At 40.7% G+C, this 71384-nt stretch overlaps 4 protein-coding genes across 9 annotated transcripts in view; 1 reads left to right on the plus strand and 3 right to left on the minus strand.

Annotated features, from left to right (window-relative positions):
- kif28 (kinesin family member 28) overlaps positions 1 to 1284 on the minus strand; it is a 9546-nt gene extending 8262 nt beyond the window's left edge. The window contains exons 1-3 of the mRNA XM_061041056.1: positions 1192 to 1284; positions 296 to 487; positions 56 to 106 (exon numbers count right to left, since the gene is read on the minus strand). Of these exons, the coding sequence (XP_060897039.1) occupies positions 56 to 106; positions 296 to 487; positions 1192 to 1266 (318 nt within the window). The 5' untranslated portion in view covers positions 1267 to 1284. The remainder of the gene's footprint in view (positions 1 to 55; positions 107 to 295; positions 488 to 1191) is intronic.
- Positions 1285 to 2322: 1038 nt separating this feature from the next.
- On the minus strand, positions 2323 to 24384 carry ahctf1 (AT hook containing transcription factor 1). Of its 3 annotated transcripts, XM_061041059.1 has the most exons (41): positions 24210 to 24384; positions 21349 to 21475; positions 20366 to 20516; positions 20068 to 20170; positions 19478 to 19658; positions 19150 to 19357; positions 18313 to 18429; positions 18115 to 18199; positions 17832 to 17982; positions 17521 to 17653; positions 16773 to 16954; positions 16534 to 16595; positions 16165 to 16293; positions 15910 to 16000; positions 15631 to 15720; positions 15170 to 15310; positions 14932 to 15036; positions 14692 to 14788; positions 14352 to 14475; positions 14184 to 14240; positions 13690 to 13836; positions 13367 to 13557; positions 13100 to 13244; positions 12861 to 12992; positions 12590 to 12737; positions 12346 to 12496; positions 12160 to 12255; positions 11539 to 11683; positions 11203 to 11418; positions 10214 to 10886; positions 9903 to 10091; positions 9643 to 9751; positions 8755 to 8876; positions 7965 to 8257; positions 6618 to 7835; positions 5526 to 6509; positions 5031 to 5274; positions 4751 to 4927; positions 4568 to 4656; positions 4361 to 4434; positions 2323 to 3494 (listed from the first exon to the last, which is right to left on the minus strand). In XM_061041059.1, exons 2-41 carry the CDS (start codon positions 21467 to 21469, stop codon positions 3296 to 3298), a joined length of 8070 nt encoding a protein of 2689 aa, XP_060897042.1. In that variant the 5' UTR covers positions 21470 to 21475; positions 24210 to 24384; the 3' UTR covers positions 2323 to 3295. The 3 variants fall into 3 exon arrangements, with proteins under 3 accessions (XP_060897042.1, XP_060897041.1, XP_060897040.1); XM_061041058.1 differs by having other exon boundaries at positions 5526 to 7835; positions 9643 to 9748; XM_061041057.1 differs by having other exon boundaries at positions 5526 to 7835.
- A 1158-nt stretch (positions 24385 to 25542) lies between these two features.
- On the minus strand, positions 25543 to 31120 carry si:dkey-127k13.1 (PWWP domain-containing DNA repair factor 3B). 4 transcript variants are annotated; one of them, XM_061041062.1, is made up of 14 exons: positions 30979 to 31120; positions 30322 to 30444; positions 29910 to 30199; positions 29555 to 29819; positions 29163 to 29300; positions 28985 to 29055; positions 28262 to 28338; positions 27907 to 27967; positions 27738 to 27813; positions 27581 to 27631; positions 27207 to 27448; positions 26679 to 26900; positions 26468 to 26556; positions 25543 to 26372 (listed from the first exon to the last, which is right to left on the minus strand). In XM_061041062.1, exons 2-14 carry the CDS (start codon positions 30326 to 30328, stop codon positions 26273 to 26275), a joined length of 1689 nt encoding a protein of 562 aa, XP_060897045.1. In that variant the 5' UTR covers positions 30329 to 30444; positions 30979 to 31120; the 3' UTR covers positions 25543 to 26272. The 4 variants fall into 4 exon arrangements, with proteins under 4 accessions (XP_060897045.1, XP_060897046.1, XP_060897043.1 ...); XM_061041063.1 differs by having other exon boundaries at positions 29555 to 29816; positions 30870 to 31100; XM_061041060.1 differs by having other exon boundaries at positions 30870 to 31100.
- A 3083-nt stretch (positions 31121 to 34203) lies between these two features.
- Positions 34204 to 71384, plus strand: part of kif26ba (kinesin family member 26Ba) — an 85321-nt gene continuing 48140 nt past the window's right edge. Inside the window, exons 1-4 of the mRNA XM_061041064.1 lie at positions 34204 to 34997; positions 36383 to 36775; positions 59788 to 60486; positions 68992 to 69245. Of these exons, the coding sequence (XP_060897047.1) occupies positions 34938 to 34997; positions 36383 to 36775; positions 59788 to 60486; positions 68992 to 69245 (1406 nt within the window). The 5' untranslated portion in view covers positions 34204 to 34937. The remainder of the gene's footprint in view (positions 34998 to 36382; positions 36776 to 59787; positions 60487 to 68991; positions 69246 to 71384) is intronic.

Genomic DNA, 71384 nt, shown 5'->3' on the forward strand with positions numbered 1-71384 from the left:
GACTAGGCTTTGTGATATCAATGAGAACTCTAGTTCATGTTGTGACGATTGTTACCTGCAGTGCATTCTCCAGGATTCCCTCTCCTAAGTCCTGAAACACACTGTCCTGTGGGTAGAAGATATTCTGTGAGCTGCAAATCCATAACAGAGTTCTGTCTTGATCTTGATCAAACTCTACATCTCTGCTTTCTGGTCAGTAGAACTACTTATAGGGCCTAGATTGTTTCCTCTAGCACCGTGCATTCTGCTGATTGTAAACCATTAGCCTGTTCTACCAGCAGGCATCAGACCTGACCTGGTCCGCATATCGTCCTCCGGGCTCTTCGGGCACACAGAGGCCGCTGTGGTCACGAGTGAAGCCACTGTGGGACCAGTAAGCGTAGTCGAAACAAAAGGAGCGGCGGCTCTGAGGGTCTCGCGGGTCCTGGATGGTGATGGAGCTGGTCACCATGGAAATAATACAGTGGCTGCCTGCATCTCTCTCTCTCTTCAGGGAGGAAGGAATTGATGGAGGATGAGAAGAGGGGAATAACGCTGTTGGAAAAGATTTGACATGGATCCCAAGGAAAATGGGAGAACTGCAATAAAAGCATCTTCAGCTTTGCTCTCCGACAGGTAACTAAGTGAGACTCTCTATTTGTGGTTATTACTGCTAGATGAACGAAAGTTCAATCCTTCTGTGATTGTTTGCTCACATATCTGTAAATACTCTGGTCAATATCCACTGGTTAAGACTGGTCTGATAGTCATCAGGTTAGGCTTTATTTGAATGGCTATGTACTACAACCACTTGGTCATTAATGTTGATGTAACTAAGATGAGGAAAATGGAAACTCTTAGCCAATGACCTTACAGTCATTAAGTCATGCAGAATAAGGATTTGATTGGTGCTTTATGATTGATCATTTAGAGCTTATTTGATACTGAGATGCATAATTAGAAACTATGAAATGTTGAGTATGTGTACCTTAATGTAAATGTTTGAACAATGTATTCTTCATTCTTCTACAAACACTGATACTACGTCTAACAATAACTCTCTCCTGGTCTTACTACTGAACAGGTTGGGTCCATCAGTCTTTATATGGTTATATGTCAGTGAATACATTACACTGATATAATAATACAGTACAATAACAGTGTAAATATAAAATCTCAAAGAGTTTTAACAAAATAAGAAATATATGATACCTTGTTGAAGGGTCGGACCCTGACGGCCACTTTGACGCAGTCCTTGCTGTGCATGTCTGAGGCTTTAGCCCTCATGGTGCAGCAGGCAGCAGGTTTGTGCTCAGGACATAAGCTCACTGAGTGATCAACTCCCTCAACCACACACAACCCACACAGACACAGACACACACACACACACACACACACACACACACACACACACACACACACACACACAGGACTGTGTCTAGTTACACTGTGACATAGACGTGATCAGGTTAATTTGACAGGCACTCCACAGTCCACATGAGCCTGTGAGGGATGCTTTAAAGAAAAAGGAGATGGAAGACAAATTGGTTTAACGACTGAAAACATAAAACTCAACTTTAACAATGTTATGCACTAAAAATGCCATAGATTGAAATTAATTTAAAACTTGTAGAATAACTATTGACCAGGTGTTTGATAAAAATTCCTTCATATCATACTTTTTAAATGAGAAGTGAAGATTGTAATGCTTATTACTTGTTTTTTTTCCATCCACCCTGGTATTGGACGGGGAGCACTAAAGATAAGGCCGGTTTCACTTTCACCTTGTCAGCCGCCATAAATTATAAAAGAGTCACGAGAAGAGAAAGGGAGTCAAATTTATATGGAAGTTACACATTTAGAATCACCTTTCTGTCAACATTTTCATCTGGTCTTGGAATCAAACTCCACCCTGATCGCTTTATGTCCCATGAACCATATACTGACATTTAAAAAAAAAAAGTTTACTTTTCAACATGAAGCTCGTCTGATATTTGAGACACAAAGGATGAGGTCAGAAGTAAAGATTGACAAAGAAAGGAGTCGAGTTTCCCAAGAAAGAAAACGTTTTTTTGTTGAAAGAAATGTTTGGAAAATGTAAGAACAAAAGCCTCTGAATTGTTCAGAAAGTTGCCGACTGATGGTTTCTGAGTATTTCAGTAAGCTTCCCGAAGTTTCCATTAGAAAGTTAGCGAAATTCAGCAAGTCTGTGAAATGTTTCCAAATGAAAGAAAGTTTCAGAAAGAAATAATGGCTCAGTCGTTCAGTAACTCCACCCGCCCAGCGAGCTACCAAAGGAGCATTTATGACAGTTAATAAAATTGAGACGCTCACTCAGAAGTATTCAAGCTTTACCATATTTATCAAAGAGCAGTCATCAAAAATAAGACATTCTACATACATTCATCAGAAAATAGCCTTTTGTCAGATGGGATTTGCCATATTTTAATTAAACAAGCCTATTAACATATCCCAAAGGAATTTTACCAACTCAAACCACTGTGCAAGTTTTGTTTTCATTCACACTATACAACATCCCTCTGATAGACAAAAATCTGAAGCGTACACATCTGTCTCAGTCACAGAATCTCCCCCCACTCACTGAAAGTTTAAGACTATGGCATAGGCAGTCTGATAAGATGATCAAATGCAATCCACACACTTCACACTTCAAAATGAACATTATTCGTTGATGATTTATTTATTAACTTTATTTGGAACATAGCAAAAGACTATTTACAAATCTATCAGTAGAAACCTCAGGTCTCCACTGGGTTGGTTGCCTTTCTTCTTAAATAGAAAAAAACAGCAGGCCTTGAAATCTTAAAAGTAAACATCAGCAGAAAAAAATTAAAATATTAGAGAATGTAAATAAAACCTCTTCAGCTGAGGCAAGTTCACTTCAGTCTCTCTGGTTTACTAACTCCACACTGATGCTTTCCCTCATTTCACTCTACAGCCAGAGACTTCATCGTAGCAGGAGCATTACAAATGTCCAACACAAAACGGCCACAGATGTGAGAATATGCGAGTTTGTAACAGTGCTGTGTAAACTCCAAAAATATAGTCCACTCACATCACTGTACACCCATGTGTTTTGTCTCAAAATATATTTTCATGCCTACATTGCTTTATTTCTTTGCCCTACAGAGAAATCAACAAAGAAAGAAAACTGCAGCACTGCGAGGCATCTGAGGAGATATAACCGTTAGGAGGAGTTTATGCATACACTTTTATTTGACAGCTTCTCAAACAGTTTGTTTAAAATCTTCTGGCTGCTGACTGAGGTTCAAAGGTTTACTCCTCATCGACCTCCTCAGAGTTTCTTCCTCCGTGTGACGGGTTTGGTGAAAACGGTGTCCATTATGCGTTTGCGTCGGAGGTTCATGTTGGAGGCGGGGGCCTCTGCCTCCTTTGTCCTCCTCTGTACTCGCTGAGGTGGATCAACTGGGCTAGGCAGAGGTGAGATCAGGTCCACCTGTGCTATGGGAGGCGGCTCAGGAACGGCTTTGGATCTGAAGGTGGGAAAAAGAAAAAAAGCAGGGGCTGATTTTCTTCAACACAAAATATGAACAAACTACAGTGCTAGTTGTCATTAAGCTAAATAGAAAGTTTACTACTAGCATTAAAGCCCTGATGAGGAGTTTTAGGCTGGTTATAAGAATGACTGAAATCAATACAGATTGACCGACCTACAAATACAGTACATAAGAGAACATTGGTATAAACATTGACTTTCTCTATATGTTTGTTTTGAATGCCTGAAACATCTGCTGAGGTGTAGGTATCAGATACTGATGACTAAGATTCTTGATGAGTGATTCATTTGACTGTTAAAAGAAGGCAGCAGCATTTTCTGTTATAAACACTTCTACAGGACAAAACCAACAAAAAGACATGAGAGGTAACGCTTAGTCCACAGGGGGCGCCAGAATCGACACAAGACTACAGTTCCTCACAAGAGATTCAACCCTTGACAAATGATGACATTGAAAACATCTCGCCTAAACATTTGACTTAAATCTTAAAACTTAAAACTCTTAAAACTTAGATCTGCGTTGAATCCTTTGTATCTACAAGTTGTAGATACCCCCCTGGGGGACAATAAAGTATTGTTTTGTATCAGGGTTGCATTAGAAATCATTCCTCAGGCAACAGGATCGTCAGTTTTGTCCTGATTGTATATTATGAGAGTATTCCTCACACAGAGAACCATACCAACGGCCCTGACTCTCACTCTACAGGGATGAGTCTGGGAGAGGGCAAGGTCCACTCAGTCACCCAGACCCATCTTGTGTTAGAGGGAACACTTTGCACGGCAGGAGGAAATGTTCTGTATCACACTGTATTGTTTCTATATGAAAAGGACACAGGATCTTACTTGGCTGTTCGTCTGGCTGTTTTTCTCGTGCTAGCAGGGGCTTCCTTTTCATCTTCCACATTTTCTTCTGTGTCCTGAAAAAAATAAAAACACATTTTTAAATTGAGAAAGAATGGACATCAATCATCTGCTCTGTGTTTGGCCGGAAAAAGGAGCTTGTGGATTACATGACTTATGAAACTTCTCATCAGGAGCTGAAGCACTTACATGAGGAGCGTCCTTGACGACTCTTCTCCTGCTGCGAGTGACCGGTACCGGCAACTCTTCACTTGGCCCCGGAGACTCTGCTCTGCTGGCTGACACACGGACACAGCACACACGACAACCATGAAATAAATAGGTCTCTGATAAAAAGTGATGGACGTGCGTGTAAAGAGGTACACAGCTCACCTCTTGTTCTTCTACGCGAGGGCGAATAGATGAACGAATGCTCGTCTGGACAAGACTCTGCTTCTTCTTGTTCGGGGATCAGACTGTCTTTCTCAGGAGGAACGGATTGAATCTGCTCCACGGACGACTTGGTGCTCCTCTTGCTGGTTCTCACCATCTTTGAGATGACTACTCCTCCTGTAAGTGTTACACAAACTTACACTTCATTCCTGAACATGTCCAAATATCAATTCTTTCTTTTCATTCTATTTTTTCAGTATGTGAAGACCCTCATACGTACCTTCCTGTTTCTCCTCTTCATCCTGAAGTCTCTTGATGAGGGCGTCTGCGACAGGGGTTTCAGAGTCCACCTCAAGCGGGGAGTCCAATAGGGGAAGGTCTTCCTCAGGATGATCCCAGAGTTGGCTTCTGGTGGGTCGATGTGAGTTGGTGCGAGCAGCACGGCTGTTCAGCTCAGGCTCGTGTAGAACTTCACTTTCTTTAGTGTTTTCAGAGACTGTCTCTCTTCCCGTCTTTCTTACACTCTGAGGAAGTGACACAGAGACCAGTTTGACCAGTGTGATCATTAAACATCGTCAATGGTTGGCAATGGATGATTTATAAACATATAACACGGGAGATGGATGAAACAGGAAAAATTCAAAATGATTTTATGGTAGTCAAATTAAATATTTATGGATGACTGTTGATATTACTCTTTTCTATGAATAACAGATGAAATACTAACATCAAAAACTTGCAAAATAAATAAATAAATGCATAGTTGAATCCTTACTTGTGGATGAAGACTAAGAGACGTCTGGTTTGACTGTCGAGTCCTGGAGCTGCGTTTAACAGGTGACGCAAAGACCTCGTCCTGCTCCTCTTCTTTCAAAGCCTCTAAAGGTGTTTGCACGACCTCACTGCCGCTCAGTATCCTCCTGCTGGATCTCCTCGGAGTGTTCGCCTCAGGGAGCCTTCGTTTGGCAGGTGTGGGAGTCTTGGAGCTTGCTCGTCGAGAAACCTTTGCATCTGGGACGTCATCCTCTTGTTCCTCCTCGTCTTTGATTTCAGGCCCTGGGGCTGCAGACACCTCGTCACTACCACTCTGGCTCCTTGTTGAAGCGGCTCTCTGGGAAACACGCTGTCTGCCTGGAGACGAGGTCTTAGACGTTGATGCCACAGCAGCAGTGTAAACTATGGCCTCCACTTCACCATTAGAAGGCCCCTGCTGAGCTTTGCGGGCACTTCTTCGAGGTGTGCTAGCTTGTCCGTTGATGTCTTTGCTCTGTTTACCTTTTCTCGGTGTACGACTGGGTGAGGAAGGTACCGGTTGGCTCATTTCTACATCCTCCACTCTCCCGTCCTCCTGTGGCTCCTCTGCTTCCTCTGTGAGAGGGGAGATGAACGTGACCGTCCTGCCTCTTGTGGTTCTCCTTGTTGGGGTCGAAGGAGCTTTCTTTTTCCTCAGAGAAGTAGAGGTTTCCAGCACAGACGGCTCTTCTGGCTGACTCTCAGAGCTCAAAGCTTCAATCTTCGTTGGCTTTTCTGCCTCAGCTTCTTTTGGTTTTCTCTGTTTGCCCCTGGTTCTTGTTGTTGTTTCTTTCTCCGTCTTAGAAACCTCAATGATTTGCTCTTCTGTCTCTTTAGAGAATTTGTCAGCCTGCTGCATCTCCTCCACAGCAGTCGTCGTCTCCACACAGGGGGAGATCTCAATGTCCATGACAACTGGGCCATTTTCTTGAGGCTCTACCTGCTCCTCAGCACGTGTTGGTTTATCCTCCTCCTCGGCTGAATCGTTCTTTGTGACAGAGTTTTCATCCATTAAAGTTGGAAGTGCTTCCTCAACAGGTGTTGGTTTATCCTCCTCCTCCTCCTCCTCCTCTACCTCCTCTTCAGCCGAAGCGTTCTTTGTAATAGATTCATTTTCATCCATTACAGTTGGAAGTTCTTCCTCAGCAGGTGTTGGTTCATCCTCCTCTTCGGCTGAATCGTTCTTTGTAACAGAGTCGTTTTCATCCATAACAGCTGGGAGTTCTTCCTCAGAAGTTGTTGGTTTATCATCCTCTTCCTCTATCTCCTGTTCAGCTGAATCGTTCTTTGCAATAGGGTCACTTTCACCCATTACAGCTGAGGGTTCTTCCTCTGCAGGTGATAGTTTGTTCTCCTCCTCACTCATCTTGTCCTCAACAGATTCATTGTCTGCAATGGAGTCACTTTGATCCATTACAGCTGAGGGTTCTTCCTCTGCAGGTGATAGTTTGTCCTCCTCCTCCTCATCATGCTTCTCCTCACTCATCTTGTCCTCAACAGATTCATTGTCTGCAATGGAGTCACTTTGATCCATTACAGCCGAGGGTTCTTCCTCTGCAGGTGATAGTTTGTCCTCCTCCTCCTCCTCATCATCATGCTTCTCCTCACTCATCTTGTCCTCAACAGATTCATTGTCTGCAACTGAGTCGTTTTCATCCATTACAGCTTGGAGATCTTCCTCTGCAGGTGACAGAGACTCTGAAAGACCTTCTGGTTGGTGTTTTTCAGACAATGTTAGCAGCTCTTCTTCAACATCTTCTGCCTCATGGTTTACTGTGATTAATTCACTTGGTAGCTCAGCTTGATCAGACAGTTTTTCAAGCTCTGATTCTGTCGGTCCCTTTTCCTCAATTCCACCCAAGCTGTCCATCTCTGTTCTCTGGTCCTCTTCTGAGACCTGATCATCAATGCCCAAAAGAATAACCTCGGGTTTGGCCACAAGTTCATCATAAGACAGGGCAGGAGGCTCAGAGGATTGAAGATCGTTCTCCATGGGTAGGGTGTCTGCGTCTTTGTCCCCATCCTCTTCCACGTCCAGCATCAGAGAGAAACCGCCTTGTGTTTCACACGTCAGGTCGTCTTGCACGGTCTGCTGGAGCTCAGGAAGATCCAGCTGAGCACCATCCACGAGACCGTCCTGGCCCTCCATCAGCTCCAGGGGGACCAGGAGAGTGGTGGAGGGTTTGAGCTCCATGTATGATGACCCTTGCTCTTCCTCATCTGCCAGCAGGCCTCCATCATCCGCCCCGAGTCTCACCATCACCACCTCCCCTTCCAAGTCCTCCTCAACCATCTGGAATGGTCCAAAATCACAGATAATCCGTTTTTATTAAAATACATAAACAATAAAATAAAGTTTATTATCCTTAAAATAAATGATTTTTGATTATATAAAGATTAAAAATCGCTGTGTGTGTGTTACCTTCATCTCAGCAGCAGGTGTGATCAGAGAGAACGCTGCAGCCTCCGGCTCCGACAGATCTGACAGAAAGTGTGTGTGTTCCTGTTGTACGAAGACTGTGCTGGGTTGTAGGGGGGGCAGCCTCCCGTTACCCTGGACCTCCTCGATGATCTCCACCTCACTACCAGAGTCCTCCTCCTCTTCCTCCTCTTCCTCAGATTGATCAGAATCCTCTTCATCATCCTCCTCGTCTTCTTCTTCTTCCTCAGACACAGGGCTGGAAAGCTCTTCACTATCGTTTACACTCACAACAGCTGGGAGATACAAAGAAAGAAAAGAAGGAAAAAGGGTGTGTGAGATAAATAGTGGAGCAGTTTGAGCTCCAGCGTTAACTATGCCGTGTCCGTTATAGTGTGTTTGTCAGAGTGTGTGTGGGTAAAAACATCAATACAGCAATATATCATTTTCCTTGCTCTAATAGATTCCTCTGCCAATTTGATTGGCCGCGTCATTTCTTCATGAGTCCTCGTGTTTGCACATTTAACATGAATGAGGCTAATCTGAAAGGAAGATAATTGACCAAAGAGGAAGTTGACAGTGGCATAAAAAAGAAGAAGACAACAGGTGATAAAGTCAGACAGCAGTTAAAAGAAGTTAAAGTAGAAAGTGTGATAGGAGGTGAAACCTGACACCAAATTGCAGTGAATATATAATAAATAAACACATTCATCCTGCACTTTGCCCTTTTTAAAGACATCTTATATTTTACAGTTTATCAAGTGTGTGTGTGTGTGTTAGCAGTCTTCCTCACAGTGGGAGTCTGTGCCTGTAGGCTCAGAGGATGTCACAGAGGTAGTAGATTTCTGGCTGGTTAATATCGGGGGAGCTTCAGCAGTGGATGGCTCCTCCTCTTCCTCCTCACATAATGACTCACTGAGGGAAGAGACAAAGGTATTTTTAAACTGTGAAAACATGTAAACAGAGAAGACACCAAACTGCCAGAAAAAGGAAACATGAGGCTACAACACATTTGTATAACTTTTAATCCATGTTCCATATCTATAGTTTTATTCATTAATTAACACAAAAAGACTACCATCTAACTGGTAAACGGACTGTTCTTATATAGCACCTTTTTTTAAGTCTTCTGTCCACTAAAAGCACTTTCACACTACCTGTCACATTCCCCCATTCACATGCTTAAAGGCGAGGATGCTATGTAAAGTAACTAATCCCATTTACACACTCACACGCTGCTGGCATGGCCACTGGGAGAGATTTGGGGATCAGTGAGGTGCCTAAGGACATTACAAATGTAGTGTGCAGGAGTTGGAGATCAAACTGCCAAGCAGATAACCAACTCTACCACTGAGCCACAGTAGCTCCTATTAGATATTTTCATTTAAGTTGGCTCCAAGTCTTGAAATAAATATTATCAAAACGTGTTGTTCTGCCTGCTAAATGAATGATAACAAAGCATTACTTCCTAAAAAAAGATCTCGTCTGGCTGGAATATTCCTTTGGTCGCTAAACAGTCTGAATGATTCAATTAGAAGACAAACTTCTAATCTTTGACACGTGGCATTATGTTTTACTAAAAGTTCGGATAAATTATTCTATCCAGAAAACCTTTCAGAGAATATGACATTTTTTTAAAAAGTAATGCGATTTCTCTTAATAAAAAGAAAGTAGCACATACTTGTTGAAGGTTGTCAGGGTCGGTGATGTTTCGTGGATTCCTGAGCGGGCGAGCAGTGAGGTCGAATCAATGTCAAACAAATGTCTCTGCACGAACTCTGTCAGATCTGCTGGCAAAAGACAAATACAAATCATCTCTATCTTTTACTTGGTAATAACAAATCATCATCCAACAATAGCTCAATTATTCATGGTTGCAGCAAAGGCAGAAAAATGAACTGAAACCCAACATCTTTCAGAATAGAAGTGTGTCACTCATACCTGTCGATGGCTCTGGATCCTCTTCAGGTTCACATGAGGGTTCAGCTGCTGCAGGTGGTGCTTCCTGCTCAATTATCTCTGTTTGTTCTGTGGCCTCTGATTGGACGTCCTGCCCTGTAGCAATTAGCAGCTGATCTTGACATTCCACTTCAGGGACAGGCTCTTCACTCTCAGTTACCTGGATAGAAACTAATCAAGGAAAACATGTGTCATGCAATGAGCATAGCATCAACTTTATTGTGGTGCTAATGCTGGTGTCTTATAATAAGTTGTGAAGAAACAAATAAGAGTCAAATCTGAGCGTTAATTACCTTGATTGAGACTGGACAACTGCTCATGGTCAAGAAGTGCAGCACCTTCTTGTTCGCTGTTTGACTCGGCATGCTGTTTGTCTTCATTTTCAGACAGAACTTCTTCGTTTTGAACTTCTTGATCAAGACCAATCTCCATCACCTCCTCAACTATTTCCTCTTCCGTCACTGGGGGAGTGTCCTCTATGTCGTCATCCTCAGTGTGATCTTCTGAGGTCAGGGGAGGGGTTTGCTCTGTGATAGGCGAGGGTATTTCCTGTGCTTCTTCCTCTTCCCTCAGTCCTTTTCTGTTCATCGTCACTACCATTTCATCTTCCTCTGAAATAGCATGTCCCTCCTCTCCTTCCTGGACCGCAGAGAGCGGAGCATCAAAGAACTCCAGGGTGGTGTCGGTTGATCGGAGAGATGCCTGGCTGGTGTCGAAGCTCAGGTTGAGGTGTAATGGTTTGGTTTCAGCAGCGACTTCACTGAGCGAGGAAGGCTCGATCTCGAAGCATCTCAGCTCTGGAGAGGGAATACCCCCTTCTGGAGGCAAGAACTTTACATGAGGTTGTTCCTCTTCCTCGTCTCCATCCTCTTCCTCCTCCGCAGGCTGTGCGGACCAGATCTTACGGGAGGACTTGGACAGCAAAGAGCCTCTGGTCAACAAGCTAATCTCGCTGTCTGCTGCCATCTAGAGAGAAAAACAGTTCAAGAGAGGTTGGAGACACATTTTACAATGAAGACAAACTGAGACTCATGAGAAAGAGGAACGTTTGCTCAAACACACATGAAAGCTTATATCGGTGAGAGCAATGTTTTCCATTAATATTAGCCGATGCTTTGCCTATGGAACACAATTTGCAGTATTTGCATTATTCAATATTAATATTATAATGCATTTGTAAACCCATCCTGTAATCAAAAACCCCCAAATCAAGCACTTACTAAACTTCTTTTAAGGGGAACCAGCAGTCAACAGATCATCCCGATCTATTCATCGGTCTTACCCCATTAGTCCATCGAATGCCCTTCTCTGGTTCAGGAGATTCAGCCTCTTCGATGAAGGTGATCCGGTTCTCTTTGCTGCGAGGTGGAGGCGTAAGGGAGCGTCCTGGAGAAGCAGAGGGGGTGGCAACAGGTGTGGGCCTCAGGCTGCTGCGCAGGATGGACTGTGGAGTGAAGGCTGAGAACACAGGACCGGAGGCCGCCAAGGCGCGAGCTCGCTAAGAGAACAACATGAAAACTGTGAGTAACAAATTAAAATGCTCCAGGACAGATGATTAACAATGAGTGAAATACTACGTTTTTTTTAAATCTAGTGAGAATAGCACATGTCTGCTCACCTTGACGACCTGCGGTGTTTGCAGAAGACTAAGCTCAGGCCCTTTGTTGGTGCTCTTTGGAGAGATCCAGGAGCTGGGAGGTCTGGGTGGGCTGAGCAGAGGGCGGGGGGTCTGACAGGAGGGGTGAACCACCAAGTCCATGAGCCTGGGACACAGTGAAGATGAGGACCACCCATGACTTTTAAGATTCTGTCTTAACAGAACTCTGCTGTTTATTCATGTAGCTTTTTGGAATGTAAATTTTAGAATTACTGCAGTCCACAGTTTGCTATCACATTAACCACATCATCTACTTCTAAATAGAGACTACAGAAACGGTTACTGCTGATGTCTCTCAAAACAAAGTATTAATACCTTTATGTGGTTGCCTTGTTATGAGGCTCATGAACATTTAATTATAGTTAATAAAACATGTAGCATGTTTACAACACAAAGGATCAGACTGCTAGAATACGTGGGTATGGTAAGAGTAAAAAGAAATCCATGTGAAATCCATCCAGTTTAACCACCAAAACCAGTAATTCAACTTTCAGGAGTCAAAATGATATAGTTAATAAACTCCTTTTGGTTTGCTTTCGCATTCACACAAATGTCTATGACACGTCTCACTCAGGACAGTACCTTGACTTCCGTTTGGAGGTCATAGTGATCGGAGTCCCCAGGAAGGGGTCAGGAAGAGTCGAGGAAGAAGACTTGGGGCTCTTAACATCAGCAGCCCTGAGGTTAGAGGTAAAATAGCATTATAAGCAAATACTTCAGTATTTAAAATAAACCCTGAGGTTCTATTTGGGTGACTTCTGTGCTCACCTCTTTGCTGGTGAGGATTGCGGTGTTTCTCCTTTGCCTAACCACACTTCCTCGATCTTTGTCAGGAGATTGTTGATGAAGCCGGCCCTCGACATCACCTTCTCACTGGCGGTGCGCTTGGTGATGGTTGATAGTGGCTGTGGCCGAGAGACTGGAGCACAGTGTGAAGGTGTTATTATCAAAGAAGAATGTGACTATATGAGTAATATGTTACAGACACAGGTGATGGAGCACCTCTCCTTACCTTCTCTGTGGATGGCGTAGGAATGCTGGTAGGGCTTGGCTCTCTCCATCGCCAGTTTCCTCTGAACTCTGGGTAAAACTTTGCCGTACTGATCCAGTATCGAGTTCCTGGTGTTTGTTCGTTCTTTAAGCTTTGGGTCTCGCTCATTCTAAGAACAAAAGCAAAAGAAAGAGGACATTTAATCGTAAAAAGTGTCTTCTCTCTATAAAATCAATAGTTTTAATGGATATGTGGCGTTTAAACATGTAATATTTAAATGTGCCAAACATACCACAAGGTTCAGTTTGAGGCTGTGGTTGAGCTGGAGGGCAGGAATGTAGTTGGCCTGCTGGAGGTAATGAACCATCAGCAGTTCTCGGTTCTGGAGACCTCCGGTCCCCTGGAGAAACTTCTCCAAACATTCCTGAAAACACAGAATAGACAAACACGGGTTTGTGAATTGACTTTATATATAAATGTACAAACTGCATTGTCTTTAACTAACTGTGTGTTTACTTATATCTGTCCTACCTGCTCAGCGAGGCCCAGGGGCAGTTTGAGCAGCTCCTTGATGAGGCCCAGCTCCTGGCAGCTCTCATACAGGAAACCCATCAGCTCGGCCATGTTGAGACGACTAGAGTGCTGCCGAAGTAAAGACCACGCCTCGATGAGACACCTGGAAGAAGGGAGCAACAGTTTGCTGTCAAAAAAAGATTTTTTTCTTGACATTGTTTCACAATTACAAAACTCCAACACTGTTTCTAATGAGAGGAGTCCACAGAGTTGATTTTCTCTTACCTGTTGTGTAGCAGGACAGACAGGCAGAGTTTGGCCTGGGCAGTGGAGGAAATTGGGGGTTTTGTGACTTGAAAATATCGTAGTGCCACTGGGTGTTGACCCTGGCACATGAGAGCTTGCAGGACCCGCTCGTGCTGCCACTTAAACTGACACTGAGAGGATGCTGGATGAAGGAGCAGCTCGAATGAACTCTGACCAAGACACAGAAGAACACAAGGTTTTTTTAAGTTAAGCAAATATCATAGTAAATCAAAATAAGTTGTAATAGCCAAATGTAAGTCCTAAGTTAACAATAAGTCAGGAACAGATCAATCCATGTGTACCTGGTGGTCATGATGGTCCAGAAGCCAGAGGCCCTGTACGAGCTTCACCAGTCCGATGGGAATGGCAAAAGCTGTGGGGAAAAACTCCACTGATGCTCCCTCCTTATTAGGGAGGGAGTGCATGACATCGAGCAAAAGGTAAATCACCTGGGACAAGAAGTCAAGGCACATAATGTATGCACAGAATATTGAATTTAGTCTATCAAAGAGAGTTTGGAGGATTTGAGATCAGAAAGACAAATTTACAAACGACAACTGACACCTTTCTAAACAGAAACAAAGAATACATGATCAATTATAAGACTCTGATCACAACACCAGGTATCATGGAATCATAGCTAGAGGATTACAAAATAAAGTTTGTAACATTAGTGTAGAACTGTACATTCTAAAATAATGTATTCAAGAGAATATGTTATCCTTGAGGTTAGGGAAAAAAATACGAGCCGAGACAAAGAAGACTTCACATTGGAGTGTTATTGAGCAAAGGATACAATGGCATGTTTGGCGGCTTCGTCAATGTTTTCCAGTAAATAAATGTCCAACAAGGCCTGTGAATCAAAAGGTACGAGACAATTATTTTCCTTGTGCCAAAAAGCCACAGGTGCAAACTCAACGTGACACCGATGAGAAGGTCTAAAATAAGTATTTGGAACGCTTACATGCAATGATGGTGGGGGGTACTGCCCTGTACCGCCTTCATCCCTTTTCCACAGGTTGGTCAAGCGATCACCACACTGGCCGACCAACCCGTCAATCATCAGGCAGTCTGCACACCACTTGCCCCTGAAGAGGAACACAGGAGGGTCAGCACCAACATCAATCACACGAGGACAGAGAGAGAACAGAGAGAGCATTATCTCATTGTAACATCTTAGGAACTTGTTGATCACTTGTTGAGTATATGAGACACAAGAAGTGTGAGGATACACGGTTTAGCTGAAGTTATTCACTTGGACTAGATTTAAGATTTAGCAGCTTTCAAACAAGAAGACTACTCACTTAGCCAGCCTGGTGAGCTCCTCTCTGCGTATCGTATAATAGTTGCCGATGACTGAGGGAGTGTAGAAAGGCCTGGAGATCTGGAGAGCGTCATCGTCTGATTGGAAGGGGCGGATACAATTCACAGAGAAAAAGTAAATCATTACATACAGTTGACTTTATTAACTGACTGAAGAAACTGCTAATAATAAAAATAATAACAAGGTTCCCTAGATCCTGTTGATCCCTGCAGCACTTTACCTGATCCTTCGGGCAGTAGACCAGTACGACAGAACCAGAGCACCACTTGAGCGTACTTGGAAATGAGACTGGACACCATGTTCTTGTTCATCAGACCCACCAGACCTACACAGAAATTGAAAATATCACTACAAGGCTTAAAGCCAATGGCTACAAATGACAGAAAACAGTAGTACGACAGCTTCCTGATAGGAAGATGACATGTGTACATGTGAATACAGGTGTGTTGATGCTGCACCTTTCTGTGTGAGCTCCTGAGCTTCACTGAGCAGACAGTGGAAGATGGTGCTGAGGTTACTGAGCAGCCTCTGGCTGTGCTGAAGAAGCTGCAGCGTCTGAGGGTCTGTGAAGTTGGATGAGCTGTCAAACAGCGGTGCACCTAGAGAACAAACGGGTTCAGGGGACACAGAAAAAAAAAAAAAATCAAGTATAGAAATAGTCTATAAAAAACTTCAGGAAGTATAGACATGGAAAAATGTCAACAATTTAAATCCTCAGGGGTTAAAGGGTTAAATAGCATTATGTATTTAAAGTTGTAGTTTTCATCAACTTCAAGAGTTAATATAGCCTACACAAAGCTTATACAAACATATCTGATCTCATAAATTCAAATCTATCACTGAGTAGCCAAAGGAAGGGTTGTCATTATGTACACTTAAAATCACAGAACAAATGATGATTAATTAAATCAAAACATACAGATTCCATCCAGTTCTTCCTTTGCCTGTACTACTTTGTTCCAGGCCCAGTCCAGGATGTAGCGCAGATTCAGAGCAGAGCCTGGTTGTTCTGTTTAATGGGGACAGAATTTTAAGTATTATTGTCGACTGCAGGTTGTATCTAGAGGAGGAAAGTACTTTATATGTTTAGGTGGGGACTCTGAGCAAACATATTTTCCTCCTACGCATGACCACAATGAGAACAGACAAACAATTTAAGGGGAAAAAATGGACGGCAATTCCAAGTGAGACTACACACCTTCTGCAGTCCACTGCTTGATACAGCCAGTGATCAGTCCCAAAGAGCTGGTCTCTACCGCTGTGGACAAGATGGCATCCAGCTGCTCCTCCTGCAGGACAACATCAAGTTACAACAACAACTAAACTTCACAAGAAATCTAATATGGTTCATATGGAATAAATGATTTTATTTGAGGGGAACTATAATAGAGAAAACAGAAGCAGGATGAACAGTGGCCTGAAATACAGTATGTCATCAAGAATGTGTTTGTACCTGAGAGAGGCTGGAGGCCTGAGTGTCAGCCAGGCGCGATGAGAGGAGGCCAGACATGAGGCAGCGAGAGTAGCTGGAGGAGATGATGTCACTGGAACAAGGGGCAGCTTTCTTCAAAAAGCTCAGTGTCTGTGTATGAATGATAATATCGAGGTGCTGGTTAGGTGCAAAACAAGCTTACTTTCTGTTCAATTCAATTTCAAATACTGTAGTTCATTTATTATGCAGCCTAGGTGATACACATCATGAGACTACATCCAAATATATAAAATATATCCATATTAAAACAACATTTATGTAGAGTGTTTATAAACGCAAAGACAGAGCTGTCAGTGTTTTACAGTCAGCTTATGAACAAGAGAACCTCACCTCTTTTTGATACCCAGAGCAGGTTAAGTGCACTATTCCGGAGTTGAGCAAACAGGTAGCATCTGTTACATAAAGAGAAAAAACATGTTTTAGTAAAACTATATTACAACTACAAACCTATGCATGTTTGTACATGCTTATTTCTAAGCTGTATAAATAGGTGACAGCAGTACACAGTGGTTAAACAAAAGATATATCCATCATCAGATCACATTGTTGTACATTGTGTTCATACATACCAAAGTTGTATGTGGTGGGGTTAAAGTACTGTTCTGATGGGGGGCAGGTGAAGGGCATGCCTCTGCTCAGGCTGCGCTCGTGCACCAGCACATCCAGGAGGAGGTGCTGAGACACCATCTGCACCACGGAGTCCAGAGACCAGACCGCCAGGTAGGGACAATTTTGAAGAGACTCCCCCGTTCTGACAAAAACAAGAACACCACCACACAAGTGAAATGCAGTGTCACAGTAACACATGCTATGATTACAACAAGCCGAGGACAAGAGGACACAATAAATATCTAACAGCCCGCACTGCTGCTGTTGTGTCGAAACATCAACAAGCATTAAGCAAACCTTTGGTATCTATACCTAATTCATCTGTGACATTATTTTGTCTTACACACAATAACTAATGGTAATAATGAAAACAAAGAGAGGTTATGCAACGTCTTTTCTTCTGCTGTGTACTGTTAGTTAAGTGGTAAGTCTAGAAGAACTCTGTCTTGTGTTTTATCCAACTACATGGAGAATGTATTTGATTATAACTTTGCATTGAACATTTGTGCCACCAGCTAATTATTTCACACATTTCTTAATTCCAAGCATTTAAAAAGTTATATTTCTGTCCCCTTTCTGATCGGTTAACTTCATTATAAGCTTATCTTTACCTGCTCGTTGTACAATCATGGTTTTTAAAGTACACGTTCAAATGATTAGTTGAGAATTTCCTTTTAAAAAACTTTTCTTTTTGCAACTCCACTGTACCTTAAGGAGTCTGGCATTTGTGCGTGGTACCATCGGTTGATGTCAAAAACCCCGATGTAGGTAGATGGGGTCCCCTGCCCGTATGCCCTCACTTGCCAGCTGAAGATAGACACACTGGTGTCTGGAGAGGCAACTGACGATGGGAAAGAAATGTGGTGAAGAGACAAAGAGTAGAACATTTCTTCATAATCTGCTTGCAATATCAAAGCACAAAACATTCCAGTTTAAATACAAAAAACAACAACAAAAAAACACTTATTTGTCTCCCACATAATCAGATCTCCACTGGCTAGTGAAATAAAACCTCTTACCTTCATTCATGCTGTCATCTCTGTCAGGATGAGCTCTGAACTTCTCAATGGTTTGGCAACTCAGCAGACGGGTGTTGGTGGCCTGGGCCCTGAGAGGGAAGGCTGGGCCACTCAAGTCCTGACTGTAACGCTCCTCACAATACTCCAGACCCTGAGAAACACAAAGTTCATGATGACAGAGATTCAACCAAGTAAGTTAAAGCCGGCAAGCATCGTATAGAGGTATTAAATTCAAGTGAAGAGAGAAAAACATATTGTTGCAGGCTTGTAGGGCACAACAGACCTCATAGAGGATCCTTCCAGAAGCGAGACACTTCCTTTCACTGAACGCCAGCTGAAGCAGGCGGAGGCTGACCATATCTCCCTCACTGTGTGGGAGTGAGAGGAGACAAGATAAGAGCTTGGAAAAAATACAACAACAAACAAACAAAAATAAACCATGTTTTGCTTGTATGTAGTGTTTGTTATATGGAAGGCTTACAGGTCCTGAGAAGACTGAACAGCCCAGAGGTAGCAGCAGTTCCTGGGGTCGTTTTCAGGTTCCTGGAAGGTGAAGGCGTGAACGGGCACCCTGCCACTGTCCAACTGGGAGTGGTATCTATGTACGATCAAACAAATCAGAATTAACACAAAAATATAAACTCCAACAGTGATTCCAAAACATTTCAAATCCACCTACCAGTGCAGAAGACTGTATTAAATGCAGCCTTTGAATTATAAGGAGCAAAGACCTCTTTAATAACTATCCACTTTCTTTTAAGAAACTCTAAGAAACTTCAAAGCAATATAATAAACATATAAAGTTATAATAATAATAATAAAGATAATTACTGTATTTATATAGAAAGTTTCAAAAACAAGTTACATTTGACAATTTTTAAAAAAAGTTTTTAAAAAGTAAAAACAAATACACAAATCAACAAACTAATAATTAGGCAAATAAACAGGCATCTGAAATAAAAATAAGATACAAGATGTCCAATCAAAGGACAAGCGCCCAGTAAAGAAATCCACCATCCCAACCACAAAGAGAGAAAACAGTAAGGAGAGTCTGCAGAGAGAATGATAGAAAGAGAACAGGGGAAGGCAGAGCGAGGGTGGGAAGCTAGTTTAGGCTAGAGCGCCACCAGGTTAGCCTGCCCGCTCTACCTCCCAATCACCCCCATGAGATAAGAGAGCACGTTAGAAAGAGGTCAGAGAAGGCAGAGCCAGGGCGAGAAGAATAATGGAATGTGGCCTAATTTTAATTCAATCCATTTTTATCTATCTTCCCCACTTTCACAATATGTAGAAAGTCAGAAGAAAAACAAGGACTGACTCCTTCTTCAGCGCCTTCATGTTCCACAGCTGTAAGTATCCATCAGAAAATCCCACTGCCAGCTGGTTGGTCCTGGAGATGTACTGCAGAGCTGTGGCTCCCACTCCACTGGGAGCGTTCAGCTGGAGACAAAGATGTCTGCCTTGTCTGGTGCTGACTTCTCGAAGTCTGGGGATCTCCGAAGGAGATTTGGTCACTACCTGCAGGTCTGGGAGTAAAGAGGAAAAATAAACAATAAACAGAGTAGAATAGAGGAAGAACACAGAAAAAAGCCAAAAGAACATGTACATTAGCATATAACATTCAAACGCTTAAGCAGTGTCCTCACCTGAAGCCTCCAGTTCACTTTGGCTGCAGGACAGGTCGTCCAGGCAGAGGTCCACAAGCAGAACATGGCCTAGGTCCGTTACTACGGCGGCGATGCCAAAGAACCAGCGCAGACTCTGGTGAAGATGCTGGGTTGAAGTGCTTGCTCCGCCATAACTCACCAACGGTTCAATTGCTGTTATCTAGACAACAGAGAGGATTTGATAGAACACTTTGCTATGTTATGGAAAAATCAGATAAAGTATCAGCATGCTGAATCAATTCTCCATTATAACCCTGAAAAATGATTATGCAACCACTCAAACACTTCAATTATAATTGATTGGTATATCAGATGTTTTTTCACATAATCAATCTCTTCCTCAATACCTCCTGACACTGACAGACACTGAAATGTTTTAGAACTACAAATTACTACATCAAACTACTTGTGTAGTTTCTGTCATAGTATGCCTAACTCTTTATAATCTGAGTGCCTAAACGTTTGTATGCTGGCTTTATTTCAGTTTTTGTGTTCATCATAATTCGCTGTGCAATAGCACTCTGTGAGATATGTCTGGTTTAGGTGAGGAGACTGTGACTCAAACTTACCCTGCCTGGTATTACCACAGCTTTGACCACCCTGGACAGTCCCAAGTCATAAAGACACAGCACACTGCCCTCTGCTTCCTCCAGGCCTACCAGCAATCCAGACCTGTGAAATACAAAAGTGAAGGAGTGAACATTCCTTGTCTCCTCTGCATTGTCAACAATATTTATTTGACCTCTTAAAGCTGATCCTTACAGTCGTAGGCTAACAATCATCTCAAGTTGGAATAGCAATACATGGTTTGTTTCTATTGATTACAATCCACATCAGAGTGTTAAAGAGAGAAAACAAAGCCCTGACCGTTTGAGCCAGCTGAAGTCCCTGGCAGCTAGGACACTGGGTGGGTGCTCTCCTCCACCACCGAAGCAGTACGCAGACAGCCGCTCTCCTGTTACTGCATGGACGACCTCCAGATGGGGGCCACAGGCCAGCCAGGCCAACCCGCTGCGACCTTCACACCCAGCAAGGAAAAGGAAGTGAGAGGGTTATGATCAAGGTAATCAACACTGTAGTAGGTTTATTTATTTTAAGTAATCTAAAAGTACAAGATGATGAAGAACTGCAACCTATGTCACAAGTTAACAAAAAGTTGGTCTAAAAGAAACACAGTTAAGTGGATAACAAATGACCTGCAGATATTTGTTCAAGCTCTGCTTACTCTTAAACTTCAGTTTATAATACAGGAGAATTATGTGTCACTAAATGAATATACCTTTTTACATTTTTAACCTTGACTTTTAAGTCAAGTAAAACAAACCATTTCCAATAAACTGAGCAGTTTTGATTTTTTCTTCATACTTTTGGCAACATGTTCAATGATTACAGGCCTACTGCTGAAAAATAGTAATTACAAAAATGATCCAGACCTCTGGTCTAAATTCCTTTGCAATCATAATTAGTTGAAAGTTTTTTCTCCTACAAGTCATGAATAGACCATAAAATACTTTGGAGACAGGTTGAGCAAAGTACTGACAATGGCACTTCATCAATTCTCTACATTAACCTTTGACTGTTAACTAGGAAATGTGTTCAAATGTTTTATTCACGGAGAGATCGCAAAAAATGAATCTCAGATTTAACAGATGACAGTCATCAGATGTATTAAAGGTCATGTTAGATCAATGTTTCTGTTGTACTCTTCCAGCGAGAAGATGTGTTTTGTAAAAGCATTATATTTGTTGCAGCAACACATGTGATACAGAGTTCATTTAATAGATGGATGGATAGTTGACTTAATGTCTTCCCAGGTTGAAGTTACAATTGTTTCATACAAACAGGCTTACCAACGGTGAACTTCCCATGTAGCACAGAGTCTAGGGTGATCTCATCTTCCCCCAGAGCGTCTACAGTAACTGCTGGGTAAGGCAGCAGGCTGCTGGTGACCCGGGCAGTCAGGTTGTGCATTTTTCACTGCATTCATAAACAAAGACAACATGGGACAAACAGAAAGTTAGAAAGAGCATTAAGTAACCATTTTATGTTGTACATCACCGTGCCCTTCATACCTGCTTACAAAGTAAACATCTATAAGAATAATAACAACCTCTGCCATATTCTTAATACACTCCTCCTTCTCTGAAATTGGTCTGCTGGGTGTTAGAGAACAAAAGAGGTCTATCTTTCAAACCCCAGTTGTGTCCCCAGTTGTCAGGAAATGTGCTGTCAGCAAACTTGCTGACAACTGGGGCTACGACTGCACTGCCTTCAAATCAAGAACCCATGACATGCTGCAACACATCTGTTTGTTTGCGGATGTGGATTGTGAGATTATGTTATGATATAAACAGCTGGAAGAAAGCACTTTTTATATCATCAATGAAATAACCCTCCAAAGTGGTTCTATTTTAATCTTTCTCATTGAAAACAAACCTGATGCTTACAGACCTAGAAAAAACATAAAGACTAAAGCTTAACTATAATTCGGGAGCAGGTGTCATTACTTTTACTGTTGTAACTTTTCTGAGTTCTAGTATTAAAGTTTTTTAATTCAAATAAATGTAATTACATATGGCCCTCTTTTTTTTTGGGTAAATTTTATTTAATTCAAACAAACAATAAAGTTAAGAAAAACAAACATAAAATCTCAAATTTTGAATGAAAAGGAGCAGAAAGAAGACTAATCTGCCCCTCTTTCACAAAACAAAATTAAAACAAAACACTTAATTCAAAAACAATTACATTTAATTAAATTGGCTGCAGGCAAACACAGCTACTGGCAGCCCCATTGTAGATCCTCCTTAACAATTCATTATACACCTTAAATGCCAATCCTTAACATTTGCAAGTTGTTTAAAAAAAAAGACCCCTATAACTAAAACTCAACGTTAAAAATTGGAGTTTGTGCTTTAAATAGTTGGCTCATAGAAGATGTATTTTTTCTGGTAGTATCATTATCATGCTTTACCCTGCTGTGTGTGTGTATTTATATTTGTGTTCATCTCTTGTACCACACTGAACCTGGACATGCGTTGACCGTCCCACCCTCACCACACATATACATACAATATTTATTTTATATTTCTGCAATATCTTACATTTCATACTGTGCAATATTTATTTTATATTTCTAAAATATCTATTTATATTCTGTTATGCTACTACCTGTATATAACTCCTACCATACATTGCCCATCTTACCTGAATGAGAGTTCCTTTTTTTTTTTCTTCTTTTGTTGTTTTTAGCTGTGGATGCTTGTATGTGTGCGCACTTTAAGGTGAAACCAAATAATTTCGTTGTACATAATGACAATAAAGACATTCTATTCTTGTAATGTTATTAACTATTATGGACAGAATGTGTTTGTTTACGCTGTCCCTCACACTTGTGTTCCTAAAAGATAACATTATCTACAGCAGCACGTTTCACACAGGGGAACCTTCAAGGCCAACTCAAACTACAGTAGAAACGAGCTCTACATATTCAGATTGGCAAAAGGACACAACACTGCCCTCTGTGCCCACGGGGAGAAAACACAGTGGATTCAAGTGAACTCCCGCGCAACAGTCCTGTCACTACGCAGCCACATGCCATAACGTCAGACTGCACATACAGATTCATTATAATAAAAACTATCTAAACATGTGGGCACCTAAAGGCGTCCCCACACTGGAGCAGGTTAGTCACAGAGACTTCACATCTCTCCTCACCTCACACATGTCACTCACGTGTGTCAGTATTTGAAAAGTTTAAGTGACAACCTGTGAAATCTGGAGCCTAACTTCCCTGTTTCACCACCAATAACTCCCTCAGAAGTACTCTCAGGTGTAATGACAACATGTATTTCTGCATTAGTGAACGGGCCACACAGTTAGCTCGTCCATTAGCTCATGATCAACACAGTCCAGCTGCAGGTGTTAGCATGGAGCTAATTTGGCATAATGTAAACAAACCCAGATTGTTTTCTTTGCACAATATTACGCATATTGACGTTGATCACTGTATCATTATAAAGGTCTTGTTGTTGTTTAGACCTGAATAAGGATTAGTAGAGGAGTTCCTCACTGCATTAGCAGGCTACACAGTTAGCTTGCAAGGTCATGCAGGATTACAGTTTATCTGAGTTCACAGTTAAGCTAGCTCTCCTAGCTGCACACAAACACGAGCACTGGTATTGTGTGATGACAGCAGGTAGTTAGTCTGTTCAATTATTGGATTTTTAACAGCAAACCCACTACAACACTGGTCAGCAGTGAGCCGTGATGTGTGTGAGATCTCCGGGTAATCACTGGTGAAAGCACCGCCTGGTGGCTAACTAGCTGCTAGCTGCTACTTTTCGGTAACGTCGCTGTAGCGTTAATATTAGCAAAGTGTGTACGTTAATGTTTCCGTTATACACTTTAGATTTGACAACCAGAATCAACTTGTATTTAAACATTAAGACTCACAGGAGGAGTCTTGTCTTTACATGTTTTTAGTTGATTGAAGAGATAATTCAGAAGTTTAGGATACAGACAACTTGAAACAGACTAGCTTGAAGCTACAGGCTAAAACATCACACAGTTCTTATTCATCAGCACAGAGCAATGTTCTGTTAAAGAGGCTTTAATGGTGAATTAAACACACAGTTCAGTAGTGTTAGCTCTGTTAGCTCTGTTAGAAAACGTGATGCAATGTGCCGCTAACTGATACCAACGTTACACTCACCTGCACGGTGATCACGGCTTTATTTAACGAATCTCTCCACTTCTCCTCTTCTCGCTCATAATCCGATAGTTTTTCACGTACAACCCATGCGAATAGTCCTCGTAGCGGAGACTGATATAGCAGCTCTGACTTCAGGCTCCGACGCCACTGAGCGCCATTTCCACGGGTGGACAGTGCTCCTTCCAATTCTTCTTCGCGGGCGTTATTTTTGGCAGAGCAGACAGAGCGACGGCCTGGTGCTGCCCCTCACGGTCTGGGAGGTGTCCTAGTAATATTTACAGATGGTCCTAGGTTAAACATTAATACTGCCAGATGCATCGATAGGCTGTATGTGTAAATGATTTAACTGCATGCCCTATGTTTTTTCTCAATGTATCTTCAATTTTAAATATTTAATCTTTCATATTTAATTTACAACCATTTACGACTCTGTTTTTGCACATTTACATTTAATCTTTCATATTTAATTTACAACCATTTACAACTCTGTTTTTGCACATTTACATTTAATCTTTCATATTTAATTTACAACCATTTACAACTCTGTTTTTGCACATTTACATTTAATCTTTCATATTTAATTTACAACCATCTACAACTCTGTTTTTGCACATTTACATTTAATCTTTCATATTTAATTTACAACCATTTACGACTCTGTTTTTGCACATTTACATTTAATCTTTCATATTTAAGACTAGTAATGCTTAGTTAAATCCTGGTTGTATATATTCACATTCTTAGTTTTGATATTTTTAGTACTTATTTACTTTGTATTTAATATTATATTGTGTTTGGATTTGCTAACATTGTGTTTTTTACTCATATTGCGTGTTGGATAACCTGCTGCTGTAACGCCACAATTTCCCAGTTTGGGATCAATAAAGTAATTTTATTCTATTCTATATTTTTGGTTCCCTCGGTTTCCTTCATAGACTGTATCCTCCCACAACAATTATGTTTTACTGGGTTTAAGGGCCAACACCATTGATGGTTTACAATCCAGTTCCTCAAAAGAACAAAAGTAAGTAAAGCAAGGAAGTCCCCGGTTGCTTATTGAGGTAGAGACCTTTTTTTTTAAGCTACATATGAGTTACATTGTTTTGGATTTTCCGTCTTATGTAGCAAAGAGGAATTAATATTACCTTATATATGAATGTGGTGTTTTTAACATTGTCAAAACTCAACAGTAAAATCCATTACTTCTTTCTCCTTACTGTGCCCACATCACAAAAAATACATTTTGTTTCATTCAGCATCTCTGTCAGCCTTTTAGAGATCTCAATTAAAGAAATCTAAAAGCACAAATACACAAAAAAAGCATGCATGGAAGTATGACAAGACTTTTGAACTTTAATATGATTTCATTAACCATTAATGGTTATGCCAGGTTGTTCACAAGTGTAATTGCTTTTTTAAACAAGTTGTCATGATCAATCAAATATTAGGGTAATATGGTACAAAATTAAAAGGAAAAAAAGGGAGAAATTAAGGCTCAAGTAAAATATGGAGCATCAGTGAAGTCACCAGAGACACTGTATACATGATATGTTAACACCAAGAAAGAAACAATTTAGCTGCCTATTAGTGGTCAAGGTAGACTATACAATGGCAGAACCTAACACACTTCAGCTGTGAAAAAAATAACCTTTGTAGTGAAGAGAACACATAATAATGCCTGCACAAGGGGCTGCAACTAAATAGGCAATATGCAGACTTCCCCCTAAGACTCAGTGCTTAATTATGTTATCGTAATGCAGAAGACAAAAACCATAACAGAGGTAGCCTGTGGAGCATGAAGTGAAGCATTGATGAAAGGAGCAATGGGTCTGACCATTTGTGATGGTGCTGCAGTAAGCAGTTGAAGAGACAGGATGCTTCCCAGCAGGTTGGTGGTATGGTAGCACATTCTTTGGTATCCGATGAGGACAAGGCTCAAGGCTGTGCCAGACAGGCCATATACATTCTCACTCACAATGATTGTTTATGAAAAACAAAACATCAAATACTTAAATACAAAAATAGTTCCCTTTATTTACCAATATTCTCCTTATTAAACTCGTCTAACCAGTGACGTCAGAAAGTAACGCAGGAGGATTATTCTGATTTTGGGATTTCTTCTGCATCTGCCGATCAATCATTCGGTCAAACTCTTGTCTTTCTCTGAAACAAAAAAGACATTGAAAATAAAAGTTACTGATCATTTTCAGTATTTAATGTTGAATCTGATTATTTATTGGTACTAATCAATCACTTACCTGTTGCTTACACGGCGTCCTCTAAGGTACTTTTCCTCTGCCTTTTTCACTGAGACATTGTCCACCCCAGCTATGGCATAAATGATGGCCTGTACAATACAATAATCTCAGCTGTACCACATTACCCATGAACTGCATAGTAGAAAAAACGACTTTATGCTTTAATAGACTAAAACAACACATAAAAGCCCTGATGAAAGTTGGGGCTCACCTCAGGAAGAAGCACATCCAGGACAAAGGGGATACGCTCCATGGATTTCACCTCAGCCAGACAAGGGTCAGTGGACACAGCAGTTGTGTAGAACTCATTCAGGTACATGTAGACTTGGTCTAGCTGCTTGTCGTCTTCCAGGTATATGTTCACAACTCGTTTACCACTAGCATTTAAAAAGGAGCGAAGCCATCTAGACTGCTGCTGCCCACGGATAACAGCCTGCAGGTAGAATGACACAAAGAGGGTGGACTTGGTCATCCAGAGACTGGCTTCTTGCAGGTTTTATTTTAGGACTACATTCACTGACAACTGAAGAATCATTAACATTGAGTTTCTCTAACCTCTTGTTGAATTTCATCAAATTCAAACAGTGGATTTCATTAGTTACTCTTTTGCCAATCAAAACCCCCCCCAAGGGTCAGTGCTCACAGCCGTTGTATAGACCTCATTTAGATACATGTAGACCCCAAACCAATTGCCCCAAGAGGGATTAATTAATCGAGTCTGAGTGGAAGTGAATCATACCAGAAGCCGTTCTTCCACCATGCGCTGATTCACGATGAAATGTACAAGCTTCTCATTAGCACGGTTGTGGGCGGCAAGACTCCGGTCTGGCAGCAGCCTCTTGGAACTCCGGATGACCTTCTCCTGCTGTTCATGAAAGCTGTCCTCCTTATCATCATCACATTGCGCCTCGAACATTGGATCACTGGCGATGGTTAATCTCTCTGAGGCAGCCTGCGGGTACTTCCTCCTCACAGGATAGCCTGGGGTAGTTGAAGATAGAAGGTAAAGAGCAGCGTCAGCAGCACACACAGCAGGTGAACTCAAGGTTTCATTCTGCAGAAGCCTAACAATGTGTTGTGCCATGTTTATGAATGTTTTTCAACGGTACTTACTCATATCGTGGGCAAAGTACTCAATGAAGGAGCCAGAAAATGAGCCACATGCTACAAAGACAAAACATGATGAACATTGCTAAAGAATTCAGTGTTACTGGGACTAGATTGTTTTTATATAATGCAGGTCTGTAAGCAGCAAATGAAGAATACCAACCAATCCGTATTCTGTAGTCCGTTATGAGTTCCAGGGACCACTCAATCACAGTATCATACTTTTCTTTGGCTTTACACTATAATAATGTAAACCGTATGGAGACATAGTTAGTTCTCCATCATATCAGCATTTTAGAAAATGTAGTGTTTCATTTGAGAGCAGGGCTTACTGTCAGCTCATCGGCTTCTTTACAATCAAAAGGCTTCAGGGTTTTCAGAGATACTGTAAACCTGTAGGAGCACAAACATACAACTACATTACACACCATGGAAGTGCACCAGCAGTTCACTTATGAATGTTTTGTTTTATTTGTGGGTGTACAACAGAGTTTTTACTTCCACATCTAGTGCCATGGAAAGACTGCATGCATTTTAATTTACAGTATATTAACTCAGTTTGTAAAATCCAAATGACAAGGGCTTCTCTATTAAATCAAAAAGTGTGCAGAAACTCTTTGTCCTAAATATCACAATATACGTTTTATTGAAGAAAAGGCATAAATAAAGCGAATAAAGAGAAAATACCCCTTATTTTTGTAAATCAATGGGATGTCAATGAAAATAATGCTGGCTTTTTGCTGCTTACGGTTCACGCTTTTTACCTGCAGAGAAGAAAAAGGTATGAATTTCAGACAATTTGCGCATAAAGGTTGAAGGTTTTTAATGACTCAATCAAACCTGTCTATATCTTCCAAAACAAGTTATCATTCTGCAAGTTTTAGGATATGATATATATTAATAATCATTAGTATCCTAAGTACATTTTAGGATGAAATAGATTTTGATTAAATAAAATGCCCCAAAAAGCGTCTCAAATATGACAAGTTGCTGATTTTCTGTATTATGTAATTATTCTTGTAAAAATGTTTTACTCTTGGGACACCGGTTTAGCTCAGTGGTTAGAACATGTGCCCCATGTTTATCTGTTAGGATCCCCATCAGCTGTACCCCAGAGCACAGCTATTCTCTCTGTGGTCCACCATAAGAAACTAATATGTATGTTCATGTACATGTGCAGAGGCTACTGTCCTTTCAGCTGTACCGGTTTGAGTCCGACCCTCGACATTTTCTGCATGTCTTCCCCCACTTTCTCCTCCACATATATCCTGTCTTTCTCTGCTGTTCCATCAAAAAGGCATCAAATGATCCAAAATATATATATTTTTTTAAATGTTAATATTTCATCCAAAGACTTTAACATAAACGGCTCATGTGAAACTGGTCATCCACACAGGTGTATAAACTCACCAACGCAGGCCAGAAAGGATAATTTCTCAATTTGTGCCACACAAACACTCCTTCTGTTATAGATGGAGGCTCTGAAAGATAAAAGCACATACAAGTCCCTTAGTATAGAGTGTGTATACACAATACTGTCCATATGTCGAAGATTTCATCTGCATTCAGACACTGCAATTGCTCTCACTTTTGTCCCCCTGCATCAAGAAACTCGGTAGCTCCTCCTCCTCACTTTCTTGATCTTCTTGGACTGACAAAGACAACAGCTGAGGCTCATGGTGACTCAGCTCTATTGATAGATCTGAAGACAGCAAAGACTCGTCTTCTTCCGGGGTGTGAGTAAGGAAGGGTGCAGTAGGGCAGGAAGAAAACAGAATTAGATTAAAGAATGTCAATCACTAGGATAATTAAAATATGAGCTGTTCTACATTCGTAGTGAGCCTAGCAAATACAGATACACACAGCGTATAACACATTTAAGTGGATACTGTGGAGGCTGTGAGGTGGATGTTCTCCTAAATTACACGGCTAATAATTCTGTAAAAGTATTTCTGTTATGTGACATAAGACAGACATTACCTTTCTCTGCTGCATCGAACTTCTCCAGCTCAAATCTTGGTCTTGAGTGATCAGATGATTTAGTGGCACTACCCTTCTGCAAATTCCCTGCTTTGCACTTCCGCGTCCTCCCACGCTGGCGCTTGGCTGGTAAACCATTGGAGTCACTGCCACTCTGCTTCAATGTCGCCCTTTTTCTGGTTTGCATAGGCTGGGAGGCATTATCCCCCCTAAGTCTGCCCTTAGGCTTTGATCTGCAGTGTGGTGAATTTATCTCTGATGTCTGCTGGGGAACAGATTAAAAGATAGATTAAAAGGACTCAAAAAGGTAAATACAGTAGGATATCTATTGATGAAAGAAAAAAGGGTAAAAGACCTCTAACTGAGTGCAGAGTTTAGTGTATTCCAGCTCCACTTGTTTGGCTCCTGAGGGGGACTTGGAGATGTCAGACAGTATGTCATTGGGGGAGCTGTGGACTGGTGTGGAGGTCAAGCAGGCTGCTGGAGACTGTCCCCTTTGACCTCTTCTTCTTTTGGGTGTCTGTGGTAAGGCACTCGCAGGCACGGAGTTCGACTTGTCTGTAGCTTGAGGTGAAACATGTTCTGAGGCGACTTTCTTCGTTGGCGTCCTTTTCGGTCTCCCTTTTCTTGTTTTCTGAGGTCCACCTGAAAGATCATTAACTCTCGTATTACACATTACAGATCAACTGATTCATCACCCTCTCAAAAACATTTAACCTCCAAGGATATTCACTTGATAAAATTACAAGTTTTACTAGTTGGGTAACCTTTCATTGTTGCATTGGTGTAGTCCTGTATTTGTAGTAGGCTGTAGGCCTGTAGAAGAAGATGTGACGTTTAGGGCTGGTCTCCTTCAACTGTGGCCTTCACCAGGGCTGCCAGGCCGGTGTCTGTCGGAAGAGAAAGGTGGGAAAGAGTCAGCCAGCCATATTAATAAAACTACAGGAAAATATGTCGCCAGGGAAACAGGTTGAAAGTTTACTGTGACTAGTCCACTATCTCAGCCGGCTAATGGTGTCCTGTGTGTCTAAGATAACAAAGCACATTCACAACAGCAGTACGGTTTCCTGAAGGGACCAACCTAACCATTTAATTATTCAGCAAAAACAAATAAAATCACCTATGTGAAACTGCAAACCCCTATACAAGTGCGGTTAGTCGTTTTCGTAACACAAAACAGATCACAACATCCTCGGCTAGCTCAAAGGTGTTAGCATAATACCGCTAGCAGATTGCGTGTAAACAAGTTGGATCATGAAGATCTATTGTTAATAAACATGCTAAAGATGGTTAACAAAATGCACCCACAACCCACCAAAGCAATGACAGCGGCCCCATTTGTTCTTTTGCTTAATGAGCAGTGCCAGATTTCACTACGTTACATAAATATAAGACGTTATGCAGGTTAGCAGGTGAGGTCTTACTTAGCGCAGTGACGCTACTATGCACAGGTAGCTTGCAGACACAACCTAACGCAGAATAATTTGAGTATTCACGCTTCTAAACATCCTTTCCAAAACTACGAGCTGTTCTTCTTCCCTTTCTGTTTCATATGGTGCTTCTTCTTCACCGGCGCTACAGTGCATTACCGCCACCTAGTGGAGTGTGGACACATTACATTTACAACACAAACAATGTACACTTCATTTGGATTGTTCAAGACAACATTATAATACTATTCCAGAAGTAGCCTATTTATTTAATTTATTTAATTTATTTATTTTTATTTTACAGGGACATTTCATATTTATAAACATTTCTGTAAATATGCCAGAGTTAGCCAAAAGGCTAATTTTCATGTCCCTGGCCATACTTTATAAAAGGCTCCCTAAAAAAAACCTAAATTCAAACATCGCTAAAAGCTACAAAAATAGAAATATCATGACAGTAATTAAGCAGACAGGTGATCAGCCACAGGAGAAAATACATAAACCATGCAGGATACACATAAAGCAGCAATTGGTTAATATAAAACATGTATATCATGCAGGACAGACATGGAGCAACATTGAGCAGACATAACAAAAAAAAAATATTGGGATAATAATAATAATAATAATAATAATAATAATGATAAGTGTTTCATAAAATGTTTGTAGCCTACCTAACTTCTGCCAAGACTGCGACATTACCAAAACTGCTGTATTTTTTGTCTGGAAGGTAAATATTATTGAATGAACGAAACCTTTATTGCCCCTATAGGGGAAATTTGCCTTGCAGTGAGAGCATTAAAACATAGCGTCAAAAGACATCGACAACCACACAGGACGGCACATAAAAACAAAACCATAAAAAAGGCTAGATCATTAAAGCATCGCATGATTACATGTGGAGATTTCAAGTAGCAATGAAGTGCTGCAGAGTGCCAAGTAGCCTACATCCTGTATAGCCAGAGCCTGTTGAGCAGCTGGATGCTGTATTGTAAGAAAATATTGTAGGCCTAATTATTGTATTGCCTCTTTTAATCCTCACTTAGGCATTCTGTACCTGCGTCTTAAAGTCAAGAGTTCATACTCAGACCAAAGGGGATGCAGACTGTCCACTGTAAACGTGTTAGCTAAATTCAATGGGTTCTGGTCTGTCAGGTAAGAAATACTGCACTGCTTCCCAGTTATCTTGTTACCTAGTTTAACAACCTCAGAGACAAAGCAAACAGAGAAATGGTCTATAGAGACTAAAACAGGTGTTTGTTTGTATTTGTTTCAGGCCATGAACAATTTTTCATTTTTTTTTAATTTGGGGCCTCATTGGGATTGTTTGGCTTTTGGAGCCTACCTCAAGTGGACAGAAGAACTGCAGTTTTTAACACTTCTGCATTGGCTTCACTTTTCAACACCAGAGCTAACTGCTTCCTTGCGTACACAGTTCCTGTAAAAACATTTTCTTCTTGTTTTTAGAGCTTTCATCTTTTAGCGTTGCATTACTGCCACCTTTTGGAGCTTCTTAGACCAGAGTGAGGCTGAACATCTTCTGCCTTGGTTATTACAAATTCATTCTAGGAACTTCAGTGTTTTATTGTACATAAAACTGAATTATAACTATGGTAGCCTATATAAAAGCATAGGCAGAACAGTTTGTCTCAGTTTCAGGTGTTTCCCAAATCAGAGGTTCCCATTTATTAAGCACCACCAGGCTTCTTTAGGTAACCAGGGCTATTGCCACACCCTGATTTTCCTTCAGTACAATTCACTAGAGTGAAAGTTTAATATTGGGAGTCTTTGTCCTTAGTGTGATCCAAATGGTTTCACTCGCTCATACCCAGATCACTGCATAGGCGTAAGTACCTCCATTTGTAATGCCAGGCCGATTACTTTTGAGTACCACGTCCTGGGGATTACTAGATGTATACCTTACCTATAAGACTGCATGGGCAGAGCACTGACTGAGTCACCACTAAGTATGTTTGGCTTGTTCTAATGTAATTGATCTTACTCCGTCTTGATTTCAAATGGTTTATACAAAAATTATTTTTCCTGAAATTTGGGACATGAAATAAATAGATTCACAATTCAAGCAATTTTACACAAATACCAAAAGGGCCTTTTCATTGCAGACCTTGACTTGATAGTAAGACAGTAACAGGTGTTACTTTGTTAGCAAGGACAAGTACCTGATGGTAGTGAGTCAGCCTGCACAGTTGCATCACACTGAAAGTGAAGCAGCTTAATGGTATTCCGTCATTGTTAATTGTATTTTCTATAGGCTACCTGTCCTGTGACATGTCAACATTTGCTTTGTGAGCTCGGCATGTGTAAATGGGGAAAAAAAGTAGTCATAAGTGGTGCTCCTGTTCGTACAATTGTTATTCTGCAACATGTAAGAGGAAAACAATTGTGTTAGAATGAAAACCTGGAAATGACACTTCAACCATAAATGTGTGAAGAATCCAAAAATGAACTCGCTCTACCGTGTATCAGACGTGTCAAGTAACACCTATAATGTAACAGCAGAGGGCACTGTGCAACCACTCATGCTCTATTTTAAGATCGAATGGTTCTCCATTATTTCTTCCAAATGCAAGGGCGTCTCATGTTTACAAGAGGACATTACAAGTCAGAGCACATTCATGTTTATTCTTCTTAAGGCCACGCTCTGAATTTGATAACTACATTCCCATGCATATAACTTGACCTTGCACATCAAGGATGACCCAGCAGTCAGCAGCCTTTTGACCTCCCGTGCTCTGTTGAACCAAATTTAGCTAAATCACGTTCACTTAAGTATCTTTTTCTTTGAAAACATTTTGTGAAGACATGGGGAAATGCTAGACCAAGATAGAGTGTTTTCCCCCTATTATTTTATTTGCTTTTCCAAATTTGAAGACAATCACAACGAAAAAAATATAATACATAATAGTACAACCTTATTGACAAAACAGAAGACAAAGGGATCTTTATTGTATTTGGATTGATTCAAGTTTGGACAAATGTATAAAAGACAACAAAATAAATATATGAAACACTGAGGGATAGTAAAGCTCTGTTAAGTGTTTAGTACAGTTTTTATACTTATTTTACTTAAGCTCAAAACTCCCAGAGAAAAAGAGGCTAAGACCCTATCGTGTCCTCTCCCAAGCCCTGGAAGTGTACCTTTTTTTTTACGGCTGAGTTAATCACATCATCGTAAAATGAAGTCACAAAGATCAATGCATGAAGTCCAGTTTTCAAGAGGCAGCAGTCCACCTGCCACTCACCTTAGATCTGGGGCTGCGTATCAGCGCCGGGTGGCTCCGCCCTCATCCAGATGTGCGCCTCTCTCTCTCTGGTCTCTCCAGTCCTCTGCTGGCCTCAGCAGAGTGCGGAGCCTCGGGGAGTCAACAGGAGACGACGGATAGACAAACTTGAAGTAGAAATAATAAAGAGGAACCGGCTCATTTTAGCTGTGGTCTGAGTCAGCCAGATGTCAGTCATTCTATGGAGTAGTGACTGGGGTCGGTAGTCCACGACGGAGTTTGGAATTTGGTTTTGTTTTCACCTGTGCACTCTGAGACGCAGAGCGGATGGAGAGAGGCAGGACTGAGTGCGCTGCCTGTTGAGAGAGAGAGAGAGAGAGAGAGAGAGAGAGAGAGAGTGAGAGAGCGGACACTGCTGACAGGGAGCGGTCTGATTTCGACCTCTGGTGTGAATCCTCAGTTTGCTTTACAGAGGAGCCTGGATGGAAAGAGGAAAAGGAGAAGAAAAAGAAAAACAAGCGCATCATTAATTTATTTTTTCTTTGCTGCTTTTCGTCTCTGCCGCGGGATTAGGATGTAACCGGTGTCCACATGCATTTGGAAGTCGCGTTAATTGAAATCGATCAAGTGGCGTCTTTTTGGATGTGAAGCCGCAGCAGAGGGTCTTTTTCCTCTCCTACTCCCCCTCCTCCTCCTCCTCTCACCTGCAACATGACTTCACTGTCGGGGACCAAGGAGAGGTCTGTCAGCAGCCGGAGCAGAAAATATGGGGTAGGTTATAACCAGAGGAGGAGTGGACTCACCTCTGATAAGACACTTACACATGAACTTAGATATGTTCTCCATCTCACAATAGCCTTTAAATTCTAATAGGAAACTGTAGTGTGCTCACAGTATAAACATTGCTCATGCTGCAGATTGATTGCTTTGTGAAGATCAAATTTCTCACATCAGTGCTCATGGTGTCCCAACAGCAGCATGCATTTTCACCGATAGGTCTCCCACATCTCTTAATTATTACTTACTGAACACCAAACAGCTAAATCAAGTATATTACACTCACACCTGTGTCACTGCCTGCCTCCTTCAGTCTCATTAGTGTTAATTTATAACACAGGGTTGGCTCACATTATACCCGCCTCTGCACTTGGAGATGATTGAGCACCTACAGTATCAGCCCCACTCATATAGTTTCCTTATTATAGCCCTGGTGAGGGATTACAGCAGTTACAGGACCCAGCCTCTCCCGCCAGCACCACATCAGTGCCTCTGTTCTCTCAGACTGGATTCAACCAACCGCATGAGGATCTTGTTTTGAACTCATTGCGGCTGATTTGATGTCTTGATGTGGCTGTGTGAATAGAGAAAAATAACATCCACATGGAATCTGACCTGATCCTTCAGAAGTTGTAAAGGAAGCATCTTCTATGTAACCTGTTTTTACTTTTGGCTGCAGCATCATTACAGGAAGTTTTAGGATAGCTTTTTTGCGTTATGTTATTTAATTGTTCATGTTGAAGCCCCAATGTTAGTTTAGACTCTGTCTACTTAAAGACCGCTAATAGCCTGCAAGTATTGTTGGAATACTGTTACTGACCATAACATATTGAGCCTGCAAGTAAGAGGTATCTATTTAACACTTACCTTATGTTGGCATGAAGACTTAGCCTTCATATACAAGCTGTAGTCAGGATATTCTCTCAGTCAGAATCATTTGCTTTTAAGTCTTATGAATTTCTCAAGTTAAGAAGACCCACAAACAACTAAATTAGGAACCAAACTGACAACACTCGATGGATTTATTTAAAAAAATATATTTCTTTGCTCCACAGGCAAAATGCAAATGTCTTGACTTTTAATTTGCATGATTGAAGACATGTTCCCTTCTCATTATTTTAATCTCATCCTAATGCATGCCACCTTAAATAAGTTGGAGGTTGCAGTTTTACTGGCCAAGGCTGAAAAGAAAAATTGTAATGAAGTATAATCCTAATAATAATATTAGAGCTCGCTCAGATTAAATTATTCATGTCAGCCAAACCTGTAGGGAATAACGTTTTCATAATTGATTATTTTAATGCCTTTGGTTTTCCAGCCATGATATCAAAATATCTGCAATTTAACAAGCTAATTAACAAAGTTATATTCTTTCACAGGTTCCTGACACTTCTCCAACCAAATCTGGATCCTTTTTCCCGGACACATGGTACAGAAAGGCCTACGAGGAAACCAACCGCTCCAACACGCGCCCCGCCCCTGAGGGAGCCGGCTCCATGCCAAGCTCCACAGGCACCCCATCCCCGGGCTCAGGAATCTCTTCACCAGGATCCTTCTCTGGCTCTCCTGGGACCATCTCTCCTGGGATTGGTACAGGATCACCTGGGTCTCTGGGTGGCTCCCCGGGATTTGGGACAGGTTCGCCAGCCTCAGGCAGCGGAAGTTCCCCAGGCAGTGAGAGAGGGATTTGGTGTGAGAACTGCAATGCTAGACTGACAGAGCTGAAAAGGCAGGCACTGAAACTGCTCATCCCTGGACCGTACTCCAGCAAGGTAAAACTGAGAGTCCGCTTTGTCCTTCTGCCGTATGGTGTGTATAGATGTGTGTGTGAATCCTGTTTCATATGAGTCTTCACTACCTGTTGTATCACCAGTAAGTCAACTGATATGCTCAGAGCATCAGCCTCCAAAAATAACCTGTTCCTTTATTAACTGTGGCATTTGGGCCGTGACACTTAGTTGCTCTTGAAAAACTATGCTTGTAATCATCGCCTTGCTTAGAGTTATTGTTCTCATAAATCACCAGGATGCTTTAATTTTTCCATCGCTCATTTGACCATCTGTGGAGAGCAGAAAGCAAACAGCCCTCGGGATTCAGGATAATTATCGTGTCTGAAGTCGCTTATAAATAACTAACAGTCCAAAAAACAAAATAATAGTTAACACAGAAAAGCCTCCTTGGAGTTTTGGTTTCCAGTTTACCGATATTGATCATATGTAGAAAATCTGAGTTCATTGTATTCTACATGACTTTTCTCATTTGAAGAGAAAGAACGTGATGGATCGTTGAAAGACATTGACCCCTCATACAATCCATATAGATGGATGTTTTGCTCACATTTTCTTTGACAGAGGAATTTTTTTCTTTGTCCATATAATCAATGTTAATTCCATCAGCATAATGATTCTCAAAAGGTAGATCATGGGCTCTAGAGTGATGTGAGTTGGTTTATGATAAGATATTGATATTGATTTAAGATAAGATCATATACTGTAGGCTCTGAGGTAGCACTTGGATATATAATTAGAAAATCTACAATGATAGATGTTATCATAGAGAATTAAATAAATGCCTGTTTGCCTGGTAAAAAAAAAAATCACTATGCATAATGAAGGCATGAAGAAGAAAACGAAACCCTTCCTGGCAGGGCTTTGACTCTGCATAATTCTTAAACGTGTTGCCTCTGGGTTCAATGATCTGCTGCTGCAGTTGACTGGATCTTAGTTATGTGTACAGTGGAGCTAAGCATCAGACTTGGAGTTAATTGGTAACAAATAAGCCCACATTATGCAGCATGGGGCTAATAAAGTGCAGCCAGCCAGGGGGAGTGAGATACAGGCAGACAGTGGGACAAAAAGACTTCCTGTAAAGCCACTAACACGTGGACTGAGGTGAGGACTGTGGGGTCTCATTAAACCACAAACATGACAGTTGGAAGTTGTTTGGAACGCTGGAGGTTAATGGGGAAGGTCGGTGGGCAGACCACTAATTAAGATGTAAGTTGTGAGGTTGGGTATGCTGATTAGAGCTCCGACATTGTGGTTAAAGTTTATGACAGTGTACAATAAGCACAGGCGCATAACATGCAGTTTTTGTAATTGGTGTTGTATGAATTCTTTGTGTATCTGTATTAAAACACATGGGAATTTGCTTTAAGTATCACAGAAACTAGTATACTAGTACTAGTTTGTTGGGTTGTCACTGACCAAAATATCTCTCATTGAGGAGCTGACTCAATTAGAAGATCCACAAAACAGGTTTTCTTGTATGAATGAATGAAATTGCAACTACTGCAAGTGTAACAGTGATCTTGATTGTAACTGGTTATACTTGGTATATAACTATTTTTTTATTTGGTGAAAATCGAAATGAAGATGCTGTGCCTTGTTAAATCTTTGTATAGCTAACAAGAACAGGCCAATGTTCTGATATATCCTCTTACACCCATCTGTCAGTCATTAAGACCAATGGTTCTGATAAGTGGTGGAATAAGGAATCATGCAATATTGTTTAGATTTGTAGCAGGTTTTACAGACACTTTTTTTTTTATTTTTAGCTTTTCCTACTTGTCTTGATATTCGGGGTTGTCAACTAAGCAGCTGCACTGAATCAGCACTGGTTAGTGGGGTCATTTCTACAATCGACCAGTGTTGTACAGTTATGTTAGCCGCTCAGGATTTCCTGGCTATTTTTTTTCCTTCTGTGTGGTTTCTTCCCCACACTCTTCTTACAAGAGAGGGGCTGACCTGCACAGGTGGTTTGTGTCCAAGAAAGGCTGAACTCATGTCCTTGGTGAAGCAATGGGACCTAATAATCTGTCTGCTTCACCAAATGTGCCAGGGCAGCAAGCTGTGTGTGTGTGTGTGTGTGTGTGTGTGTGTGTGTGTGTGTGTGTGTGTGTGTGTGTGTGTGTGTGTGTGTGTGTGTGTGTGTGTGTGCGCGCGTGTGTGTGTGTGGTATCCCTGTCCCTTTCAGGTGTGCTGTCAGCAAGAAAGCCTGTGTTATACCCACAGGACTCTGTGACATGTGACCCCTCACAACACACATCACCTACCTATATATGTCCCTAATTCACACATGCACGCATGCAAACACACACACACACACACACACACAATGTACCAAAACCATGCCATGCAAATGTTGACCTTTACAGGCCTGTTTAATCATTTTCTGTGTGCATGTGTATGTGTGTGCGTGTGTATGTGTGTGTGTGTGTGTGTGTGTGTGTGTGTGTGTGTGTGTGTGTGTGTGTGTGTGTGCGTGTTTGTGCTTGAAGGGCATTTAGAATGTTTCTGTAGCATTTTCTCGCTCATTGTTTTAACACAAACACACACTGCTGTTTAAGCTAGTATCTGTCACAATGTCTTACAGTAATATAATTTTTTTATGGTGCGGCAGAAAAATCTATTTAAGTGTGTGCCCAATGTTTGCAGATATGCAACGTATAGTTGGTGCAACCAAACTGTATATTTTGCATGTCTATATATTGCCATTATTTACGAAGAACAAACCTCAAGTTGTTCATTCATGTATGAATCAAACACTCAGCAGTAGTCTGCTCCCTAGTGGCTCCAAAGAGACATGTCAGTTTACACGGCAGGAATTGAAGGGAGATAAGGACAGACTGAGATAGTTACGTAAACCTTTAAGAAGACAGATGATATCGCAGGAAGTTTTTTGGGCATTAATGCCTTTGTTGATAGGACAGCTGAAGAGAGACAGGAATTGTGGAGAGGAGAAAGTGGGCTAGACATTCAAAGGGTCCCGGACGGGCCTCTTACATGTGACCAATGCGCTGACGACTGTAGTCTCTGTGTATGGGGCTTCTGCTTCACTCTAAGCTAAACCACCAAAATTAACTGAATAAACTGAAATGTGTTTCGGGTCCATGTACCTTTATTACTGTTTCTCAGTCGGTCTGAGACCAGAAGCAGTACACAAAAATAAATGTACACACACTTGTAACCACAGGCCTGAAAGCACATCTGGCTCCACATCTGCACTCACTTAAGGCCTCTCTCTCTGCTGTACTGTACTGTGTGTGTGTGTGTGTGTGTGTGTGTCTGTGTATCTGTTTATGTGTATTCTCTTACTATATTCCCTCCCAGATCGGAGATGGATGTGGGGTGATCTGTTTTGGGGTTGGTCCAGTTCAGCTCAGGAAAGTGGGTCATTTTGTACGTGTGCGTGTCTGTGTGTTCGTATGTGTCTGTGTGTGTGTGTGTGTGTCTTCGTGTGTGTTCAGCCACCAGTAAAGTGTCTGTTTCAGATCAGAGGAAAGTCAAAACCATGTATGTTTATAAAGTCAAACGTATACAGTTCCACTTCAGACAAAAAAATGGAACCAAAAAAGGACATGTTGGTGAACACACTCTCCCTGAGGACCTCTTACTGGCAACTTGAGATTTATTGACATTTCTTTCATCTGCACTTTCTTTTCGATTTTGATGAAGTACACATACAGGGCACTGAGGATACCCATTGATGCCTGGATTCAGATTGAACAGCTGCCATCAGCCTGCTGTGGAATATTTGGGTGTTACTTCCCTGTTTTTAGTTTGCCTGTTACAATACCAGTAAGGGTTATATCAACACTGCTTTTTATTGTTCTCTCCCTGCTTAACCTTACAAACCAACTTTCTTGTCCCATTCACTACCATATAGTTTGATCATGTGCGACAACGACAACATTAACAAAACACCCTTTGAGTGTAGCTTCATAAGACACATTTATCTCAAATCTAGAAAGCACAGAAAATACACTATTTTTGTTTCCAAATAGTGCAATGTCAGTAAAAGATATAGTAAAGATCCAAAGTGACTCCCTGACATTGAAGTGGTCTTTACTTATTCAATAAACATGGACCGTTGCTTCAATGTTCAATAAATGAAACAGATTGATCAGTGATTGAAAAAACAAGTTAGCTTCATTCCTAAGTACATCCATATGAAAATGTTAATCATTGTACAATCATTGTTATGCTTCAAATATAAAGAGTGACAATATTTTGTAACTGCAAAACAAGGGTTTTGTATAATATCCAGAACTACCACAAAGAGACTTTTTTGACACTGATAATATCATATAAATAGAGACTGAGGTTAAGAGCTTTTGCTCTATTAGCTGTTGCATTTAGCCCACAAACAAGACTAAAGACTCTTGTGAATTGAATCAATTTGACTAATCCCAGTCATTGGCTAATCTTGACCCAAAGCCAGTCATTTATCAGCAATTAGTCCACTTATCAGATCAAACAGTGGAGTATCATTGCTCTGCAGTTTGTCTTCAAAGGAATGTAGCTATTACAGAAAACAGGTAGCTAGCTATCCTGCAATAACCAAATCCCATAACGCTACAGGAGCAGGCCTTTGGTAACCACGGCAGCTGGTGTTGCCACGGAAGCGACATGTGACAGATGTGAGCCGCATACATATCACCATCAGCGTTAATGGGCTCCTGATAGCTGTGTGCATGTTGGTGAGAGGGTGAAAATATGTGAGACTCTTGTGAATAATAGCCGGTGTTAGTGTGCACGTGTGTGTTTTTCTTTTCTTTTTTGCAAGAGTAAGAGAGGATATACAGTTTTTGTGATAGTGCGTGTGTGTGTGTGTGTGTGTGTGAGAGAGAGAGAGAGAGAGAGAGAGAGAGAGAGAGAGCGAGAGAGAGAGAGAGAGAGAGAGAGAGAGAGAGAGAGAGAGAGAGGGAGGGAGTGCAGGAGAGGCACGATAATGCCCTCCTGATGCCTTTCAGGTGTGAAAGACATTACCATATAAAGAGGTGGCTTCATCAATAACTGCAAGACGCTCTGGATGGATGTTTGAAGGGAGGGATGCTGATGCAGGCTGAATTGAAGAGCTTCTCAGTGGGTTTTACGTCAATTTGACCCTCCCCCAGGCGCACACTCACACACATCATCCCATGATCTGGTACTGCTTACTGTACACTCACCTGTACACTCTCTATGGCACTTCAACAACTTAATAGCTTTTTATCAGAAGAGCTTATGGTAAAGTGATAGCAAAGTCTTCTAGGAAAATCATACGATGATTTAAGTTTCCACAGTTTCTAGTGAAACATAAAAAAAAAAAACAGAAATTAAAAAGTATCCACGAGGTGAAACTGCCTTGATGATGAGATGGCTCAGGAAAACTGGCAGAGCTCCTTCAAGCTACAGATGGACCTATATGTAAGTATGGAAACAACATCTTGGCACATCAAAGAGCAGAGATGAGCAGGTGGTCAGCTTTATCTAATTAAGATGCCTCTTAAAAAATATATACAGTATATTATCGTGACAAAATGTTGAACTTTTAATTGGATCAGATATGTGTGAATTTGTGCACTGACAGGCTTGAAAATGAAAGCTGATTGTGTTTGTCTCTAAGGGCTAATGTATATGTTTTAAACGGATAGGGTTCTGAATCCCAGTGTGTCAAACAATCAACATAACTATGACTCTAAACAACCTCCATCTATACCATGAAAAACATACACAGATATGGAGGAAAACAGAGATTCAACATAGTACCATAGTTTCTGCATTGCTTACTGTAGTGTCCTGATGAAGGCCCCTCACACTTTGATTTTGCCTGCAGAGATCAGATACCAGTTTCATAGACACTTCATAGTATTCTCTAAAAGAAAAGTAGAATAGAAGAAACAAGACTGAAGTTTTGAGGAGTAGAGGAAGAAGGAAGAAGAGAACAAGGAACAGGTAGAAATGAGTAGGTAGAGAAAATAAAATGGCCTTTTTTCTAATAGTGCCATCATTGTCATTACAGACACTGACCCAAAGGATATAGACTTAATTAAAACATTTACCTCAGGCGCTGAATGTGTGATTTTCCATGTTTGTGTAACCTGTCTGTATGCAAAGCCAAATAACCTGCAAAAAACATGTTGATTCTTAAGTGAGCAGATGATGAATTGGAGTTTGCTACTTTGGATTCATTTGGAAATTGAATACATACATCACATTTTGAATGATATGCAAAGTATCAAGTGTTTGTAAAGTTGTTGTCAATATCAGATTGCTTTTCTTTACTCCTGAACTGCAAATATACCCACTGCCCCTGCACACCAACAGGGCATTGCTAAATCACATGCATGAGTGAACACACACTGGTGCATAACAGTGTGTGCAGAAACACACACCAAGGCCCCATGAGGTCCATATGAAATCACACACACTGAACACACACTAGGAAGTGCATGTGCACTTCCAAAAACCAACACATACACTTCTGCATGGTGTTGAAATGGCACCTGCTGTCATTAGGTCTGTAGCTACCATGGCAACTGCCTCTCCATCACCTCCACAATACAGATATAAGTAGAGAACATAAAACAGGATTTATGCATCTGTCTCTCCATGCTACATTTTCATAGTTTCAGTCTCTATTTTATTTTAAAATCACAGATCAATCTATAGTTATCATTGGTTAAATAACTTCCAGAGACACATCTTCACAATTTTTACAGAACAGTTATGAAAACAAAAATAAAAATTAGGAAAAAATGTGTTTTCCATTTATAAAAAAAGCAAGAGCAAATAATTATAAGAACATAGGTGTATATAGCTTACTTATACATATTAAACAAAGTTAGTGCGTTATTACTAATAACTTTTATGTGACAAATATATGATATGAGTAAATAACATAGACTATAAGATTCCACTTCTCCCAGAATTCCTCAAATTTGGTTTTCTGAAGCCTCAACGAGAAGATGATTCGCTTAATTATGGGGGTTTAATAAATCACACGTCTCCAGTCTTCTAGGTAGGGTTACTTGTTTAAACAGTTTTTTTGGCCTCCGAGTATAATCATCAGTATTTTTAATTGTTATGTAGTTGTAATATTTGTAGATATATTAAAGATTGTGTTTTTGTTTTTAGATATATACATTATTGCAATGCACATACAGTATAACACTTATATAATATGGTATCTATTTAGTAAGTTTAGTATCTTAATATGTTTTTTTTTGTGTATCTGTCTGATCTCTTTCTAAATATCCATCTGTCAGGCAATCTGTTAGTCAGGCGAAATGGTGCGTGTTCAGAAACTGTTTTCCTTTCTTGTCATTTTTTTCTGTCAGACTTTTAAAAGTTTTGAAATATCCATCCAAATGCCCGAATGAAAAGTGTCACAGTGTTCCAGTAGCCGCAGGTGTTATCGCCACACTGTGAACCCTTTGCATGCTGGTGTATTTGAAGACCTGCTAACCACATCTTTAATATTCGCCAAGCTGCTGTCATAAGCTGAAATATCACACAGAAGCGTGCGCATGCACTCACGCAAACACACCTCGCACACACGCTGGCACTGTCACAGGCTATCACATAGTCAGACATAACACATCTATCTTCAGCATCTCACACCGGGAAACATCTCGGCGCACTGAGGTGTGAGTGACAGGGATGACGTGTGTGTGTGTCTGTCACTGTTTCCCTGCTTTATCTTTTTAAAACTAATTTAAGTTTTCAACACTCAAAGTTAGAGCAGATGCAAAGTGAAGGGATGTTTAGTGGGCTGTTTTATTCAATCACTTTTTTAGCATCAGGATTTTAGGGTAATATTAGAAAGCTAAAGATAACAGTATGCCTAGGTGTCATCCAATGTTGGGATGTTGATGTGGTTGAAAAATAAAGGCTGTAGCACTTTAAGTACTTTTCTTTGCACACTAAGTTTAACTGAATCAAGTTTTTATCCATCCAAGAGTTATATCCATCAATGACACTAAAATGTAAAAAAAAGTGAATTGGCAAACAGTTTAAAACAACCAGTTGCTTTAAATTGATACCCCCTTAATCAGTCCAGTAAACAACTGTTTTACAAGTCAATCTCCTTGTAATGTGAAATCTGTGTAACAGTGTGGGACAAATGTATAAGACAGGATGAAGTTATCATGATACATCTGCTCAACAACAGACGAAACTAGAGAAGCTTGAAGCAGAGTCCAGAGGGAGAGGATTCAATTTGTTTTCTATCACACACACACACACGCACGCACGCACGCACACACACACACACACACACACACACACACACACACACACACCTACCCACACGCACACACACACACACACACACCTACCCACACACACACACACACACACACACCTACACACGCACACACACACATACACACACACATACATGACGTACATATACATACACACACATGCACATGGAGCCTCCTGCAGTCTTATTTTAGTGCTGTGAGTGTTATGACTAGCAGGTTTATTTTCAGAGTATGAGCTCACTAACCTCTGATGCTGTGAACAATAACTGCTGTGTCTTAAGCATTCAAGAGGAGAAAACAATGTTTTAGGGTCCTAAAGTATCATCACTCCTTACAGCCCTTTGCTGAAGTTGAACTCGTGCAAACAGCATCTGAAAAATTACAAGAGGCTTTTTTATTGGATTGTATTCAATAGAAGATCCATGTTACATTATACATGTGGTTTTTTTTTTTAAATTGTGGAGCACATAGTTTACTGTATAAGGGTTTCTCAATATCTTTTGGTGATTGACTCCAGTGACTTAGCAATATAGCAGATTGTAGATTTCTACCAACGGAGCCTCAATTTGACTCTTCTGTGTTTGTACAAGAAGCAGAAGATGTCTCCTTTGAATTAAAAGATATGGAGGTTTAAACAGGTAAAAAGCCAAATGAAGAGGTTGTGCATTTTAAAAACGGACTTTTTAATGGAAAGGACGCCAGAAAGGGCTGCGTATCTGCTGCCACTAGCTAGCTGACTGAAAGTTGCAGGGATTATTTTGAGGTTTGGATTGCTGCTGTTGTCCTTGGTAAAGAGGATGCTAACTTTAGTTTACTATGACTAAAATCTTTAAGCCGGTCCAATGGTGTTGTAAAAAACAATGATGACTTGATCTGAAACACTTTGAAATAGTTGACTGTGAATGTTTAGATTTACGATGACAGGTAAAGCTCATCTCTGATTGAAGTGGTTTTACTGCTAAAACACGAAAATCATGTTGCTTATACTTCAGTGGCTGAACTTGAAAGAGAAAAGACCCAGCGGTCGTATTGAACAGCCAAAAGTGTTTGGACTGACAAATTCCAGAATCAAATACAGTCCTGCTGTAGATGCTGTGTGCTCAAACAAAGAGGAAGAAATTACGTTGTTTTCTCAATAATGGTGCAGTGATGCTGTTGTGTGCGTGTGTGTGTGTGTGTGTGTGTGTGTGTGTGTGTGTGTGTGTGTGTGTGTGCGCATGTGTACTACTGGCGACACACCTACCTTTTAGGGTCAAAATTAGAGCCAGGGCTGTTCCAGTCAGTTGTTCGTGTTTAACAAGTACTGTAATGGCATTCCTGTTCTAAATACACTGCACTGCCAATGTGTGTGTGTGTGTGTGTGTGTGTGTGTGTGTGTGTGTGTGTGTGTGTGTGTGTGTGTGTGTGTGTGTGCGCAGACATTCCTAGCTTAACTATATAGGTTAAGAGGCTGACTGAATCCAAAGATAGGAAGAGAAGACCTCCCTGTGTGAGTTAGTGTGTGTGTATTTTAAGCAGCACTGTGAGTCTATTGTGTCAGAGCATTGTAAAGGGCAGTAGGTGAAACGAGAACAAGGTTGACATTTAAGCAACAGTTTTTAGTCCGGCTCCATGCAGACTTCACTGCACGAGTTGTGGCTCAATTACTGTAGTGTTAAAAATAAGGTTTTTATTCTCTGATGAGGCTCCAATAATAGTAAAATGTTTGAAGATGTTGCCTTTAGAGTCCTCTCCTCTTTAATTGTTATTTTCTGCAGTTACATCTGCTGCTCATGAACATGATGCACTGGCTGCTGCATCATTCTGCAAACCACTGTGTGCTTTGAGAGTTTAAAAAAAATGTATTTGGGTAAAATGAATTACAAGTACTAAATCCATTTTAATGTAGTTGATATGTCACAAGCCTGCTTCTCTTTCTTTCCATTTTTCATCAATAACTCAACCTAATAGAGATATAATATCATCTGCTTTACTAACACATATCATCCATCTCAGCACAGCACCATCCCCTCTATCCAAACATCAGCCCTCTCTCCAGCTTATCTACAAGATGGAGCGAGATATAAGAGAAAGAAATAAGCTAGAGGTAAATCGAGGTTTTAAGAGAAGGGGAGGCTCCTCAGAAGTTGCCTGGCACAGATGGAAATAGGCTGTGCGTATACGTGTGTGTGTGTGTGTGTGTGTGTGTGTGTGTATGAGAGAGTGGGGAGAGAGAGGGAGAATTAAATTGGCTGTTTGTTCCCAGTCTGAGCTTCAATCAGAGACAGAGAATAGCCTCTAGCCGTTAAACTTTCCAATTACCTAGAGCAGATGGAGCCTGCAGGGCTTGATATAAAGGGTTTAAAATGGTTGTTGTTGTTTACTGTTATGTGCTATTGACTGTACACAATGCTACAGCACCACAGAGGAAGTCATAGGCTATTAAAAAAGGTTTCTTTCTGTTTAATCTTTACCCCAGATCTATCTGTATCCCTCCTTTTTACACAGTATTTTTCCAATTGAATCTTCCTTTGGGACAAAATAGCAGAAAGGATATGTGATTGATTGGTTGGTGAAACAAGCGTGTGGTCAGACGGTTCAAACCTGCATGAATGAGCCTCCACTCTCATAGTAACAACAGCGCTCTTGAGCCGGACTCTTCACCCTCAGCTGCTCCCTCAGAGGAGCAACAGAGGAGCACTGTGGTAACTTGAAGGAGCTCCTGTGTATGAATGAGTGCTACTGTTTGATTATGAAACCTCAAAGTACACGCACGCTCAGTTGACTTTCATGGATATGGGAGTGTCTAAAAAGTGTTCTGGTTTTAGAGGCTAACAGGATGATTCAAGTTTAACCTGAGGAAGCTTGAGGTTTATGATAAAAACACATAAAACCTCTCTCTGCAGCCAGGGGTGGAGTATTCGACTAATTGGTTCAAGTTGTTGTCAGACAAGTTTGCTAAAATCTTGCTTTCTCATATTGACACCAATACTCAATTCATAGCATATCCGTGCTTTAAGCCAAAGGTCGGTTATTGAGGAATCAAATTCTGAAGTAGGTCATGGTTGACATTCAACCATTGTGGAAAAAACCTGCCTAAGTTTCTTGATTTGACTTTGTCTTTCAAGAGTACACATAACGTTTCTGTGCGCACACTGTTCACCTGTTTCTAATGTGTTTTCACACACATGGTAGAGCGTGAGTTGTCAGGCAGATCTTTACCTTCAGTTCCTCCCCAGTGAGCCCCACTAACCTTGAGAGGTACGGATACTGGAGGGAAGAACGAATGGACGAGGTAAAAAGAGGAGGTAAAAGAGGGGAGGAGTGAGAGAGAGAGAGAGAGAGAGAGAGTGTGTTCAGGTGTGGGATACGGCAAGATGGATCACCCAACCCAACAGGCAATTTATCACTGTCAAAGAGGGAGAGGGGGGAGAAAAAAAGAGAGGGAGGGAGAGAGAGGGTGAGGAATATAGAGGATGGGGTAAAATGGAGCTGGCTTGGGGAAAGAAGGACAGAAGTAGGTAGAGGGCAAAAAAGAGGGTAACACATTTGCAGAGAATCATTTGATGAACTAACAGGTGAGTACGTAGTTGAACTGATCAGAGGAAAGGTTTGGAAGTCTAGAAGGCAGACTGTGTTCAGTGTGTATTGTACTTGCTCAAGGCCCCTGTAATATTAATTGATTTCTGTACTGCTCTAAAGTCAGTTTATTTATAGCCTTATGTGTGTAGCGCAGCAGTTAGTAAAGCAGGTAGAACAGTCCAATATGCAAATTGCCTCAGGTGGATCCTTGTGGTTCAGCATGTGGAGCATCATAGTAACCCTTTACAATCTTAAATTAGACACCGGCAATAGGACTTTGCAATATTTCTCTCAGGCCCTGCAAGGAATAAAAATAGACAAACCTATTTTGAAAAAGGGATGCAGGGCCGCTGGATGGCGGGGCGGTTATGGCGTGCGCCCTATGTGCGGAGGCTGTAGACCTCATAACAGCAGCCGTGGGTTCGAATCCGACCTCTGCCCTTTGCTGCATGTCATCCCACACTCTCTCCTCCCAGCATTTCCTGTCTGTCTTAAGCTGTCCTGTCCAATGAAGGGGAAAAGCCCTATAAAATAACTTGCAGATTCAGAGGCGAATCTTCAGACTTTCAAACCTTTTTAGACTTCAACTAGACTAATCCATCTTATAGTTAGAATTGTGTGCTATGGTGATGCTTGACAGTATTTGTACAACCAGACTTTATAAAATAACCTTCCTGTAGCTATTCGCAGAGCATTGCTACACTCGCATGAGCTTCATTTTTACTGTGAGCACCAATGTTGTACAGGTTTACCCTCCCTTAACTGAGGTAACTCCTGCAAGCCTGCCTTGTGAAAACAGGCATTTTCAAAGACTACTTTCTCACTTAAATTGATAGGCAATGGAGCCAAGATTTTTAACAATATTCAGGGGCCAGGCGACCGGCTAATTAGCAGCTAGTGAACTGCAGTAAATTATTCTCACATATAACTTGTTTGCAAATGCTTTACAGTTTACAGTGAAGCCCTAGTGCAGGTGGTGGACTAATTTAAAAGCAGAGCAGGAGAGTTAATGTGCACTTAATTTCCAGTCAGGCACTACTATGAGTAGCCAAATAATTTAGAAACAGGCACAAGCAGCTACTTTCACATAAGAAAGGAAATGCTCTTACAACTATTTCAATTATTTACAGCCGGGCAACGATAGCCAGATAATAGAAAACAGGGTCTTTTCTTTAAATTGGGACAAGATTTTTGCCTCACTCTGTTAATGGGAAGACAGCATTGGCCACACATAATGTAAAAGTCATACACACCGTCAAGTAAGCATTAAACACACAAACACTTACATTTCCAAGAGAGCATGACACAAACAGAGAGACTTTGGGCATTTCATCTGTTCCATGTTTGGCATCTGTTTCCAGTATTTTTACCCTCTTTGATTTGGTTGAAAATCCCACTACACACATATTCAATAATCAAGAAATGCTGTTTTTGTGCAAATGTGTAGATGCAATGAGGAGAACATAAACTTCTTGACATGAATGTCTGATGAATACCTAACCCAAGGTAATCTATCGCAACTTTCAGACAGGCAATTCACTTTTGGATGTAAATCCAAAAAGGAGGCTGCATGCTGCCTGGTGGGCTGAAGACTGAAGCACGTCATCACCAGCGTGTTTCAAAGACTCTCCGAAGGCCTCTTAAAAAGACCTTCACACTGACCCGGCTTGATCTGACTCTCTTGCCCGCAGCCATTCAGAGAAGTTATATTTCAAAGGGTGAAAACATCTATAAAGAGAGAGCATCACATCAAAGCATGTGAAACCACTGTCTCTTCCTCTGAGTGAGCAGACACTGCTGCGCTGCACTCAATGTTAGAGACAGAGCTGTGGCTTTGTGATGTGATAAAGACAGTCCTATTAATACAAGGACTGGTCATGGTGAAGAAGCACATGCCCGTAAAGGTCACATGTTATACTCCTTTTCAACAAGTTTAAATACTGTATGTCTCAGAGGTTTCCAAAACATGTCTGTGAAGTTTCTTGTCAAAAATCCCCTCTGATATATAAGCCCCTGTATTTCAGATTCAGACGGCAGAACGCATACCTACAGCTGTGGGAGTGTCACCCACCTGGGGGGAGGGGTCACTGCCCAAACGACATGTTTGAGCACAGATTTTTTTGTAAAGTGGAGCAGGCAAAAGATGGACAGGATGGACATTTCTCACAATAAGGGGGTTTGTAGACAGGATAGGGACATATATTAGTGTTCAAAAAGCATGCTGTATTTTGTATAATACATGACCTTTATTATTTATAAATGTTAACTGCTCCTTTCAAAGTTATCATATAAAATGATGGTTCGTACTGCATGACCAATTTGGTTTAGTTTTACTGACTGTTTGCCAAAGTGATTCTTACATTTTCTATTCAAATCATTCATTTTGATTCGACAGTGGTCTAGCGAAGGTCTCGCAATAAAACACTGCATAATTACCTGCCATGCCCGTCTGAAGCAAAGTAAAAAAAAAGAGAAGGAAATAAGGGTGTGATTATCAGTGTGAGCCAAAACACTGAGAGAAAGATCTTCAAGGAGCAATCAATTTGAGTGTGTGTGTGTGTGTGTGTGTGTTTGCATGTGGGAACCAACACCATCCCTTGGATGTTATCACAGCTAACACCTGTATCATTATTTGATGTATTATTGATAGTTTGAGCCCTCACCAACAAACACACAGTATTATACAGTGCACACACGCTTCACAAACATCCACTACAAATATGTGCACACACAATCTCTTCTCCAGTGAAACAGAATGCAGCAGGTAATTTACATCCCCTATAGCTAGTTAGCTGTATGCTGATTAATTTCTGCATTGCCATGGCAACACAAGTATTCTAATGCGTTTTTCTTTGTTATTAATATAGCGTGTCAACATCACAAGAGAATTTGTGTACATGTAGAGACATGTGTGTGTCTGCTCAGTGTGCACAAGCAAGTTAGGCACGCAAGCATGTGTGAAAATATATGTGCATGTGCATGCGTGTGTGCGTGCGTGTGCGTGTGCGTGTGTGCGGGCATAATAGGCTACCATTTTGTCCTACCCAATCTAACTCCTACACACATTACTGGATCATATGAAGGAATGACCAATTAAAAAGGTGATTAAGGGAAACATACTTCAGAGAGGGAAGGATGGAGGGAGTCGAGGGAGAGAGAGAGAGAGCAAGGGAGAGATTGAGAGAGAAAGAGAGAGAGAGAGAGAGAGAGAGAGCAAGGGAGAGATAGAGAGAGAGTGAGAGAGAGCAAGGGAGAGATAGAGAGATATTTGTCACTGAGGGGAAACAGAAAAACAGAAACAAAGATTATATTTTGGAGAAGCAGGGCAGGGTTGTTTTCGTTCATGTCTGGACTCTCGTCTAGTGCTAACAAAGTACAGTTTCTGCTCTTGGTTATTCCTGCTGTGTGCTCCAGAAACAATAATCTTCCTCTCTGAAAGCTTTTACAACCATGCACACATCGAGTTAATTCAGTGTTTATAAACAAGTAGTGTATTCATCCTTACATCTGTCCATGCTACTTTAGGTACGTGTTTGTATGATTGAGCTATACATAAAGTATAACGGTGATTCAATACATCATCTTTTTTTTTTTGTATAACTGTGGTACATTTAACACATCTTTAAAATTATTGTTTTGTATGTGTGTGTTTTTCATTTTCAGCTTTGGCCACAAATAGCGCTTATATCTGCTATTCACAACATGTCCCTGAAGAACACCTATACAGTATTGCACAAAGCATTTATCATTATTAAATATTTATACTAGATCAATTATTAATCCATAGAGCTCACATAGACAAAGTGCTTTACTGTTGATGTATTACAATTTTTTTTTTCATGTTAAAGAAGACGACTGTATCTCTAGTGATGCTCGTCTGCTTTACGGCACTTGACAGGTGGGGAGCTTAATGCGTCAAATTTGACTGATCGAGTTGCAGTACATCATATTTGGAAAAGTCTGTCAACTGTTAAAGCTCAATTACTTGATTCGTGTCTCCTTTAGTTATAAACAAGATGCAACTTTATTTTTGTTTAGCTCTACCAAAAACAAAATTAGGTCAAATGTATTAACTACAAAACCATGTTTGCACCGCTCCCTGCACTAAAACCTGAACTATTTTAAGAACATGTACTGAAACTCTGCAGATTAACTTCTTGAAGAGCTCAATAACTTCTGCACTGTTGATCTCAGTCATGTTGATTGTGGTATTGTGCATTACAATATCAATGATGTATATGTACCTGTGGTGAATTAGTAAAATAGAGCCTCTTTGTGGGAATCTTGACATGTTGTCTCAAGATGTGTGTTCCTGTCTCAAGTTGACAAATCACATCTGGATTTAGATATCACATACTGGAATGTATGAACAGGATATACTTAATGCATTAAAAGAACTGTTGCATCCTAAGTAAGGCAATGGAACAGCAGAGGAAAGAGATGGAGAGTGACAGATTTTGTTTTTGAAATATAGTAAGAGAGAGACCTGTGCTTGACCTTTGTAAGTGTAACATTTGTCTTTAATGTGTGTGTGTGTGTGTGTGTGTGTGGGTGATGTCATTTATAACCTCTGTGTTATTGACCTTGCCTCTGCACAGACACCAGACTCACTCATTCACACACACACACACACACACACACACTCTGTCATTCTGCAGACCAATGTGAATGACCATCGGTCTCCAATACGCTCAAAAAATACACACACATTCAATTTAGATTATTTTTAGTGTCTTTCCACTGGTTTCCATTTTTCACTCTTTACGTTTTCTAATCATTCTGTGACACTCCTGCCTACAGTGTGTGTTTCTGTGTGTGTGTTCTGTCAGAGCAGGTGCAAGAGACCGCCTGCATCCCTTCAGCATGTATCAAGTGACTCCAGACCTGCTGAGAAAAATGTGTGTGTAAATATCAGAGAGTCTACAGGAGCAGGTAGAGAGGGAATGAATGAGGGGAGAGATGAGAAGAGGTAAATGAGTTTGGGGGAGGAGGAGGAGGAGGAGGGGGGGGTTACCTTCCCTGGTCACTCATCTGGAACTGATTACACTCGCACACCAAACACACATACACACAAACACACACAAACACACACACTCACTTGCACGAGCCAATAAACCTGCATCATCCCGGATTTAACCAACAGAGAACGTGCCCTTTCTGTCTTCTCCTTTTTATGGAAATATTCTGTCTTTGTCTGTCACTTTCTTTCCTTTCTCTGATATTCGTTCTTCCTTTTTTGTCATGCTGTGAACTGGTGTTAAAAATAGAAAAAAATCTCAAACAAGGAGTGACAAAGGTTTAAAAATAAGGGAGAAAACGAAAGCCTTTTATTGCAAGGATGCAGCTCAGTGTCAAAGTAATGGTTTATACTCAGCAAGTGATGGACAGCCTATGTGTGTGTGTGTGTGTGTGTGTGTGTGTGTGTGTGTGTGTGTGTGTGTGTGTGTATTGAATGTGTCTTTTTGTGTTTAACAGTCCATTTTCATGAACCCTTTATCCTCTGTTCTATTACACACATACAAAGTAAGGAGCAAAGCAGGCCTGAGCTGTCTTTTCTTATCAAATCTCAGTAATAACATCCTTCTGTCTCCACACTAACGGTCTCTGAGGTCACTGTTCAGTTAGCCTGGGCTCTGTCCCCATCCCTCTGCTTTCGCTCGTTTTATTCTGTCACTCACTCCATCCTCACACAGTAGAGCCGAGGCTGTGTTTGTCTGCCCCTGTAGGAGGAAATGAATCACATGCACTCATAGACCTGTCTGTGGTGCTGAGACTGATTGAGTCACACACAGAATACAGATGAGCTCAGAGGTGAAGAGACGCCTCAAAGAAACGGTTACATAGAAGGAATGGAGGGAAATAAAGGTTCAAAGTCAGCCTTTTATCCAACCTATGGTCTTATTAAATGGGTGTTTTTATGTTAATAATGCTGTAATGTATTTAAGGCTGTATAATTCATTAAATACTTAATACATTTGCTAGCCAAGATTAGATTTTCAAACTGGACTCGATAAGATTTTTTTGTGCCTGGACTGAACTCTAGTTTTCTGGCAACATTATGCAACGCTAATGAGACAGTCTTAGAGTGTTAGTGGGGAATGTAAACAAACTCAAGTATTTATGCTGTTCCACAAAAAGTCGAGCTGAAAATACAAAAAGGAAGTAAGAACATGAACACAGAGAGAGAGAGAGGGTCATAGAGAGGGCACAGGCGGATTCTGGTGGTTTTCAGGTTTGTAGAGACTTCATGGAGTGTTTGTGTGCCAAGTAACTTTGTCTCTGTTTCTTAGACCTCCTCTCGTCTCTGTTATTTACAGCTCTCCTTTTCTTTTCTTTTCTTTTTGCCTATCAGCCAGTTTGGCGGCTCCCCAAATCTCAGAACAAGACCCTCATCTCAAGGACCAAACCCTGTGTCCACTTTAAAGCTCCTTTGATCACCCATGCGCTGTGTTGACTTGTGTGTGTGTGTGTGTGTGTGTGTGTGTGTGTGTGTGTGTGTGTGTGTGTGTGTGTGTGTGTGTGTGTGTGTGTGTGTGCGAAAGTGAGATAAGAGTTGAGGAAAGCCAAAAGACATTTAATGTTACTTTTCAACTATTTTTTCCTGACTTTTTCTATTCTGTCCAAACAAAAAATCCAGAGCCTCTATTTGGTATTGATTAAAGGATTTCTTCACTATTTCCTCTCTTTGGTTTGCTTTTTATCAACCTCAAACAGGTTTTACAATAACTTGCAGAGAAAAAATGAGACTTCAATGACTTGCACTGTTCTCAAACAGCTATCTAGCTCATAGCTAGAGATGCTTTTTATGACTAAAAGAATGCAGGACAAACAAGGATATACAACAACTACACTGCTTTTCAAACCATTCTGAACTTGGATTAGAAGGAAATTATCTCCTGCAGGAATACACTATCCATCCATTTACCTTTGAGGGTTTTAACTGTGTTCTATATTTTCACATATAAATATGTCTCAGCACACTGCTGCCCCTTAAAACTTGAAACACCCACCCATGGGGTATGTGACTCTGTACATCTGTTTTCAAATTAGGCAGTGCGCATCTCCTACTCTGTCATTTTGATGCCACATTACCTCTCCCTCTCCCATGGTTAAGCAACCAAATAAAACTGACATGATATTATATTTTTTTTTTCTGGAGTCAACACATTTTGGGAGGGAAAAGTGTCATGACCTCACAGCTTAGGAGGATTATTTATTTGAGTAAATGCACAACTTGTCAACTTCTTTTTAAATCTTCCCTACCTCAGCTTTCTCCTTGAGTGTGTCAATCTGCATGGAAGAGCGTGTGTGTGTGTGTGTGTGTGTGTGTGTGTGTGTATGTGGGTGTATTACAGATACTGTAGAGAGAGGGCTAGAAAGAGAGACACAAGGCATAGAGTGTGTGTGTGTTAGTGGGGTCTATGCCAGCTTGGCAAGTGTTTGTGTTACACGTGTGTACAGTATGTATACTGTATGTTAAAAAAAACTTGTTCCATTAGTTATGCTGCTTAGTTTACCTGAGTAACAAGGTAGCCTTTATCCATAAAAACACACTTACACACTGCCCGGTTGAACTCCAACATTTGCGCTCCTGTGTGTGTGTGTGTGTGTGTGTGTGTGTGTGTGTGTGTGTGTGTGTGTGTGTGTGTGTGTGTGTGTGTGTGTGTGTGTATCTTGTGGTTTGTTGACACAGCCTAGCAGGCAGCTCTCACTCTGAGAGGTTACATTTTCCTATTAGATGAAGTGTTGCTTTGTGTGGACACATTTGCACACACACACTTCCACACTCATACACACACACAGGCAGTGTATTGATTGGGGAAAGGTAACAGTCTTGTTATTGATAGAGGCTTAGTTGTGTGTGGCAGACAGTCACTTTCATTCACTCTATTTTTCTTACAAACAGGATCTTATTCCAATTGGAGCATATTGGCCACCGAAGAGGCAGACCACACACTAACACACAGACAAATACACACATATACACACTCAGCTGTGATTACAATAAACTTTTTGGCCTAAACTGAAATGCATGTATGTTTGTTTTTCACAACATACATCCAGTTAAATATATTAAGATTAAAAAAAGTAATTTAGCTAAAAAGCTAATAATTTATGTATGGGATGTACTCATTTCTACATGTCAGTCATTTACTTTGACCCTTGTTCCCCTCTGTTTTTCTGTTTTATCCATCCATCATCTGTCTGTCAATGTAAATATCTGATTTTTTAAATCCACTGAGAGATAACCTGTGTCAATCGCTTACCTATTGATTAGACACACACACACACACACACACACACACACACACACACACACACACACACACACACACAAATTGTTCATCTTCATAACTCATGTATTGATTAAGCTTCACCAGACAAGGAGTGCTCTCCCATCACTTTGATTAATAATGTACATGCAGTAAGATGTGGGATAGTCAAATAAAATTTGCGGCATGCTGAACAACAGTTTGAAGAGATGTGTCTCCTGTTTCTAATAGAATGGATCAACACCTTTGAAATCTGATTGTTTTTATGCACCAACCATTATGAAACAAGAATAAAATTGTAGTTAAACTGGGCGCTATTTTGTTCTTGCTGTTTAATCGACCATATGAAAACAAAGCTGCAGATGTCGAACATTACCAGAGAGAAAGTGGGTTTAATGGCTCTCTTTAAAGTGCAGAAGCACTAATGGATGAATGTGCACAGAAATACACAAAAAGAAGCATATTTCATTCTTGTAGAGAGTGTGCATGTGCAGGCAAGGTCTTTACCATCTAACACAAGCATGTATAGAGTTTTACACATAACCATACCTAGCAGACAGTGTTTGTTGGAACTATCATTTGTGCAGGAAAGATAGCAGGCTTTAGTGTTACAGGAGAGGTGGTGTTGGCTGAAAGCAGGAAGGTAATTATAGTTATCAAGTGAGTGGGCAGCACCTACCACAGATGTTTGGTTGGAGTACAGGCCACGAAAGCGGACATATCCTCGATGATATTACACTCACACTACACCCACACAACTCCACTCAGTCATATTAGTCCTATCATCAGTCTCAAAAGGTCTTGAGCAAAGCTGGACTAAAAACAATTCCATTAAATTACTTCAGACCTCACACAGGTCAAATTTCTGCATGAATGCACATTGTCATTGCCAACACACAAGCATATACAAACAATAACTGAGAGACAAATGATAGAAGAACAGGAAAAATAAAACACACGGTGGGCCTTGCAACATGAGTTGACTTATAAGGAACCACAATGCATCATCAAGCCCAAATTTGGCCCCGCCCACAAAAAACCTAAAAGAACCTAAAAGGGATGAAAAACCTTCTAATGGTCTAAATCCATTAATCAGTCAAACATTGTTATCAGTCTTTCTCATGTTTACAACTACTGTTTTTCCAACATGTAAAGTGTTTCGAGACCAATTTCAGATTTTTCTTTACAAATACTTTCACAGCATTTTATTGCCAGAGTTAAACAATGTTCTGCTACATCCAAAAATGTAAAAGCTCTGCAGCTTCATATTACCATATTATTATCGTGATTATAAACACAATTTTAAAATGTTGATGATCTGGAAACCTGTCACAGCAGCACATTACTTAGAATGGGACATCTCTTGAATTTAACTACCAGTTCTGGCTAGAATTATCTTAAGTGTATCAGTAAGGAAAGTCTGAAAAAAGTGAAAACATTGTGCAGCGCAAAGTGAATGAAATAGCACCAGTGCCAAAACATGTTGGGGAGGCTTCCCTAACACAAATATTTTATGTCACTGAAATCACATGATCATAAAGTGATGACCACACACTCTGAATGGCGATCATCTCTCTACTGGCTTTGCTTTTATTCCAGGATAAGAGCACACAGTCGCTCTGGGAAGAAGCCCCATGGATGAACAAAATCTAACCTGAGACTAGTCAAAGAACCTGGGAACAGAACCAGAAGAAACAGGATTGTTTTAGCACTGTTATTGTTGTGAAAATTAAAAAAAAAAAGTCAGAACATGTTGACGTGTTCAGTGCTGTTTCAGCTGCCATAAGCTTAGTCATTGTCACATGGAGGGATTTCTAACAGAATGACATGTTCTCAGCTTTACTTTCATACTTTTAGCTCTATTTTTAGTTATGTATGAACAGAGAAATAGTTCATGACACCTTTACTGAGCTATTTCTTTTTCATCAAATACTTTTTAATTTTGTTTTAATGGGAAATTAATTAGGTGTTCACTCAGTGTAATAAATTGATATCCTCGCAATTAACCTCTTGTATGTCGCAAAAAATGGCTTCTCTGTCATTTATTGTATATTTTAATTATAGCAATGAGGGGCGTTTGAAGATGGTTCAAAGGTGTAAAGTCACATCATGCACTCATCACATACAATGTCAGCCTGCATTATAGCTAAAGAGAGAGAGACAGAGAGAGAGAGAGAGAGAGAGAGAGACAGAGAGACAGAGAGAGAGCGATAATAAAGAGAGAGACAGAGAGACAGAGAGCGAGAGATAGAGGGAGAGAGACAGAGAGAGAGCGAGAGAAAGAGAGAGAGAGACAGAGAGAGAGAGAGCGATAATAAAGAGAGAGAGAGAGAGACAGAGAGCGAGAGATAGAGAGAGAGGGAGAGAGACAGAGAGAGAGAGAGAGAGAATAAAGAGGGAGAGTAGAAGGACATTTTTTCATTTATGTTGCAGGGGACCTTCTGTGCTGCAAGCTTCTGTGTCAATCTTACCCTTTAGACCCAAAAGCTATAGTGTGTGTGTGTGTGTGTGTGTGTGTGTGTGTGTGTGTGTTTCTCCATATCCTCCCCCAGACTACAAGGCAATGTTTCTCAGATTTTCTATTAACATTAATTGACACGTCATGACCCTGATGAAGGCCACAAGCACAAACGCGTCGGTCTGATTTGTAAATAAAGTTCATCTTCATACTACAAGTGTTGCTGGAGCTTTTTGACCTCTTCTAGCCTTTCACGCTTCATGCACCTTGGTATTTGGTAAAGTTGTGTGAGAAAATCCCACTCTATTCACATAAGTTTTCATGATTTGTTCAACACACTTGTAATTTCTTCTCTTTCCTTTAGCTGAATCCTTAAATAAATATGTTTTCCTTTACATTGCTCTCTTTCACCCATAGATCCCAGTCTAAATCTCATCATTCTGTTTCTCTCTCCTCTTCCAGGATCCCTCCTTCTCTCTCCTTCTTCATGATAAGCTTCAGGTGCCCAACAGTTCCCGGCGGGCGTGGAACGAGCATGACAGTCGGTGTGATGTCTGTGCCACTCACCTAAATGAGCTTAAACAGGAAGCTGTTCGCATGGTCCTCACTCTGGACCAGTGGGATTTGTCTCCCACCTCCTCCCCTACATCCCTCATTGGACGTTATGGATCTCAAGGAGCTTTGGGTACAGTTGGAGCTCCTGGAGCACCTGGATCACGGGACTGGCCTCCTCCTTGTCTTCCCTCATCTTCTTCCTCAGCTTGTGCTGCTGTTTCACTCCCTTCTCATCCATCCCCCCAGTCTCCATCACCGAGTCCCAGCCAGACCCCGACTCCCAGTCCCAGTCATGGACCATCCAACTCGAGCCACGGGAGTCCCTCTGCGGGTCAGACATCCAGCTGTGCATCCACAAACCCACAGCCTCAAGGAGCAGGACACAGACTGGGATCCAAGCCCAGCTCCCTGGGGCTCGGAGGTGCAGTGGACAGGAGGAATGGATCTCCCAGTTCAGGAAAAGCTGGTGCTCAACAGCAGGCTCTGAGTGGAGTTAACAGCCCAGGCAGTAATAACGGGAGTGGAGCTGTACTGAGCGCAGCAGCTCTTCAGGCCCATCAGCACCTCAACCGAACTAATGGAGGAGTGACACTCTATCCATACCAGGTAGGATATACCTGTAGAGCTCTGTGTGTGTATGTGTGTGTGTGTGTGTGTGTGTGTGTGTGTGTGGGGGGGGGGGGGGTGTTACTTCTCTCACTATGACATTGCAAATATTCCTGCAGACACTTATTTCAGTTCTTAAATAATTAGACCAGATGGAAGAAAGGCCACCAGCTAGCAGATGATTACATTTCTTAGTATGAATCTGACAAAGAAGTGCACATTTTTATACTATGTAGGGGTCCTTGGCAGAGAAAAGTTTGTGAACCCCCGGATTATTCAACACAAGGAGATAGGAGACAAAGCTACTGCTTTGGGTGAAAGGCAGTTACCATAGTGACTCAAACAAAGCAAAAAATACATAATTGAATGGGTTTAAGTAGAAGACAGGAAGAGAGGGAGTGAGAGCAGAGAGGAAGATTGCAGGAGGGAGAAAACGCCTGAGGTTACCTATGGACTAGAGGTGTATGCAGGGAGGCGGGAGAGCTGAGCCTGCAGGGGAGATCCAGAGGTGTGATCGTGCATGTGTGTGTATGTGCGTGCACGTATGTTCACATGTGTGTATGAGGGTGTTCTACAGATGTAATAATTCATACACTGATAATTAGGACTCTGGGGACTCTAATGTCACACCCCCCCAATACCCCTTCACTCTTACACTCTTGTTCACCCTTCCTCGCTCTCTCCCTTTCTCTCTCCCTCCCTCTCTCTCTCTCTTTTTATCTACCTATTATGGCTCTTTCTTTCCTTCTTGCCTATTATTTCTCCTGCCCTCCTCACACTGCGTCAGCTTGAGATTCAACAACCTCTTCTTCTAGTTGTTTTTAAATCCCTATTTATATTATTCAGCTCTTGACTTGAATCAGATACAAATACATTTAATTGCAGGTGTAAATCATTTTGTACAATCCCTAGAATTGTTTGTCTATCATATTATGATGGTCAGAAATAAATTAGAAACAGCATATTTAATTTTAAATTTGTAATTTTCATTCATACTTATTCTATTCTAGTGATTGTATTTTATTACGTGTTTTTGTCTGGATATTGTGTGTGTATGTTGTTAGCTTGTGTGCATGAATGTCCATACTTATTCTATTCTAGTGATTGTATTTTATTACGTGTTTTTGTCTGGATATTGTGTGTGTATGTTGTTAGCTTGTGTGCATGAATGTCCTACATATCTCTTTTTATTTGTGTATGCATGTTGTTCAGTTTTATAGTGCTCAGTGCATCCTAACAGGTGTATGACACTGCTGTATCCCTGTTTTCCCTAATCCCAACTAAGTGCACCACTTCTTAGCACTTGTCATTAACAGTGTAGAAAAGGATCTTTCCAAGAGGCGAAGCATTCAGCCATACCTGACTCATAGACTACCATGGTCCTCAACAGGTCAGTTTGAGAGAAAGAGAGACAGAGACAGGAAGACATACAGACAGATGTAAGACTTAAAACAACAAGAAGTATGACAATTATAGAGATAATACTAATCACAATGACTTAATAATAGTATCAACAGAAATAAAATGGATTATAATAATCTTAACAGGAGAGGAGAGGAGAGGAGAGGAGGAGAGGAGAGGAGAGGAGAGGAGAGGAGAGGAGAGACAATCTTATGTTCTCTCTAAATATGCACTTTATTCCTGATAATTTTTCCTGATAACAATGACATTGTCTCAGTGTGAACACAAACATTTCAATGTCTTTACCCTGACTTTATCCAGACTGTTTCCTGCCAGCGCCCTAGTAAAGTGTCTGTGTAAACTTAGGCTGAGCCAATGTGTGAAGGCAGCAGGTAATAGTCTTGAAAATTCACTTCAAGAAGAGAGCCGGTAGTAAATGCAAGGGCATATTTTTCTATATATTCAGTTTAGTTTATGTCTTCGTTGGTAGGTATAAAATGAGAGTCAGCCCGTGTGTTTGGGCTCTTTTGACTCTGACAGTAATGGTGTTTCAGCAGGAAAGGAGAAACAGAGCAGGATAATAAATCACTCTTGTTTAGACTCACCCCTGAGAGAGGAGGAGAAGGGGCAGGAGCTGAGCAGTGATGAAATCGAAATGGTAATGTAACAAGAAATGAGAGATGTGTAGAGAAAAGTCTGAGTGATATAGTCATAATTCATGGGACTTTTATTAATTCTAAGACATTATCAATACAGAGACGATTATCAACTCTACACTACATTGATTTTAGAATTGACTTAGGAAATCTACTGAACTGCTTTACTGCACGAAACATAAAAGATTTCTGCCCTAGCATAAGTGGAGCTTTCAGAAGTCCTTACAGGGCTTAAAGATCTAACACAGCCCAAAAAATAATCCTCTCCAATCATGTAAAAGTGAGAGAGAAAACAAACACATGTGCAGCAGCTGCAAGGAAATTGAATGAGGTTTGAGCTGAAAATACCAAGAATCAGTGGACTTTATGAGTAATTTTGTTCTACATTTCAGAAACACTTCCAACAGCAACACTCGGTCTTATTTAATAATGTTTTGAACAGTGATGATAATCACCTTTCAAGTCACCTTGAGAGGCCACTTGAATAGAGCTCTGTAAAACACAGAGATTAAAAGAAGTATGGACACAGAGGTAGACAGAGAGAAAGAGCAACCTGTCTGCTACAGAGGGTATTAAAATCCTGCTGGTTCAGCAGACTAAGAGGTGACAACCTCTGTATTTTATATTTATGGCCATTTCTCTTCCAGGTCCCTCTAGTAGTCTTGCAGAAATAGAAAACAGATTCTGACTGAACAATGGAGACTGAAAATAAGACCCCCACGAAGCAGACTTGGATTAGTGACAGGACAAGCTCACAAACATTTTTCAATGTTTGTTAATAATTAGATTTTAAATTCTTCCTGTACTCTGACTTTTTTTTAATTATGAAAACCAAACATAACTCAACCTAACCCAGTTTAATCAAACCCTAAGCCTCCTCATTTGGCACCTTGTAGGCAGGCTGTTAAACATGTCAAACACTGAGAGTCTGTGGTTGGACTTATTGTCATCCTCTCTGTTTAGGATACTAAATATAAAAGGGGGGAAAATGTCTTTTAGTTCTAAAAAGTAGGCAATAATTAGATATATTTAATGAAAAACACACAAAAAAATACAAGCCAAGTATATATAATTTGCCTCATTCAAAAACACAGTCAAAAACTCATTTTTAACAGACTGAGCTCTGTCACATTTGCCCTCACAAGGTCGCTCTCTCTTAAGCTTTCTCTCTTGTGCTTGAGACAACTATAACATTGTTTCTTTGCCCTTTCTCCGTCCTTCAAGCAGCTAATCTAAAACAGGTTTATACAGCGGTGTGTGTGTGTGTGTGCGCACGCGCGCGCGTGTGCGCCTGTATTGATTTCAAAAACAGATGGATTAGCTTTATTTACAGTGTTTCTGTTTTTCTTCCAAAGACACACACACAGAAACAACAGACTAAGGATTACAATTTTATAAAAACTGTGGTTCCCCCTGATCAACACTGTTAAAAGTAAACCTCACTGATTTGACAGATTAAAGTCTGACTAAGATACTGCTCAGGTGTACAGTAGGTGTTACATGGCCTGCAGTGGAAGTTTACATGCAGACATAACAATGCTATTTATAATTCCCAAAGTTTAGTGTCTTATCTCAAAGATGACAAGCCTGCCAAACTCGAGTAACTTACATTAAGCATACGACATATGTGCCTAAAAATATTTAAAAATAAGAGAATGCCCAGCTTTCATGAGAGTTTGTTTGGTTATGTCTGTTTTCCCATAAAGCCATCTATATCGCAATGAAAAATACATAAAAGGATTTTTATTTTTTTATTTTTTCCTGATTTCCTTGTTGTGTTGCCGACTTTTTAGTGCATTTTTCTGGATCCTCTTATTCGCTCTCTTCTACTTCCATGTCTGACACACATACACTTGTGTTTTCTGTAATGCCATCTCTTATATAAACAAAAAAGTATACAACTTGTTCCATTTATTTACTTTATCCTTTTTGTAGTTTTTCTCTCCATCAAATGTTCTCCCCCATTCTCATAGTGAGAGGGCTGCCCCCTTCCCCACCCCCACTCCCCATCCACTCTCTCCCTTCATCCACTCTGCTGCAGTAAGCATTTAGATTGTGATACAGATTGTGTCTATCCCCCTGATGAAACCAGACAAGACCACACACATGCATGGACACACAATCACACCATTTATCCTACCATCCTCTTCACATGAACCTGAAATTTTAGACACCAATCCTATGTCTGTGGGCTGCAGCATGTGGTCTGAAATGAATAGAAGAATAGAATAAATGTAAGAGAGACAGATGAGGCAGGTGAGTGCTGGGGAAATGGTGTTTGTGCTGTAATGAAGATGAATGATCCTGTTTTTACCAGTTTCTAAGAGCACAGACAAGTGTGTATAAGTGCTTTAGTAATTAGGAAGAGGAGGGTGAGAGTGACATAATGTGTGTGTGCAGGGTGTCTGTATCTCTGAGGGAATCTGTTGTAAAAAACCATCATAGAATTTCCAGTTTGTAATTTTATATAACTTAAGGATAATTTACAGAAAAATGTTGAGATAAATTATGATGTGTTAGAAACTGTAATAACAATAACATAATTATCTTTAATCACATCATTATGTATACATATTATGTATATATATGTAAATAGATTAGCTAGGTGTCCATGTATCTTGTTATTATGAATATTATCTGTATAATAATGATCAATGGGAGGGCGTTGAGTCTGCCTTCTCACTGCAAACAGTCGAGCATGGTCCAAAAAAGACGAGCCACCCAAGCCCTTTTAGAGAGGGGCGTGGTCAGACACAGCTTACTGACATAGCTAAAATACAGGATCTGAGGGGATTTTTGGAAACAAACTTCCCAAACATGTTTTCAGGACCTTAGAGACTTATTTCAATCAGGAGAGACAAGTAAATGATTGAAAGATGAAAGGTTTATTTTACATATGTGACATAGAATGATTGTAAGAGAATCTTTGGTGCTTGAACTCTTCAGGGAGACAGGGTGATTGAAGATGTCTGCCCTGAGCGGCAACAAGATCTATCCCCCCCTAGAGTCCTGGTGGTGGAGGTGTTAGCGGATGATGTCGTCTGGGTTGATGCGATGAAGAAGTTGATTGAACTGTGAAGACTGGAGTTGATGAGGAGATGGTTAATGATGTCATCTGAGGCAAACTGCGAAGGCCGGGGTTGACCGGACGATGGCTGTTGATGTCATCTGAGGCTGATGGGATGAAGGAGGTGATGAAACTGCGAAGGCTTGGTGGCGATGGGGAGGTGGAGGGTCGCTCGTAACGATGGCATGAATGAACTAGTGGAAGAGAAAGCCATTTTTAAAAGAGACAGCAGCAATGTGATAGGCTAACAATGAGGGAGTGGAGCAGTGCTATTGGATAGATGTGACCAGGTGATGATTACGAGAAGTTATGAGTGAGCATGCGTGGAGGAGTGATTTGACATGGTATGAGAATAAACAATAAAACGAGTGTGCAAAATATAGTCTGCTACATTTAAACTTGTTGAAAAGGAGAACAATATGTGACCTTTAAATCACATGTTAGAATCAAGATCATGAACTAAGATGTACATCGCGGTATGAAAACGTCATATCTTCAACAGTATTAGGGTTAGTTTGGACGAAATGCTCTACTTGTTAAGATGAAACTTAGGTCTCTGTGGTGGAACCAAACAATGACATAAGTTAAGTTACAACGTAATGTTTCAACGTAGGGTAGAGTGTGGACTTTACACGATAAGGCAGAACTTATACAGAGCTGGTGCAACAGGCCACTGCTCTCTGACACAGCTACTTTAAAAAGATGCATCACGTATCATTAGTTACCTATCAACCCACAGCTTTTCAGATTAAAAGGTTTGTAAAACCTGTTGAATCTCATAATTGTATAACATGATCTAGGATATTTATAGAGTAATTTTAATTGGCCATTCGGAGGGGCAACAGAGTAAAACATAGTCTGGCCAGCAGCAGCCCCTGCAGATTGAGCGGCTGACCGCCTCATATTATTCCACCACCTTCTACTCATGAAATAACCCTCTGTGGGCATATTTCTCCTAAACTAGGCTGGATTTTCCTCTTCACATTTATCAGGATAAATGAGAAAGCTGCAAAATATCCGGGTACTCAATGTACCTTTTTGTTCTGTATGTTCACAACCCCTTTAATAATGCAGGGGTTGCAGGCTAGGTGTGAGCATTTGAAATGCATGTAAACGCACAGGGAGAAGGATATATAAACTATAGAGGCATCTCATTTACAATAGGTAATTTATCAAGGCAGAAGGCTGCATGCTTGGACCCCGGGAGCCCTCAGCAGTAAATATACACACACAGTGGAGCTGATTTACACACACATAGACACAGGTGCAGAGGAGTGCAGACACATAAACACGCAGACACAAGGACACACAGACATTCTCATAATAGACATACATGCGTTTAGATTTACTCTCACACAAGCTCTCTTTCCTTTATTGGAGCGTGGGATAGTGATTTAGCTGCTCTGCTGACTGTCTGCTGGCAGAACATAAAGAACTATAATCAATAATCCATATCTATTTCACGGATAGATCGCCTGCACACCCACTCACAAACATACATGACCACATATACACACACACGCAGCTGTGCACTCTCGGAGAGACAATGTTGCAGCACAGACATTCATACAAAGAAGTTTAATGTGACATGAAATTCTACTTTGTGTGTGTTTGTGTGCAAAACATCCTATCAGCACACAAAGTAAGAAATGTGTCATATATACTATAAATATGATGAAAGTGTAACCCCGTTCATGCCAGCAAATTTCATTTCCTTACAGTGCTTTAAGTTCAGAGGTTTCTCTTCTTGTCCTCGGCGTCCTTCTTCCCTCCATTCTATCTAATAAAGGACAAATGCCATGAAGGATGATCCAATAAAACGGCACAGATGTGAAAAGTGTAAGATGGTAGAGGAAAGGGACAGAGAGAATGAAATTCAATAGGCAATAAGCAATAATAAAAACATTGGATGAACAAATGAAAAAAGGTAAAATAAAGATATAAGAAGAGAACCCGAGGCTGCATGGTGTGTTTGTTGTTTGTTTATTTATTTCTGTCTATCAGCAACCCAGACATTTTCCGCTGCCATGGTTCAGTGTGATCTCTGGAGAGTTTATCTACTATCTGCCAAGGAAAACACACAAACACACACACACACACACACATACACACATGAACAGTCATACACCTGTTTTGACATTTGTAGTGTTTATAATTAGAGTCTTAAGTAGTAAATTAGTGATCATCATGCTGCTCCAGTTTTTTATCTTTATTTATTAACCAAATATAACTTCACTAACTAACTATTATTGACCATAGACTGTATAAAACATGCAGTAGTCTTAGTGATGTCACCCATTGGTGTCTGAAGAGTCGTTATGAAGCCTTATGATGGTGGTCACCACACTAGAAATGCTACCTCCACCGAACTTTCAATAAACCTAGTAACAGAGAAGGCCTTAAGCCTCCTGACAAACAGCTACAATGCTCCCACAGCCTTTAATGATGCAAATTTAAGTATTACTCTTAGGCCTAATAAAATCAGAACAGATGAATTATCTAAAAATTCCCCTCCGTACAGGCTTGGCTTTTGCACTCTGCCTCAAGTGGACACTCAAGGAACTGCACTTTTCTTTTTTTAATTTAGCATTTGCTGAATTTTCACCACCTGAGGTTGGCCCTAATTATTGACATCATGTTTTGTAAATATATCAAGGTTACCCTCAAGGAAAACACATTAAGTAGATTGAACATCAGATTAATTAGTTTACATGTTGCTTCGATAAATGTGTCCTCTCATTATCTTGTGGTTGTAAAAAAAAGTATTATCAATTAAAAGGTTCAAGAGAGTATTATGTAAGCAGATACATCAGTATAATGACAAATAAACAGAATCTTGAAGTTAATTTGGCTATTTTAGTTTATATATTTATTTTGGACAGATATTTTGGAAAATGAAGCAAAAAAAGAAATCCAACTGTATAGAAAGTGAAGAGAAAAACAAAAGCAGGACATTGTTGGACCTCAGACTCTGATCTCTCATCTGACCATCTGGAACAACAAAGGGCCGAGATTTACTGTTGCTCTACACTCTACACATATGTGTTTGTTTATTTATTTCATGTTTATTTCTATAGGGACAAGTATGGAGCAAGTAAACTGATGCCACACACTACAACATTTATAGCCTTAGGTAATTTACAATGCCCCTCCCTATATGGGCCTTTAAAAAATCATAAAACTGTCTGTCATCTGTGTAATGACAGACATCAAAGTCATCAGGGATTAAACTCTAATCACAGTTGTCTGAGAAAAGGAGGTGGGATGAGAATGGTAGAGATCGACTACTTCTTTCTTTCTCTTTCTCCTCTCTTTCTTCTTCTTCTTGTCACTCATTGTAAACGTTGCCTTAACACTCCCATTCTGTCTGTCTCTCCTCAGATCTCCCAGATGGTCTCCGAGGCCTCCAGAGAGGGTCAGACCGAAGCTGCCCTAAACCGCTACAACACACACTCCCCCTCACACCCAAACTCATCATTGCACACCAACTCTCCCTCACACACAAACTCATCATCGCACACCAACTCTCCCTCACACACAAACTCATCATCGCACACCAACTCTCCCTCACACACTCCGGCTGTAACCACGGCGGCACCGACCACCACCTCTGCTGCTGCCTCCTTTTTTGCCAGGTAAGACTCAAATCAGATCACCAAAGACAGTGTGCCTGAATGATGACAAAAACAAGACTAAGAGTTTTTTTTTTATCAAACTATTGAAGGTCTCAATGAACCTGCTGAATGATATGATACTGACATGCTGTTGAAATCAGAGATCTCAGTCTACAGGACTATCAACCAATGTCAAAGTTGTCTTATTTGGCACAATAACTTTTTTAAAGTTAAGTAGCATTATGTTATTAACCTAAGGTACATTTGTTAATTAGTATATTGAAAATGTTAGGTAGGAAAATATACATATTACATATTTAATGTACAACAACAATTATCATGAGAGTATTTTAATGACAGTAAAATGCCTTTATTTGTATTTGCTAAGCTGAATGAATTTGTATTTGTGTTTAAGGTAAGTAATCAAAGTGTTAAGTAAACATAATGAGGGACATTATACGGATCAGCTACTAATAGGAGAAAATGCATAATCCCACAAAGTTTGCATTTTTAGGATTCAGTACCAGTGATGATCACAGAGAATTTGAACACTGGGATATCAGTAAAAGTAAGGATCATCTCAACCCTTTTATTCAAGATGAATCCGTCTAATTATCACCAGTTTCAGAATTTTGCAGATGTCTCTAATTTAAAAGAGACAACTTTCTCTCGTTTAAACAAGAAGAATGTAGGATCTGGCAAGATGGAGGGGATGGACTATGTGAATAATATTGAATTTGTGAATAAGCCTTTATCTTATTATGCATATTTTTCTTTTATAAATGAACTGTCCAGTCACTATCCATCGATGAGCTGTGTAATCAAATCCAGACAAATGCAGAATGCTGCAACGTAAATAAGACACGGGTATATGGGTAAATTATTGATGAATAAACATGGCAGGCTGAAAATGAATGAGTAAATTATTCATGAGTAACACAAGGCGATGAGTGCGTCACAGTGTGAGAAGTATTGCTGACACGCTTAGTTTAATGAGCTGTTTTAAATCACTTCTGAAATGATACCGATGCTGCTTCTCCTCGCTTTCATGCTTCTCTTCTCCATCACATCTTCTCTGATTTTGTGCTCATTATCTTGTGAAGTACTTGTGTGTGCTTTTAAAATCTGAAAATAATGCAATGTGTGTTTTTGTGAAGGTGATGTATGAGTGACAGGTTAGCGGCCATAGTGCAGTCTGTCTTTCAAAGCACCAGTGACCAGACACAACTCATAAATTGTGCTGCAGCAAACATATGGGCACACACTCTCTCTTTAGCTTTTTTTCCGTGACCCCTGAACTGTCAGGTAACAAGACTGTTTTACACAAACACACACGAGCAGACACACATCTGGTTGACATTCCAAACATACAGCCAGCTGTCTGTGGGCAATTTATGAGCATTAACCTTCTGAAGGAAAGAACATGGTATGTGTGATGGTGCAGGTGTCACTGTGTGTGTGTGTGTGTGTGTGTGTGTGTGTGTGTGTGTGTGTGTGTGTGTGTGTGTGTGTGTGTGTGTGTGCGTGTGTGTGTGTGTGTGTGCAGCTGACAGTCTTCTGTCAGCTGCACAGTTTTAGGCTGTATAAGTAATGTATTATTCTTCAATGGGCTATGTGATGTAATCTAAAAAGAATTGTTGTTTTGTTCTCTTTTAACAAATAGGCACAGTTTGTTTGCATCTCCTGTAAGTGAGTGTGTATGTGAGTCTGTTTGTGTTAGTATTTGTGTAAAAGGATTTTGGTTTAATTGGCACAAAAACAACATGCACATTCTGTCACCTTTTATTTTTGATTGGTAATTTGTATACGTATGTGTGTTTATAGTCGATGGATGCAGCCATGCAGGTCTGGTAAATCCCATGGCTGTCTTGGTCTTTAGTCTCAGACGTGGGCTGCATACGGACATTCGTATTATACACACACACACACGCACGCACACACACACACACACAGGCACACACAGGCACACACCATCTCTGCTCACTTGTGCATAGCAACATCCTGGTGTCCACCACATCTACATCCACATCTTACTCTTTCCATCCCTTTTCTTGTATTCAGGTATTTGCCTCTCACTCCTTTTTCTGTTTTCTATCTAATTGTTTTCTCCACTTTCTTCCATGTCCATCTATTATATACATCTACTTTTTGGCTGACATT

Source organism: Labrus mixtus, chromosome 1 (assembly GCF_963584025.1).
Source record: "Labrus mixtus chromosome 1, fLabMix1.1, whole genome shotgun sequence".
NCBI classification, from domain to species: Eukaryota; Metazoa; Chordata; class Actinopteri; order Labriformes; family Labridae; genus Labrus; species Labrus mixtus.

What these genes read in the sequence shown, in the direction of transcription:
- ahctf1 (XM_061041057.1), bottom strand. Translation starts at nt 21,469, where the DNA reads ATGCACAACCTGACTGCCCGGGTCACCAGCAGCCTGCTGCCTTACCCA. An exon ending in AGATGACAGCATGAATGAAG is followed by an intron (nt 17,654 to 17,831) that starts GTAAGAGGTTTT and finishes TCCCATCGTCAG; the next exon opens with TTGCCTCTCCAGACACCAGT. An exon ending in CACCTGCTGCTGAGATGAAG is followed by an intron (nt 7,836 to 7,964) that starts GTAACACACACA and finishes GGACCATTCCAG; the next exon opens with ATGGTTGAGGAGGACTTGGA.
- si:dkey-127k13.1 (XM_061041062.1), bottom strand. An exon ending in ATCCTTTCTGGCCTGCGTTG is followed by an intron (nt 28,339 to 28,984) that starts GTGAGTTTATAC and finishes TCTTCTCTGCAG; the next exon opens with GTAAAAAGCGTGAACCGTAA. An exon ending in TGGTGGAAGAACGGCTTCTG is followed by an intron (nt 26,901 to 27,206) that starts GTATGATTCACT and finishes TTCTACCTGCAG; the next exon opens with GCTGTTATCCGTGGGCAGCA.